The following is a 72,089-nucleotide window of genomic DNA, read 5'->3' as shown; positions in this document are numbered from 1 at the left end:
TCAAATTTCAATTTACTATTTCCCGACGAGCTGCTAACTGCTGTAACAGTAGCATTCCAACTATCTGGTAGAGATTATAAGAGAATTAAAGCTCGAACTTCATAATCAAATTCAATTTTCACGGAACTCAACTGGGTTGTGATTGTGTTGAGCTCATTTAGGTGTTGAGCCATTGATGCCCCTTCCGCCATCGGCAAATTGAATAATCGCCTCATCAAGTGCACTTTGTTTGAGGTCGATGGCTTCTCATGCATACTGGAGAGAGCCGCCACAAGACCCGCCGTGGTCTTTTCCTTTGCTATGTTGAAAGCAACATTACGGGACAACGTCAATCGAATAACTCCTAGGACTTGTCTATCGAGAAGAGTCCAGTCTTCATTCTTCATGCCCTCTAGTTGCTTTCCTGAGAGAGGTTGATATATATTTTTCTGGTACAGAAAATCCTCAATCTGCATCTTCTAAAAGCCAAAGTCTGCACCATCGAACTTCTCAATTTTCACCTTCCATTCGTCTGCAGCCATCGCTCCGACTCGAATCTGGCTTCTTTGGATCGTTTCTGACAATTTCTGCGAATCGTCATGTATTAGAACACCTCCGTCGATAAATTTGTATCGCCAAAATTTTTTGACTATTCATGAAATTCACTATTATGTGAATAGTAATAAATAGTAACCTCGCAAAAAAATTGAAAAAATTCATAACCAAAAGCTTTGATACCAGTTGTTGGGAAATAAACCGAGTACGAGTAATTTTCCTATAACCAGATTAGTGAGAATGCGAAATAAAAGCGAAAAAATAATACCCGAAATTGATAACGGAGTTCAGCCAATTTTGCTTACGTCTCCGGACTGCTGCAGATCTTTTACTAAGAGAGAAAATTTACAGGTGTTTACAAAATACTCACTACTCACAAGAAAGCTCTCTAGTAATGGGAGAAAGAAATGATTTGAGATTTTGAGATGATTTTGAAGCTAAATGAGCTAGGGTATTTATAGTTGAAACTTAGGGACTAATATTGTAATTAACCCTATTTCTATTTTAATTAAAAATTAGGGCACCGATTCAGTGCCCCTTTGTTGAAAAACCCATGCATATGTGCCCAATTTCTTCTGCCAGCAAAACCCACCGAAAAAATGCCCACTTTTTTTACTTTTCTCCAACAATGTAACATCCTCAATATTGGGTTAGTGACTAGATTGAAACATTTCAGAAATTGGTGATTAAAGTAGAATAATTGCATAGTTCAATGATTTATTGCAAATATATGATGAAGGTTATTTAGTAATTATGGAATGAGTTAAAGGGTAAACTAGTCAATTGACAAGTAAGATTTTTATTCTTCCTTTATAAGGAAAGAAACCACGTGGAAAGTGAGAGATTTCTCCAGAGTTCTCTTCTTCTCCTTTCTTCTTCTCCTTCATGTGGAAGCCAAGAGCAAAGGTAAGTTTGATTTAGCTGTTGATTTCTTGAATTTTTAAGTTGGATTTGAGTCTTTGGGGGTTATATAAGCTTAAGGAAAGCTTATATAAGTCTAAAACACAAAGAATAGAGAATTAAAAAGGAAATTATATGAAGGTATAGAAATGAACTTTTGTTATAGAAAGGTTTTTGAAGTTCTAAAGATGGATTTGACTTATCAAAGGGTTAATTAAGAAGTTAGAGGTGATAGAATTGAATTTGGAACATGTTGAAAAATTAGTGTAATTCTTGAATTACATATGGAGAATAGGATTTTGATGTTAAAGAGGTGATTAATGAATAGAAATGAGTTTGAATATGAGTATGTAAGTTAAGAATAAGAAAAGGGATGATATATGAAGTTATTAAGCTGAAAAGAGTGGATTTTCGGGCATAAAAATGAATTCTAAGTTGTGTGCATCGATGCACAATCAATGTGTACTGATGCATCAAGGGTATTTCCAGAAATTGTTCAGTGTGTATCGATGCACAGGAAGTGCATCGATGCACCCATTAAAAAAATGGAAACATCGAATGCAATTAGTGCATCGATGCATAAGGAGTACATCGATGCACCCCCTTAAAATGAAAACATCGAAGGTGATTGGTATATCGATGCATGGGTAGTGCATCGATGTACATGTTAAAGAATGCATCGATATACTGTAGAATGCATCGATGTACTTCAAGAGGAAATTGAAATAGACATTTCTTTTGGTTTAAGAAATGATAGATTAGAGTATATCAATGGGATACTGATATGTATCAATGTATGATTATGTAGATATCGAACATGAACAAGTTTCGGAATGATTATCGAGTTAAGATTCGATCAGAAGAGAGGAAATCATAAAAGTGGATTGGAATTTAGTGAGGCCAAGGTGAGTGCATATTATTTAGTATATGATGTTTAATGGAAATAAGACTTGTGACAAGTCTATTTCCTATAGTAAAATACATGAATTCATTAATATGAGCATATGGTTGATATGTTACATGTGTGTTATTGATGTTGCATGTGTTAATAATAGGTGTGAATACTTATTTATATGATACATGTTAAGTGTCCATTATATATGTACACATGATAATACGGTATAAGTTAAATTATGTAGCATGATACATAACTATAAGATAAGTGAAGGAATGTATATATGATAGAGATTATGTATGAGATATATGATAAGAGGTATGATAAGAACATAAGAAAGAATATGAAATATATAGCATATGAATATGAAATCATATGAGAAAAGGTATAGGTAATGCAAGTTATGTGACATAAACTACGTGATATGTGACAGTGAATGACGTGATGATATGACATAAGTACATGAACAAATGAGAAATGATATAGAGTTTTACACATACATGTGGTATGTGACAGAAGAGAAAGAACAAGTGATATGAAATGTTATAAATGATAATGCCCATGTTATGTGATATGAGAGCCAGGGGTATAGTTGGCCTGCCAAGAGTCAAGGGTTTACCTATGTTCTACGGAACATATGGACAGTTTTACCTATGTCTTTCGAGACATATGGACCGTATACCTATGTTCTAAGGAATATATGGACAGTTTACCTAGGTTCTTCGGGACCTATGGATAGTTACCGAGGTTCTTTATGACCTCTGGATAGGTCTTTCGGGACATTTATACGAGTTGTGGTGACAGCATAGTGGTGCACTACCTCAATGTACTTACATTCTTTAAGTTCTCAAAAGTCTACATGGGCTAATAAAAGATAACATTGAATATAACATATATGATATATATATATATATATATATATATATATATATATATATGTGTGTGTGTGTGTGTGTGTGTGTGTGTGTGTGTGTGTGTGTGTGTGTGTGTGTGTGTGTGTGTGTGTGTGTGTGTGTGTGTGTGTGTGTGTGTGTGTGTGTGTGTGTGTGTGTGTGTGTGTGTGTGTGTGTGTGTGTGTGTGTGTGTGTGTGTGTGTGTGTGTGTGTGTGTGTGTGTGTGTGTGTGTGTGTGTGTGTGTGTGTGTGTGTGTGTGTGTGTGTGTGTGTGTGTGTGTGTGTTTTATTATATGAATTATATAATATGAACATAATAGATCATATAAACAAGAGAATAGAAATATGAATGGTAATAATATGATAATGATAGGAAAGAAGATAATTATATGCATGTATGGATTTGATATATGTTTGGGTATGATGTGATAGAAATAATTATTCATGCATGATTACAAGTTATAGTTTACATTATATGTTTACTGCCTCACTAAGTCATAGACTTAGTGTGTGATTGTTTCACACGTAGGTTATAGAAGCGAGAAGAGAAGCGAAGAAGAGCAAGACAGGTCAGCATCTCTCTTACAAAATTTCATATAGAAGATAGATGATTGAAAGATGTAGGGTTAATTTGAATATAATTGGCATGTACTAATTGATTGAGTGGAATATGCTCTGATTGATTTTGGTCAATTAATATAAATAAACCATTTTTATTTTAATGAAAGTTTTAAATTTTCTCTGAATTTTGTCAAGAGTCAAAGTTTGAAAAGTCAATGTGACACCTCAGACTCGTATTCGAGTCGGGTACGAGTTGGGGTGTTATATTTAATGGTATCAGAGCTAAGGTTTAGCCGATTCTCGGCATAAACCGAAGTCGAAAGTGTCATAAAATGTGTGCATGCCAACACAGAGTGAAAAAAAAATTCTGATATGATAGTGTAAGGAGTATGTTATCTTGCTAATAGAATAAGATTAGTTTAATATAGTAGAAATTTGATTATGAGAATTTCAAAGAAAGCGAGGGATGAACCTGATGGTAATAGCAATTCACCTGCCCTGGCCAGGCAGAAGGAAGAGCGGACACCTCAGGAAGTGCCTCATAAGATCAAAGATTGATTTCAGAAAGTTGAAATCATATTAGAATAGTGATAGAAAGTTTTCATAGGTTTGAATCAGAAAAAAGATATGAATTATTCTTATTATTTCATGGATACGATAGAATATAGTGAACAAGTGTCACCATAAGAAAGTTAAAAGATCTAAGGATGTGGTTAGAATTTGTAGAGAGTTCGAGAATAAGTGCATCAGTGACAAGTGTATAAGATATATACAACCAGAGTTTATGAGTTTGAAATAAAGGAATAGTACCGTGTATAAGCAAGAACGTGAATAGATTAAGGGTTTTCATTTATATGGAAAGAGTTAGCGATTGGCTAACCAAAGTATGTGATAAAAATGTACTGGAATTATAAGATTATAAGATATTGTCAGGTTAAGATAAAAGATATGAAGTGGATCTAGATACAAGTTAAGGATTGATCAGAAGAGTTTAAGAATGTGTATATCGATGATCAGCTTATAAGACAAAGGAAGTCATAATGTTAAGTTTGAACAACGGAAATAGAGGTGAAATTGATAAGTTAAGTAAACTATTTTTTTTAATAATTTCGATTGGAAATGATGTATATGATTGGTTGACTAGGGCTTGTGCCCTATATTGGACAGATATTATTGACTAGCTGTCAGAGTAAAGGTGATAGAGTTATAAGATTGGAAGAAAGGATAAAGTTGAATTAATCAATTATGATGTGAATCTGAATATAATTTTGTATTCTGATCAGATAACTATGATGTAGACAATGAGAAAAGTATTTGCATGAAACCTTAAGGGCGGAAAATACAAGTATAAGAAATGATAAAGAATGAAGTTCTGTATAAGAAATGGGTTATCAAAGTTATGAGGATACAATGAAGATTGGTACATAGAGATGAGTATGGATGATAAGACAAGAGTATGTGAACATGAAAGGAAAGATATGATTTGGGTATAAGGAATAAATAAAGGAAGAATGGAATAAAGAAATGAAAGGGATGAGTTAAAGGATCAGATATGATAAAGGTTATATGGAAGTATAGATGACAATTTTGATATAGAAGTAAGAAAAGTATGCAAGGTGATGTGAAAAGATTTTTTTTAAAGTGTATGTTAAGTATATTTAAAGAAGATCTAATGTTGTGTTCTCGGTCAAATGATGTTGGAAAACGAGTTGGTTATTGTTATAAGATAATTAAGATGGATTTAAGAGGTTAAGTGATGAAAATGGATGTTATTGTGTACGTGATTAGTGACATTATATGAAATTTCAGAAATAGTCGAGGGAAAATGCATATTGGAAGGAGAGAAAAGACAGAAATAGATTAAAGTTACTAGTTATTGTTTATATGATAAATAGCAGTAGATGAATATATAAGGGAAAAAAGATGTTGAAGAACTAAAGGAATAAAAGATTAAGTAAAGGAGGTAACATGAGAATATTAAAAGATATGTTCTTATTAATATGTTCAGTGAAAATTCGAGGATGATTTTTTTCAAAAAGAGGGGAGATTTGTAACATCCTCAATATCGGGTTAGTGACTAGATTGAAACATTTCAGAAATTGGTGATTAAAGTAGAATAATTGCATAGTTCAATGATTTATTGCAAAAATATGATGAAGGTTATTTAGTAATTATGGAATGAATTAAAGGGTAAAATGGTGTTGAGTTAATCGAATGACGAAATTGGCCAAGAGGGGGGTGAATTGGCAATAAAAAATTTGTGGAAGCTTTTGCAGAAAATTGAAAGTAATTGCACAGCGATTTACAGTGGTTTGACTTTCTCAAACAAAGTCTACGTCCACTACCTTAGCTATCCACACTAAGGATTTTCCAACAAATTCACTAATTTGTTCTTTCTTTTGAGGCCAAAGAGATAACCTTACAATTCCCTCAAGAGTATACCCCAACTCTTGAGAACACTCTTTTCTCAAAGAGAATATTACAAATTTGCAAACTTACAAGAAAACCTCACAAGGTAAGATGTTTGCACAATTCTAGAACAAAGAAAAGAACACTCAAAGATGAATACAATTGAGCACAAAAAGTGTTCTTGAAAGCAAAATGAATATTGAATGAAAATAGGCTTGAAATGCTCAAACTTGAGGTTTGATGCTTTCTCTTTGATTCTCTCTTGATTCTAGTTGCTTGATGTTTCTTGTTCCTGATCAATGGCTTCTAAGCTTGTTTAAATACACCTTGGATCACTTCTGAACGTTGGGGATGATTAGAGAAGATATTATAGCCGTTTTAGTGTGAAAACATTTAATAAAACAGCTTGGAGCGTGGGGGGGAATCGGTTCCCCCTCATAGGGAATCGGTTCCCTAAGTGTAAAATTCAAATATTTCGACCGTTGAATAGGGGGGAATCGGTACCCCCTGGGGGGAATCGGTTCCCTCCGAGCATACTGGAATTCTCGGAACAAAAATGTTTAGGGGGGAATCGGTTCCTCCTATGGGGGAATCGGTTCCCTCCGAGCATTCTGGAAATCTCGGAGCCAAACCATTCAGGGGGGAATCGGTTCCTCCTATGGGGGGAATCGGTTCCCTCTGAGCAATCTGTAATTTTTGGCTTTGAATTGGTTCGAAATACTTTGTAAAATTATTTTGAAATTGTTTTATGATTAAAACTTAATTTTACACTTAAGTAAGGATTAAAAATGATTTTTGAAATATTTGGAGTAATGTTTTGATATTCGAATAGTTATATCGAATATACTTAGAAAATCATTTGGAAAATCTTAAAATCCATTTAACTTAATTTGTTATATCGAAATATTAAAATGTTTCAACAATCTCCCCCTTTTTGATATAACAAAACATTTTAGTAATTTTAAGATTTTTGAAATCAAGTTTTGAAATTACTCCCCCTTACTTTAACACTTCTTCAATTTATCATGTAAAACATTTAACAACTATTCTTCTCCCCCTTTTTGTTAAATCAAAAAGACATTGTAAAACAAGGTTTTGAAATTATTTAGCCAATTGATTTATTAATTATAAGCTTAAGCTGCTAAGATCACAATCAAAAGAGAGGTTAGCCATTAGTTTAATAAATCAATATTCATAAATAATGTGATATGACAAAATTGGTCATATTGCTAATGATGATGTAAATGATGCAAAAATGAATAAAACACCAAACATATAAGTTCACATTATCCATAAATCCAAAATCCAACAATCCACAAAATCAAACAATTCAAAATATTGAAACAATATTCATTTTGTTCAAAGTTTTAAAGCTAAACATAAAATCAAGCATCCGGATCGGTAGGAGGAAAACGGGCTTGCATAGCAGCCATTTCATGAGTTAGTTCATTGATACGAGCGTTGGTTGATTCATTGTTTGCACGCATCTCCCGAAGAATCTCTAATTGTTGAGCTCCCATTGTGGATAAATGAGACTCTATAGAGGAAAAGCGCGAGTCCATGGTAGCGTATCGGAAATCGAATGTCTCCATAAAGGATTGAAAATATGGAGGCATTTGATGCGTTTGTTGTGCTTGCTCTTCGGGCTGCTCTTTGGGCTGATCAGGCTCATCTTTGACTTCATCGATATCTTGCATTAATTGCTGAAGCTCGGGATCTTCGTCAGCTTCGGGTGGAGCTTGTGAAGAACTAGCTCCCGGAGTAGAAGATCGAACCCATTCACCGGTTTCTTTGTTCTTTACCCATCCCGCTCTCGTTAAGGAAAGAAGATTTATTTGTTTCTTAAGAGGAAAAACGGCATCTAGACCGACTCTAAGCCCAGCTTTGGAAAACAGATTACTCAAAAAGCAACCGTAAACTAGAGATGAACAAAGTTTCTTGTTAGGAACAAGATTTACGGTTTCAACAATTTCAGCAAAAATAATCTGAGGTAGGTTAATTTTAATACGGTTTTCGAAACAATGTAACCACCAAAGATCCAAAGCTCTAAGAGTAGAATAACGACCTCCGGATGGTCGAAACCACCAAGAAATCATTAGATGAAGAAAACACTCATGTAGGTCTAAGACACTCGCACTATCTCTTCTTTTATAACGAGAACCTAAAATTTGTTTTTCATTCGAAATACCATCATTATCTAATCCAAATGTATTGGCTATATATGCCGGGTCAATATATAAGAATTGTCCTAGGAGGTAGGAACGAATTCCTATGGTTTCGGTTTCATCTTGATTTTTAATACAAACGGCATTAGAGTAGAATATACGAACAAGTTGATGGTAAACGATGGGTTCAAGATCAAATAGTTTATCAAATTTCCATTCTTGTAAAATGGGAAGATATTTAAAATCGATAGCTATCATAGCTTGACGAGAAGGAATACGTTCTTCCCGGATTTTGTAAGAATCGAAATATTGATAATACCAATATCGGTGATTTCTAGACCCAGGATGATTGAAACACGAATTTTGGATAGTCAAGTTGGGATCAGGATTTGGAATAGGATTTTGAGGAATAGGAGGAGGATTTGGTTGACGACTAGAACGACTAGATGAAGACCTAGGACGTTTAGGATTTGACATGGTGAAGGAAATCGGAATAGATAGAATAACCTGCAATTTTAAAACAGATGTATGCAATTCAATTAATCCCAAAACTCAAATGAGTCCTCAATATTTCAAGATTCTCTAAATCAATCCTAATGGGCAAAGTTTTTGAAAAACTTTTGAAAAATATGGTTTTGAGAAACAATATATGTATAGTTTTTCATAACAACAACATAATTTAATCAAAACACAATAATTTGAAAAATAACATTTTTTTTTTCGAAAATTAAAATTTTTTGAAAAATTCTTGTGTTTTTGATGAAATTAGTTGTAACATCTAGTTTCTAATCCCTAAATAAGCAATGCCCGATCACTATTTCAACCTAGAACTAATTACAACTAATCCTATGTTCAAAAATAATGAAATAGAGAGTTTAGAAAAATTACCTTGAAAGATGAAGATTGAGGGGATTTAGATGTTGTTTGCATGACTTTAATGATTTCAACAGGTTTAGAAGATGATATTTGAAGTAAATTCCGATTAATATCATCGATTTGAGACAAAAATGGAGATTTGAGGGTGTAGGAGGTGAAAAACGGCGGAAGAGAGGGAGAGAAGAGGGTTTTGGGATTTTGGGGGTGTTCTGCCCGATTTTAACAGAACCCCAGGGGGGTATCGATTCCCCTGTGGGGGGAATCGGTTCCCCTTCAAAGGGGGAATCGGTTCCCTCATGGGGGGATCGATTCCCTCTGCACCAAAATGCTAAAATCCGATTTTTTAAGCACAAAATGCTAAATTAATCTTTTCTAGTGGTATTGGCAACTCATATATCAAACATTAATTATGTTCAAACAATTAAATTAATCTTTAATTGATTTTTGAACATAAAATTAATTTTCACTAAGAATCACAAACTCCCCCTAACTAATAGCAAGAATGCAATCAAAAATTATTATTATAAGCATTTTTCAAGATTTATTAAAAGTGCTAAAATTATTTTAAACACTAAGTGAAGATAGGTTGGTCAAACCTAATTCTCTCCTAAGTGTCCAAAATCTTTCCTTGTCTAAGGGTTTTGTAAAGATATCCGCTAATTGGTGCAAAGTATCAACAAATTCTAGAACTACATCTTCCTTAGTGACATGGTCTCTAATGAAGTGATGTCTTATTTCAATGTGTTTAGTTCTAGAGTGTTGGATGGGATTTTTAGTGAGACAAATAGCACTAGTATTGTCACACTTGATAGGAATGGTACCTACTTCAATTCCATAATCAAAAAGTTGTTGTTTCATCCATAAAACTTGTGCACAGCAACTACCAGCTGAAATGTATTCGGCTTCAGTGGTAGATAATGCAACACAATTTTGTTTCTTTGAAAACCAAGAAATCAGCATATTTCCAAGGAATTGGCAAGTACCGGAGGTGCTTTTCCTATCTAATTTGCATCATCCATAATCTGCATCAGAAAAAGCATGCAAGCTAAAGCTAGAGTCTCTAGGATACCAAAGTCCTAAACTAGGAGTGTCCTTAAGGTATCTAAAGATTCTCTTAACAGCTAGTAAATGTGATTCCTTAGGACATGATTGAAATCTAGCACATAAGCAAACACTAAACATAATGTCCGGTCTACTTGCAGTTAGATAAAGCAAAGAGCCAATCATTGACCTATATAATTTAACATCTACACATTTACCTCCTTCATCTAAGTCAAGCTTTGTTGAAGAGCTCATTGGAGTGTTATGAGGTTTCCCATTTTCCAGTCCAAACTTCTTGAGCATATCTTTGACGTACTTAGCTTGATTGATGAAGATACCATCTTTTCTTTGCTTGATTTGGAGCCCCAAGAAATATGAGAGCTCCCCCATCATGCTCATCTCAAACTCACTTTGCATTAGCTTAGAAAATTCTTGACAAAGAACATCATTAGTAGAACCAAATATTATATCATCAACATAAATTTGAACTACTAATAAATCTTTACCTTTTCTCTTTAAAAACAATGTAGTGTCAACCTTTCCTTTTAAAAAACCTTTTTGAATTAAAAAATTTGACAATCTTTCATACCAAGCTCTAGGAGCTTGTTTTAAACCATAAAGAGCTTTTGTCAATTTTAAAACATGATCCGGAAAATTTGAATCTTCAAAACCTGGAGGTTGTTCCACGTACACTTCTTCTTTTATAAAACCATTTAAAAATGCACTTTTAATATCCATTTGATATAATTTAAATTCATTGAAACATGCAAATGCCAATAACATTCTAATTGCTTCCATCCTAGCTACGGGAGCGTATGTTTCATCGTAGTCTATGCCCTCTTCTTGAGTATACCCTTGAGCAACAAGTCTAGCCTTGTTTCTCACTATATTACCACTTTCATCAAGTTTATTTATAAAAACCCATCTAGTACCTACAGTAGATTTATTACTAGGCCTTTCAACTAATGTCCATACTTTACTTCTCTCAAATTGATTTAATTCTTCTTGCATAGCCATAATCCAATGTTCATCTTTTAATGCTTCTTTGATGTTCTTAGGCTCTATGCATGAAATAAATGCAACATAATTACAGATATTTCTAAGAGAAGATCGAGTAGTTACCCCTTTTGATGGATCACCTATAATTTCACCATCCTTGACATAGTTGTACTCTCTTGGAAAAGATACTTCCCTTTCTTCAATGGTTGGATTCTCGAGGGGATCATGAGTTTCCTCATCTTTTGTTTCTTCCTTTGATGATGATTCTCCAACGTCATTTCTAACGTCATTTGCTTGTACAATACCTACATCATCATTAACAGAAGAATCCTTCCTCGGAAGGGGATTATCATCGAAAACAACATGTATAGACTCTTCTACAACTAAAGTTCTTTTATTAAATACACGATAAGCTTTAGAATTTAAGGAATAACCCAGAAAAATTCCTTCATCACTTTTAGCATCAAATTTACCAAGATTTTCTTTACCGTTGTTTAAAACAAAACATTTACATCCAAAAGGATGAAAATAGCTAATGTTAGGCTTTTTATTTTTGAGAATTTCATATGGAGTTTTCTTTAAAATTGGCCTAATCATTACTCGATTCACAACATAACAAGCGGTATTTGTGGCTTCCGCCCAAAAATATTTTGGCAAATTATTTTCACAAAGCATGGTTCTAGCCATTTCTTCTAAAGTTCGATTTTTCCTCTCAACAACTCCATTTTGTTGAGGGGTTCTAGGTGCTGAAAAATTGTGGCTAATACCATTAGAATTACAAAACTCAATAAATCCAAGATTTTCAAATTCAGTTCCATGATCATCACTTCTAACACTAGTGATAGAGTAACCTTTTTCATTTTGGATTATTTTTGAAAATGTGATGAAATTTTCTAATGCTTCATCTTTAGTACTTAAGAATAGAACCCAAGTGTATCTAGAATAGTCATCTACCAAGACAAATGCATATTGTTTTCCTCCCAAGCTAGTAGTTCTAGTTGGCCCAAAAAGATCTAAATGGATCAATTGTAATACTCTACTAGTTGATACATCATTAATAGATTTAAAAGAAACTCGTTTTTGTTTTCCTTTAGCACAAGCATCACAGATTTTATCATTATCAAATTTAAGCTTAGGCAACCCTCTTACTAAGTCTCCTTGAATTAGCCGTTTCAAAACACTCATACTAGCATGACCTAGTCTCCTATGCCATAACCAACTATCATGCTCATCCTTAGCAACTAGGCATAAATTAGTCATATCAATAGAATCTAAATGCACCATGTAAATGTTTCCTATTCTATGACCAATAAGCATAATCCGATTAGATGCAATGTCAATAACTTTACAACCATTAATTTCAAATAAGACATTGAATCCTTTATCGCATAATTGACTAATACTCAATAGATTATGCTTTAATCCATTCACATATAAAACATTTTTAATTTGTATGGAAGAGGTATTACCTATTGTACCAATACCTTCAATGTGACCTTTTGAATTATCACCAAAAGTCACTTCTCCTCCATTTTTGACGTTAAGCTCTATGAACCGGCTTTTGTCTCCGGTCATGTGTCTTGAGCATCCACTATCAAGGTACCATGAATTTGAATTTGTTTCCCGTGCCTTGTAGAAATGCTCCTTTCCCTACAAACATAGATTAATTTTTGATTTTTGGTACCCAAATTCTTTTGGGTCCATATTCATTAGTTTCCAAAATCCTAGTTCCCTTAGGTATCCATTTGTGTAGGATATCTTTATCTTTAGTAGTAATGAGTCCTTTAGGAACCCATATACTTCTAAAGATTTTACCATTTAAGGTTCGTTGAGGATATCTATGATTGTAGTTTCTAAAATCTTTTCTAACAAAGTTGGATTTTGAATTTTCTCCTTTTTCAAAACGTTTAGTTCCAACTTTATCAAAAGAAGTTTTAAGATCATCAATTTTCTTTTGATGATCATCATTGACCTTTGAAAGTAAATTTTGCAAATCTAAATTTTTCTTTTCAAACTCTTCTAGTTTGATTTACAAATCTTTGATTTTACTTTCAAGATCATTGTTGGTTTTGGATATGAGTTTATTTTCATTTTTCAACTTTGAAACATCATTTTTATATTTTAAAAATAATTTCTCATAATCCGAAGCCAACTCATTATATTCCTCTAATAGCTCATCATAAGATAAATCATCAAAATCAGATGAGTTAGAGGTTACCTTAGAATCTTCCCCAAATGCCATTAAGCACAAGTTTGCTACTTCTTGTTCTTCTTCATCGGAACCTTCTTCATCGCTCCATGTAGCCACATGAGCCTTGTGCTTATTCTTTGATTGACCCTTCTTCTTCAATTGTGGGCAATCATATTTGACATGCCCTGGCTTTTTGCATTCATAGCAAATGATCGGGTCCTTCTCTTTTGGTTCATCTTTGAGGCCTTCATTTCGTTTGAATTTTCTTCCTCGGTAAGGTCTCATCATTTTTCTGAACCGTTTGGCAAATAATGCCATTTCCTCGTCATCATCATCATCATTAGAATCACTCTCATCTTTTGTGGATTTGATAGCAACTCCAATGTTTTTCTTCTTCTCCTTCTCCTTTGGTGTCTCTTCAACTTTATCAAGGTCCACCTCATCTTCAAGCATCATCTCATGAGTGAGGAGTGAACCGATAAGTTCTTCAAGAGTTAAGGACGATAGGTCCTTAGACTCGATGATTGTCGTCTTCTTTGATTGCCATGATTTTGGGAGGGAGTAGACTAACTTCCTCACAAGCTTTTCATTTGAGATGATCTCTCCATATGATTTGAGACCATTGACAATCGTTGAAAATCTATCCGTCATAGCTTTGATGTCTTCATTTGGTTTCATCTTGAAATTTTCATAGCTATGCGTTAGAATACTAATTTTTGATTTCTTTACCTCATCGATACCTTCATGTGTGACTTGAAGCTTGTCCCATATTTCTTTGGCGGTTGTACACGATGAAACTCTTCCGTATTCATCTGGTCCAAGAGCACAAAAGATAATATGGATGGCTTTGGAGTTGAGCTGGAACATTTTTGTATCTCCTTCACTCCACAACCTTGGATGAGTGATAGGCTTAATGTATCCTTCTTCTACGGCATTCCATGCTCCCATGTCACTTGCTTGAATGAAGTACATCATTCTATTCTTCCAATAGGCGTAGTTAGCTCCATTGAAGAAAGGAGGCTTGTTGACGGGCATCGAATCGAGACCGGAGTCAAAGTTTGAAGCGGAGGCCATTGATGACTTTAATAATCGATATAACTCTTCCCGAATCGACTCAAGGGGCGATAAAACCTTCAAATGAGTTAGGCTCTGATGCCAATTGTTGAGTTAATCGAATGACGAAATTGGCCAAGAGGGGGTGAATTGGCAATAAAAAATTTGTGGAAGCTTTTGCAGAAAATTGAAAGTAATTGCACAGCGATTTACAGTGGTTCGACTTTCTCAAACAAAGTCTACGTCCACTACCTTAGCTATCCACACTAAGGATTTTCCAACAAATTCACTAATTTGTTCTTTCTTTTGAGGCCAAAGAGATAACCTTACAATTCCCTCAAGAGTATACCCCAACTCTTGAGAACGCTCTTTTCTCAAAGAGAAGATTACAAATTTGCAAACTTACAAGAAAACCTCACAAGGTAAGATGTTTGCACAATTCTAGAACAAAGAAAAGAACACTCAAAGATGAATACAATTGAGCACAAAAAGTGTTCTTGAAAGCAAAATGAATATTGAATGAAAATAGGCTTGAAATGCTCAAACTTGAGGTTTGATGCTTTCTCTTTGATTCTCTCTTGATTCTAGTTGCTTGATGTTTCTTGTTCCTGATCAATGGCTTCTAAGCTTGTTTAAATACACCTTGGATCACTTCTGAACGTTGGGGATGATTAGAGAAGATATTATAGCCGTTTTAGTGTGAAAACATTTAATAAAACAGCTTGGAGCGTGGGGGGAATCGGTTCCCCCTCATAGGGAATCGGTTCCCTAAGTGTAAAATTCAAATATTTCGACCGTTGAATAGGGGGGAATCGGTACCCCCTGGGATGAATCGGTTCCCTCCGAGCATACTGGAATTCTTGGAACAAAAATGTTTAGGGGGGAATCGGTTCCTCCTATGGGGGAATCGGTTCCCTCCGAGCATTCTGGAAATCTCGGAGCCAAACCATTCAGGGGGGAATCGGTTCCTCCTATGGGGGGAATCGGTTCCCTCTGAGCAATCTGTAATTTTTGGCTTTGAATTGGTTCGAAATACTTTGTAAAATTATTTTGAAATTGTTTTATGATTAAAACTTAATTTTACACTTAAGTAAGGATTAAAAATGATTTTTGAAATATTTGGAGTAATGTTTTGATATTCGAATAGTTATATCGAATATACTTAGAAAATCATTTGGAAAATCTTAAAATCCATTTAACTTAATTTGTTATATCAAAATATTAAAATGTTTCAACAAATGGTCAATTGACAAGTAAGATTTTTATTCTTCCTTTATAAGGAAAGAAACCACGTGGAAAGTGAGAGATTTCTCCAGAGTTCTCTTCTTCTCCTTTCTTCTTCTTCTTCATGTGGAAGCCAAGAGTAAAGGTAAGTTTGATTTAGCTGTTGATTTCTTGAATTTTTAAGTTGGATTTAAGTCTTTGGGGGTTATATAAGATTAAGGAAAGCTTATATAAGTCTAAAACACCAAGAATAGAGAATTAAAAAGGAAATTATATGAAGGTATAGAAATGAACTTTTGTTATAGAAAGGTTTTTGAAGTTCTAAAGATGGATTTGACTTGTCAAAAGGGTTAATTAAGAAGTTAGAGGTGATAGAATTGAATTTGGAATATGTTGAAAATTTAGTGTAATTCTTGAATTACATAATGAGAATAGGATTTTGATGTTAAAGAGGTGATTAATGAATAGAAATGAGTTTGAATATGAGTATGTAAGTTAAGAATAAGAAAAGGGATGATATATGAAGTTATTAAGCTGAAAAGAGTGGATTTTCGGGCATAAAAATGAATTCTGGGCTATGTGCATCGATGCACATTCAATGTGTACCGATGCATCAAGGGTATTTCCAGAAATTGTTTAGTGTGTATCGATGCATAGGAAGTGCATCGATGCACCCATTAAAAAAATGGAAACATCGAATGCAATTAGTGCATCGATGCATAAGGAGTGCATCGATGCACCCCCTTAAAATGAAAACATCGAAGGTGATTGGTGTATCGATGCAATGGTAGTTCATCGATGCACATGTTAAAGAATGCATCGATGTACTATAGAATGCATCGATGCACTTGAAGGGGAAATTGAAATAGAGATTTCTTTTGGTTTAAGAAATGATAGATTAGAGTATATCAATGGGATACTGATATGTATCAATGTATGATTATGTAGATATCGAACATGAACAAGTACCAGAATGATTATCGAGTTAAGATTCGATCGAAAGAGAGGAAATCATAAAAGTGGATTGGAACTTAGTGAGGTCAAGGTGAGTGCATATTATTTAGTATATGATGTTTAATGGAAATAAGACTTGTGACAAGTCTATTTCCTATAGTAAAATACATGAATTCATTAATATGAGCATATGGTTGATATGGTACAAGTGTGTTATTGATTGTTGCATGTGTTAATAATAGGTGTGAATACATGTTTATATGATACATGTTAAGTGTCCATGATATATGTACACATGATAATACGGTATAAGTTAAATTATGTAGCATGATACATAACTATAAGATAAGTGAATGAATGTATATATGATAGAGATTATGTATGAGATATATGATAAGAGGTATGATAAGAACATAAGAAAGAATATGAAATATATAGCATATGAATATGAAATCATATGAGAAAAAGTATAGGTGATACAAGTTATGAGACATAAGCTACGTGATATATGACAGTGAATGACGTGTTGATATGATATAAGTACATGAACAAATGAGAAATGATATAGAGTTTTACACATACATGTGGTATGTGACAGAAGAGAAAGAACAAGTGATATGAAATGTTATAAATGATAATGCCCATGTTATGTGATATGAGAGCCAGGGGTATAGTTGGCATGCCAAGAGTCGAGGGTTTACCTATGTTCTACGGAACATATGGACAGTTTTACCTATGTCTTTCGAGACATATGGACCGTATACCTATGTTCTAAGGAACATATGGACAGTTTACCTAGGTTCTTCGGAACCTATGGACAGTTGCCGAGGTTCTTTATGACCTCTGGATAGGTCTTTCGGGACATTTATACGAGCTATGGTGACAGCATAGTGGTGCACAACCTCAATTTACTCACATTCTTTAAGTTCTCAAAAGTCTACATGGGCTAATAAAAGATAACATTGAATATAACATATATATATATATATATATATATGTGTGTGTGTGTGTGTGTGTGTGTGTGTGTGTGTGTGTTTTATTATATGAATTATATGATATGAACATAATAGATCATATAAACAAGAGCATAGAAATATGAATGGTAATAATATGATAATGATAGGAAAGAAGATAATTATATGCATGTATGGATTTGATATATGTTTGGGTATGATGTGATAGCAATAATTGTTCATGCATGATTACAAGTTATAGTTTACATTATATGTTTACTGCCTCACTAAGTCATAGACTTAGTGTGTGATTGTTTCACACGTAGGTTATAGAAGCGAGAAGAGAAGCGAAGAAGAGCAAGACATGTCAGCATCTCCCTTACAAAATTTCAGATCAGAAAATAGATGATTGAAAGATGTAGGGTTAATTTGAATATAACTGGCATGTATTAATTGATTGAGTGGAATATGCTCTGATTGATTTTGGTCAATTTATGTAAATAAACCATTTTTATTTTAATGAAAGTTTTAAATTTTCTCTGAATTTTGTCAAGAGTCAAAGTTTGAAAAGTCAATGTGACACCTCAGACTCGTATTCGAGTCGGGTACGGGTTGGGGTGTTATATTTAATGGTATCAGAGCTAAGGTTTAGCCGATTCTCGGCATAAACCGAAGTCCAAAGTGTCATAAAATGTGTGCATGCCAACACAGAGTGGAAAAAAATTCTGATATGATAGTGTAAGGAGTATGTTGTCTTGCTAATAGAATAAGATTAGTTTAATATAGTAGAAATTTGATTATGAGAATTTCAAAGAAAGCGAGGGATGAACCTGATGGTAATAGCAATTCACCTGCACTGGCCAGGCAGAAGGAAGAGCGAACACCTCAGGAAGTGCCTCATAAGATCAAAGATTGATTTCAGAAAGTTGAAATCATATTAGAAAAGTGATAGAAAGTTTTCACATGTTTGAATCGGAAAAGTGATATGAAGTATTCTTATTATTTCATGGATACGATAGAATATGGTGAACAAGTGTCACTATAAGAAAGTTAAAAGATCTAAGGATGTGGTTAGAATTTGTAGAGAGTTCGAGAATAAGTGCATCAGTGACAAGTGTATAAGATATATACAGCCAGAGTTTATGAGTTTGAAATAAAGGAATAGTATCGTGTATAAGCAAGAACGTGAATAGATTAAGGGTTTTTATTTTAGATGGAAAGAGTTAGCGATTGCCTAACCAAAGTATGTGATAAAAATGTACCGGAATTATAAGATTATAAGATATTATTAGGTTAAGATAAAAGTTATGAAGTGGATCTGGATACAAGTTAAGGATTGATCAGAAGAGTTTAAGAATGTGTATATCGATGATCAGCTTATAAGACAAAGGAAGTCATAATGTTAAGTTTGAACAACGGAAATAGAGGTGAAGTTGATAAGTTAAGTAAACTAAATTTTTTTAATAATTTCGATTGGAAAGGATATATATGATTGGTTGACTAGGGTTTGTGCCTTATATTGGACAGATGTTATTGACTATCTGTCAGAGTAAAGGTGATAGAGTTATAAGATTGGAAGAAAGGATAAAGTTGAATTAATCAATTATGATGTGAATCTGAATAGAGTTTTGTATTCTGATCAGATAACTATGATGTAGACAAGGAGAAGTATTTGCATGAAACCTTAAGGATGGAAAATACAAGTATAAGAAATGATAAAGAATGAAGCTCTGTATAAGAAATAGGTTATAAAAGTTATGATGATACAATGAAGATTGATACATAGAGATGAGTATGGATGATAAGACAAGAGTATGTGAACATGAAATGAAAGATATAATTTGGGTATAAGGAATAAATAAAGGAATAATGGAATAAAGAAATGAAAGGGGTGAGTTAAAGGATCAGATATGATAAAGGTTATATGGAAGTATATATGACAATTTTGATATATAAGTAAGAAAAGTATGCAAGGTGATGTGAAAAGATTTTTTTAAAGTGTATGTTAATTATATTTAAAGAAGATCTAATGTTGTTTTCTCGGTCAAATGATGTTGGAAAACGAGTTGGTTATTATTATAAGATAATTAAGATGGATTTAAGAGGTTAAGTGATGAAAATGGATGTTTTTGTCTACGTGATTAGTGACATTATATGAAATTTCAGAAATAGTCGAGGGAAAATGCATATTGGAAGGAGAGAAAAGACAGAAATAGATTAAAGTTACTAGTTACTGTTTATATGATAAATGTTAGTACATGAATATATAAGGGAAAAAAGATGTTGAAGAACTAAAGGAATGAAAGATTAAGTAAAGGAGGTAACATGAGAATATTAAAAGATATGTTCTTATTAATATGTTCAGTGAAAATTCGAGGACGATTTTTTTCAAAAAGAGGGGAGATTTGTAACATCCTCAATATCGGGTTAGTGACTAGATTGAAACATTTCAAAAATTGGTGATTAAAGTAGAATAATTGCATAGTTCAATGATTTATTGCAAAAATATGATAAAGGTTATTTAGTAATTATAGAATGAATTAAAGGGTAAAATGGTCAATTGACAAGTAAGATTTTTATTCTTCCTTTATAAGGAAAGAAACCACGTGGAAAGTGAGAGATTTCTCCAGAGTTCTCTTCTTCTCCTTTCTTCTTCTTCTTCATGTGGAAGCCAAGAGTAAAGGTAAGTTGATTTAGCTGTTGATTTCTTGAATTTTTAAGTTGGATTTGAGTCTTTGGGGGTTATATAAGCTTAAGGAAAGCTTATATAAGTCTAAAACACCAAGAATAGAGAATTAAAAAGGAAATTATATGAAGGTATAGAAATGAACTTTTGTTATAGAAAGGTTTTTGAAGTTCTAAAGATGGATTTGACTTGTCAAAGGGTTAATTAAGAAGTTAGAGGTGATAGAATTGAATTTGGAACATGTTGAAAATTTAGTGTAATTCTTGAATTATATATGGAGAATAGGATTTTGATGTTAAAGAGGTGATTAATGAATAGAAATGAGTTTGAATATGAGTATGTAAGTTAAGAATAAGAAAATGGATGATATATGAAGTTATTAAGCTGAAAAGAGTGGATTTTCGGGCATAAAAATGAATTCTGGGCTATGTGCATCGATGCACATTCAATGTGTACCGATGCATCAAGGGTATTTCCAGAAAATTTTTAGTGTGTATCGATGCACAGGAAGTGCATCGATGCACCCATTAAAAAAATGAAAACATCGAATGCAATTAGTGCATCGATGCACCCCCTTAAAATGAAAACATCGAAGGTGATTGGTGTATCGATGCATGGGTAGTGCATCGATGCACATGTTAAAGAATGCATCGATGTACTGTAGAATGCATCGATGCACTTCAAGGGGAAATTGAAATAGAGATTTCTTTTGGTTTAAGAAATGATAGATTAGAGTATATCAATGGGATACTGATATGTATCAATGTATGATTATGTAGATATCGAACATGAACAAGTTCCGGAATGATTATCGAGTTAAGATTCGATCGGAACAGAGGAAATCATAAAAGTGGATTGGAACTTAGTGAGGTCAAGGTGAGTGCATATTATTTAGTATATGATGTTTAATGGAAATAAGACTTGTGACAAGTCTATTTCCTATAGTAAAATACATGAATTCATTAATATGAGCATATGGTTGATATGGTACATGTGTGTTATTGATTGTTGCATGTGTTAATAATTGGTGTGAATACATGTTTATATGATACATGTTAAGTGTCCATGATATATGTACACATGATAATACGGTATAAGTTAAATTATGTAGCATGATACATAACTATAAGATAAGTGAAGGAATGTATATATGATAGAGATTATGTATGAGATATATGATAAAAGGTATGATAAGAACATAAGAAAGAATATGAAATATATAGCATATGAATATGAAATCATATGAGAAAAAGTATAGGTGATACAAGTTATGAGACATAAGCTATGTGATATGTGACAGTGAATGACGTGTTGATATGATATAAGTACATGAACAAATGAGAAATGATATAGAGTTTTACACATACATGTGGTATGTGACAGAAGAGAAAGAACAAGTGATATGAAATGTTATAAATGATAATGCCCATGTTATGTGATATGAGAGCCAGGGGTATAGTTGGCATGCCAAGAGTCGAGGGTTTACTTATGTTCTATGGAACATATGGATAGTTTTACCTATGTCTTTCGAGACATATGGACCGTATACCTATGTTCTAAGGAACATATGGACATTTTACCTAGGTTTTTCTGGACCTATGGACAGTTGCCGAGGTTCTTTATGACCTCTGGATAGGTCATTCGGGACATTTATACGAGCTGTGGTGACAATATAGTGGTGCACAACCTCAATGTACTCACATACCTTAAGTTCTCAAAAGTCTACATGGGCTAATAAAAGATAACATTGAATACAACATATGTGATATATATATATATATGTGTGTGTGTGTTTTATGATAAGAATTATATGATATGAACATAATAAATCATATAAACAAGAGAATAGAAATATGAATGGTAATAATATGATAATGATAGGAAAGAAGATAATTATATGCATGTATGGATTTGATATATGTTTGGGTATGATGTGATAGCAATAATTATTCATGCATGATTACAAGTTATAGTTTACATTATATGTTTATTGCCTCACTAAGTCATAGACTTAATGTGTGATTGTTTCACACGTAGGTTATAGAAGCGAGAAGAGAAGCGAAGAAGAGCAAGACAAGTCAGCATCTCCCTTACAAAATTTCAGATCAGAAGATAGATGATTAAAAGATGTAGGGTTAATTTGAATATAGTTGGCATGTACTAATTGATTGAGTGGAATATGCTCTGATTGATTTTGGTCAATTTATGTAAATAAACCATTTTTATTTTAATGAAAGTTTTAAATTTTCTCTGAATTTATTCAAGAGTCAAAGTTTGAAAAGTCAATGTGACACCTCAGACTCGTATTCGAGTCGAGTACGGGTTGGGGTGTTACAAACAATCTCCCACTTGAAGATTGATTTTAATCTGTCTTCACACCTCGATCGATGCAGCGATATTTCTAGTCTTGTTATTCTAGCATGCCAACTGAAGCTGAACAGAACTTCAGTTTGTCCGTAATTACTGTCTTTGTCAACATGTCTGCTGGATTTTGAGCTCCACTAATCTTTTCAAGTTTCAAAATCCCATCTTCCAGAAGAGACCGGATAAAGTGATATCGCAATTGTATGTACTTCGTCCTGGATTGAAAAGTCGTATTCTTTTCTAGATGGATAGCACTTTGACTATCGCAATACAAGACATTGTTTTCTTGTTTCTTGCTTAACTCTTCCAAGAAACTTTGGAGTCAAACCATCTCCTTGCTGGCTTCCGTAACAGCAACATATTATGCTTCAGTTGTGGAGAGAGCAACTATCTTCTATAGTTGAGAAACCCAACATATTTTAGGTTTTGACTGAGAGAGGTGGAGATTGAGAAAGCATGATGGCCTAAGCAAGAGTACACACTCTCCTCCAAGAGAAAGCAAGAAATAGGGCTTGATGAAAAGGCTTTCTTCCGGGTTCCCATTGTTGGTTTTGCTTATACAAAGAGAGAGCATTGGATGTTATCGACGGAGTTGACAGTCTCAGCTAATTTGTAAGCTGTCGAAAATACGGAAGAGAATACCGATAACACGAGTAATGAGGCATTTGCGCATAAATAATTTAGTTTCTGCAGTTACTAGCACAAAAGGCGTGTTCATATCCTGCTGTCTAGCATTCCATATTCTTTGGTGGATCTTTCAATCTTTACATTTCCTTAAGCTAATTCCGGACCTCTTATTCCCGCTTCTATCGTAAAAGAGTATCCGTTGGATGTTGTGTTTATTATATAAGGCGGGAGATTGGTAAAAAGGGTGGTGAAATGGTTGCTACCGCTGGAATGGTTGCAGCCGCTGCTGTCGGTACTGCTGGAATGGCTTCACTTGCTGTACAAGTTACAGAGTGTTATAGGTCAGTTCTATTAGAAGATATTAGTATTACATTGCATAACCTCTTTTATTTCTTCAAAGTCCCTCTTTATCCATTTCCCCTCATCCAAAGGTGTTCATTTTGCACTTTAAGACCTGGGAAATCAATCAGCCATCGCTCTATAGCCATAGCATCTTGATCATCATAAAATTATATATACCTCATACATGTAATTTATATCCTTGTATATATATATAGTTTCTAAGTCACGTGCTTTGCACGTGTATATACGAGTTTAATTGTTTTTATGTAATTAATTATATATTTTAAGTAATATATCATTTAAAGATATAAAATGATCCTCTATTTATATAATATTGTATTTTATTTCTTGTAATATAAAAATAATTAAAACAATTTATGCTAAGTTATTTTTATCTATGAATAGTTCATATTACCATGAATGTGCAATTCAAAATTAAGGTGAAATGTAATTTAATATTTATCGGATTTTATCTATTTAAAGTTATAGTTAATTTTAGATTCAAATAGGCTTAATGCCCAAATAAATGCCTAAACTATACATTTTGTGTCAAATAAGTGTCTATAATTTTTTTGGCCCATCTGAGTGCATAACATGACAAATGTTAGCACTTTAAGTGTCTAGCCCGTCAAAGACGTTAGTTTTTCCCGTTAAATGACACATATCACAACTAATATTTTTAATTTTTTTATATAAAATTAAAAAAAATTAAATTATATATATTTTTAAAAGAAAACATATAAATTTTGAAATAACCCCTAAATTTTGAAAACATTCATTTCAACCCCTAAACCCAAGCCGAACGTCGCACTTTGTCGTCGAATAAGCTCCACCCGACCTCTCCTCCCCCTGCGACCAAAACCCCTATGCAATCGTGACGGTTGACGACCGATCAACGACAAACTGACATTTTAAATCTTGCAAACCCTAGGATGAAATCGCAATCCCACACGATTTCGATGGTAAATCAACAACAACTACGGTGACATATAACTAGGATGATGGCAATGACTATGTCGGCGGCGGTAGTCGTGGTCGGAGAGGGCGGCGACGGTGGATTAAGGTTAGGATTTGGGATTTTGGGATTTTTTTATAATATAAGAAAAGTTATGGTCTTTTTTTATAAATATAATAATAATTTTTATAAAAAAATAAGTTTCAAAATTATCAGGTGGTGACACGTGTCACTTAACGGAGAAAACTAATGTCATTGACGGCTTGGGCACCTAAAGTTATATCATTTACCTAATGGTCCAAAACAATGTAACCATTTATTTGACACAAAAAATATAGTTTGGGCACTTATTTGGACTTATTTGGACATTAAGCTATTTAAATAATTAAAGTTCTTGTATTCTTTGTGAATGGAGTCGATTAAATTAGAAAAATCGTTTCATGATAGATATCTATAGTATTAAAGTCGGATTAATCAATTAATATATTGAATATTAAAAAAACCTATTTATTAATGTAATTTTTATTAAATTTTAAATATAAAAATTTAGCAATATTAACCATAACTAACCACTAAAAGATATGTACATAAAAACCCACGCAAAAAAATAATGTCATGGGCATCTAAACATTATTATAGAATCATTTTGATAGAAAAACTTCATTATTATAACATTTTATTTTTCATAAAATAAAACGATTCAACAAATAAAACCTTTAATATAATAAAAAGGGAATTTGTCGAAGGAAAAAAGAAAAAAAGGAAACAGTCTCACGAAAGATAAAAAGAAGTTAAAATATACTTTATGTGTAGTGTGGGAGAAGTCAACGATACGATTAAAAATTAATTGACTCTTATTCCCATATGTAATTCCCATATGTAATGGGGTAAGGGGGAAGTAGGATAGTGGGTTGTGCCCCAACGTCAGGTTGAGAGTAATTTCCGTAGAAGACCTCCAAATTATGAAATGTCTTCCGTGAATCTCGATCCCACGACCCCAAAATTAAGAGCCTTGTGCTCTACCAACTGAACTGTATGGTCATTTCATTAGAAGTCAACGATACGATTGAACCTAACAATTACGGCTATCGTAACAATTAGTCACCATCTTGTCAGTTTTCTTGGCTCTCATTTGCTTTCTCCTCCTATACTGCTTGAAAAAACGATGGGTCTCCAAAGAGTTTCCCGGTTATCGGGATGATGGCGGAGCTTCTCCTCAACGTTCATCAGACCCACGATTGGTGCACGGAGACCCTGGAGAGATGTAAGGGAACTTTTGTTTTTGCAGGCCCTTAGTTTTCCAACATGAACATGATGTACACCTGCGACCCTGCCAACATTCACTACATAATGAGTTCCAATTTCATTAACTTCCTCAAAGGACCAGAATACAAGAAGATATTCGATATTTTGGGAGATGGGATTTTCAATGCAGACATGAATTCCTGTAAAAACCAGAGGATAACCATTCAACGATTCATCAAACACCAGCTGCTCCACAAGTTCTTGTTGAGGACCACTCGGGCCAAGGTTGAAAAGGGGCTGATTCCAGTCCTTGATCATGTTGCTAAACATGATTTGGTGGTCAATTTGGAAGATGTTTTCCAAGGGTTCACTCTTGATTCTGTATGCATCTTGGTTGCCGGCTATGAACCTGGACGTCTCTCCCTTGAATCCCCTCAAGTTCGTTTCTCCGAGGCCGTGGATGATGTCGAGAAACGGGTTTTTAATCGGCATGTCAGGCCGGGGAGTTTTGTTAAGTTACAGAAGTGGTTGAACATGGGACATGAACAGAAATATAGAAAGGCATGGGAAGTTCTTGACGATATAGTAGCTACATATACATGCCGGAAAAGAAGATAAATGAACAAGGTGAACGATGAAGACGGAGTTGATCTATTAACATCATACTTAACCGAAGAGAAATCGACAGGTTCCAAATGTGATGATAAGTTCTTAAGAGATACCATTTTGAACATGATGGTTGCGGGGACGGACACAACTAGCTCTGCTATCACTTGGTTCATCTGGCTGGTTTCGAGGCATCCGATAGTCGAGAACAAGATCATAGAAGAGCTCGAATCGAGAATTCCCAAAAACGAAACCGGAAAAAGGCGGTTGTTAGAAGTCAAGGAGGTGAAGGATTTGGTTTACCTACATGCAAAATTGTGCGAGGCACTAAGGTTGTATCCACCCGTTCCCTTCAATCACAAGGAACCTCTAAAACCAGACGTGCTTCCGAGCGGGCATCCGGTCCATTCGAAGATGAAAATCTTGATTAATTCGTATTCGATGGGGGAGGATGAAGTCGGCGTGGGGAGAAGATTGCTTGGAATTCAAGCCTGAAAGATGGATTGACGAGCAAGGAGGGATTAAGCATGAGCCATCATCGTACAAGTTCTCGTGTTTCGGTGCAGGGCCGAGGATATGTTTAGGGAAGGAGATGGCATTTATTCAGATGAATGGGACAAACTCCGGTTGTTCCGTCCATATCTGTTATCCTGCACACCAAGAATGGACCGATGACTAGGGATCTCCGCTAGATGGGACTAAACCAATTTCATGCAGCGATTCGGTGGTAAAAAGAATGTTCTTTTTAGGTGACAATTTTTTTTTATCAATCTAGGTAGGTATAATGTATGACATTTTTAAAGATAACTCTTAATTATTTAACATTGAATGCTCATACCTCTAATATTTCTAGTGGTCGAACCCGAGACCTCAAAGAATAACACGATTAAATAGTTAAGTTTAATGTTCATGTTTTTTATTATTTTTTTAGAATAATAATAAATAAACAAAAGAATTGATTATGCTTATTGCTTAAGTCATTATCCAGCTCCCACCCTTCTATCTTTTGTCCGCTCTTCTTATATGGATGTTGTAATTTTTGTTGGTAAATATATATAATACGACAAAACACGACCTTAACAATATTTATAACAATAAATTAAAGAAAATAACTAAAATGTATACATGTAAACGTATACAGATTAATTTCTAGTTTACTTAAAATGTTATAAAAATACTGGAAATTTTAAATAGGGCAAATTTAATCATTGGTAGGAAATTTTGTATGCATCTCTTTGATGTTTGAAATGAACGTAAAACTGTAACCAAAAAAAAAACGAACGTAAAACCATTAATAGATAAATTTTGGTTACATAAAGGTTTTTAATAACATTTTTATTAAACTACATATTAAACAGTATATATTTAAACTTAATAGTATGATGAGATTCATTTATTTATCTAGTGATTAAGTATATTAATGTTGTCTCAGCTTACGTGAATTTTAATTTTTAACATTTATTATAAAATATAAAAAAAATAAGTCGGATCCATTTAACCGCGTGTAGAATCAACTTTAAAAAAGAGAAGAAAAAAAATTAGTTGAATAAGGTAAAACTCATTTTTAATTATTTTATTTTCAAAAAATACAATTACTGAACCAATTAATGGACCTATGGATCTGATTTTCACAACAAAAAAGTGAAAATCAAACTTTGGGCCTATGGACAGAAAGCAAACATAGGAAGCCCAGTAGCAGCAGCACTCTGAAACGTGTTATGCTTATACTAAATAGGGTTTCCAGTAGAAACTAGAAAGTAGAAAGAAATCAGAAAAACACTTGAAAGGGAGAGAGGAGGAGAAAGAAGAGAGGTTTTGGTTCACTTGGCTTGGTTTTAAAGTTTTAGATCATTACTGAATCATAAATCATGCACGCCCCAGTTCTCGTTCTAAGTACGTTCTTTTTTCTTTTATGGCATTTCAATCTCATATGCTCCCTTAAAGATTCAAAAAGTTCCTAAAAATCGTTGGTATATGCAGAGGATTCATTGAAGCGGGAGTCTGGGACCAAGGTTCAACATGCTAATATCCAAGCCTCTAAGGTGATTTCCTTCATTCTTTTTTTTAATCTTTTATTCCTATGTTGCGTTTACTTACTTTGCTTCAATCTGAAATGAAATTGAGAAATACGTTGTTTAAACTAAACAAAAAAAATGTGTAAACCCACACTTAAAATTTTCGAGTAATCGATATGATTTCCTTTTTGTTGTTGCTGTAGTTGTCTGTAAATGTTCGCTGACCAAAGAAACTTTTCAGGCCGTTGCTGACATTATTCGAACAACCTTGGGTCCTCGATCCATGTTGAAAATGCTTCTTGATGCTGCTGGAGGTATCCCTTTTGTGCCCCTTCTATTTGTTTTTGTTCCTGTTATGTTTGACACAATTTTAACATAATTCCATTTCCTTTGCTTCTGTTTTTGGATTTCCCACAAACATTCTTTTAGACCCTTTAAAAGGACTCTGCTTGATCACAATTAATAAAATTCAATCATGAATTTTGGTTTGGTTTTTACCTACCAGGTATTGTTGTTACTAATGATGGAAATTCAATTCTACGTGAGTTAGATCTTGCACATCCTGCCGCCAAGGTATGATAGTTTACCCTGCTTCTCTATTTCATAATGCTTCTTTTCCTATTATCGGTCTTATTTTCATTCTTGCTTATCTGATTTAATTGGTCATTGCAGTCTATGATTGAATTAAGCCGAACACAAGATGAAGAAGTTGGAGATGGAACAACATCCGTCATTGTTCTTGGTATTTCCTTGTACAGCTCAGTTTGGTTTGTGTGCTATGTCGACTTTTTTTTTCTGCGTATCTTAGTTTGTATTGCTATGTTATTCTTATCTACATGTTTTTGAGAGCTAGATCCCAATGGATTTTAATGAGATTAGCTTAACAGTTGGAATCAGACATTTCTTGAATGATGTTTTTTACTTCCTGTTCACGCTCTCATCCTATTTTATTTTTTTGATGGTATAACTGACATCACATGTTAAGATGACATTACATTTTGTGCTTATACTTGGTGTATCTTTGGCTGTAGCTGGTGAGATGCTTCATGTTGCAGAAGCCTTTATCGAAAAAAATTATCATCCAACAGTAATTTGTCGAGGTAATATAACTTAAAAGTGCTGCTAGATTCTTAGCTTCTGCTTTTGAATCATAATTTGGCATTTGATGAAGAGCCATTTCATTTGCAGCATACAATAAGGCTTTAGAGGATGCTATTGCTGTGCTTGACAAGATTGCAATGTCTATTGATGTGAAAGACCGTATGTTTCTCTTGGAAATCTTTTCATAACAAAATTTCTATCTGTTTCTGCATTTGTGTAGGTGGTATTTGCATATTTAATTTCTTTGGCATGCTTCACATCATAAAATGTGGATCCAAATAGCAGGTTCAACAGTGTTAGGGCTTGTGAAGAGTTGTATAGGGACAAAGTTCACTAGCCAATTCGGCGATCTTATTGCTGTGAGTGGCTTCTTTCTTATGGGGCTTTTTTTTCTTGCTTATTTTGATTTTGATTACTGTGATAATTTGCATAGACCATTATGCTAACATATGACCTATGGTTAAAATGGCCGTATATGACCATTCTGATACTTCATTATTTACCAGTTTATTAAAATATGAATAAAAAATTATTGTTCATATTTAATTCCAAAAGGTTAACAATACGTTGTTCAACATGAACAAAAAACAAATGAAATGCATATGTTTGTTAATTGTTACTAAATGAAATGCATTCAGTGATTGAAACTGTCTGAAACAATATCCCTACTAAAACAGCAGGAGGGGCACAGGCTAGCTTGTGCAGTGGCCTTTTTACATATCACATCTGGATAAATGAAAATTGATGTTCCTCAACTCACTCGGTTTCTTATTGTATATTGCCTTCAGTTTTGCTGCAACATAGTTCAGAATCTATCACTTTAGCAATCATTTATGTTCTGTGCACAGCACTTTCTCACTTTTCATAATAATTTTATTTTATTCAAAATAGAAGTGTTAAAAATGAAGTTTAAAACTTTGTATCATGCTTTTTTTATCTACTTAATTGTTTAACTTCCAGGATTTGGCAATTGATGCAACTACAACTGTCGGAGTTGATCTTGGCCAAGGGCTCCGAGAAGTTGATATTAAAAAGTACATTAAAGTAGAGAAAGTACCTGGTGGACAATTGGAAGATTCTAAGGTCCTCAAGGGAGTGATGATCAATAAAGATGTAGTTGCACCTGGGAAAATGAAAAGAAAGATAGTCAATCCACGTATTATTCTTCTTGATTGTCCCCTCGAGTATAAGAAAGGAGAGAACCAAACAAATGCAGAGTTGGTTAGGGAAGAAGATTGGGAAGTCCTGTTGAAAATGGAAGAAGAATACATTGAGAACCTTTGCATGCAGATTCTGAAATTCAAACCAGACCTGGTTATTACAGAAAAAGGACTTAGTGATTTGGCATGCCATTATCTGAGTAAGGCTGGTGTAAGTGCAATTAGGAGGGTGAGAAAGACGGACAACAATAGAATCGCAAAGGCATCTGGAGCTGTTATTGTGAATCGTCCTGATGAATTGCAGGAATCTGATGTTGGTATTGGAGCAGGGTTGTTTGAGGTTAAAAAAATTGGGGATGAGTTCTTTGCATTCATTGTTGATTGCAAAGATCCGAAAGCCTGTACAATTCTTCTAAGAGGTGCTAGTAAGGATCTCCTGAATGAAGTGGAAAGAAATTTGCAGGTAACTGATTTGCTCTTTAATTTCTGTTAAATGGAATCAAGCTCTGAAGTTTGTTTCTTTTCCTATTCTGGTCAAAGTTCTGAGACAAGTTTCAATTACAGGATGCCATGTCTGTGGCAAGAAACATCATCAAGAATCCAAAACTTGTTCCTGGTGGTGGTGCATCAGAATTAACAGTGTCTGCCACTTTGAAGCAGAAGAGTTCATCTGTTGAAGGCATAGAAAAGGTGAGCATTAATGCCAAGCCTTTTGAGTTACATGATTTGAATATGACAACTTATCTGGATATTTGAATATACATACAACCCTGTTAGATTTTTTAAAATGTTTTTTTATTTTCACTGGATATGTAACAGTGGCCATATGAAGCTGCTGCAATTGCTTTTGAAGCTATACCACGTACTTTGGCACAGAATTGTGGAGTTAATGTGATTCGAACCATGACTGCTCTGCAAGGGAAGGTATGATTATGAATGTTTCTAGAGTACGGTTTATGTTTTGAAAATGACATTATCGTTATCCCTTCTGTTTCTCGTTTTCTCAACATGTGATTTAAAGCATGCAAATGGTGAAAATGCATGGACTGGCATAGATGGGAACACTGGTGCTATTGCTGACATGAAAGAGAGCAAGGTATGCTTTTTTCCTTAATTGACTGCACTATTGGCCTTTAATCCGCCCCCCCACAAATAATTTCACTTTTCTAACTGAAGTTTTCATTGTTGCAATTTTCATCCCAAACTATGATTTGTCAAACAATTATGTCCCATCTTTCAAAATGTTAACTGAAAGCCATGTAAGACATCTACAACTTAATTGATGACAAAATATGAGTAGGTAAAGTGATGATATCAAAATATGAAGGTATAAGTAGTGCATTGTTTAAAAACAAAGGCAACTGAAGGTTGGATGATTTGAGAATGAGAAATAATCATTCTTTTAGATTGTAGTGACATCTGCATGACATCCTATTGGCCTTTGATTTAATTAACATCGCTTGTGTTCCATTCTCATTTCATTATAATTAGTTATAGGAAAAGTGCATATAATTTGATATTCTCAACTTTCTTTTCTCAATGATCATATTTGAATGTAGTGAGTAATAATGTAAATGTTGCTTGGTTTTTTGGTCAGATATGGGATGCATACAATGTAAAGGCACAAACTTTCAAGACTGCCATAGAAGCGGCTTGCATGCTTCTAAGGATCGACGACATAGTAAGCGGGATTAAGAAGAAGCAGGCTCCTGGAGCCGGACAAGCTCCAAAACCCAAGGTTGAGACCGAAGCAGATGCAGATGGTGAGCAAATTTTGCCCGACTGATTGATGTTACTGGTATTTCCAGATAGAATTTGGAGCTGTAGGGGATTTTGTTGCGAGCATTCCATTTGCTGTTATGTTATAATCTGTGTTTTGTACCGAATATTGTTGGATTAAATATCAACTATTACCAAGTTTTAAAACCATCTTTTTGACTTGAAGTTAATTAGAGAATGATCAAAGTATCTTAGTTTAGGCTTAATACACATTTTAGTGTTTAATTTATACCTTAAAATTTGATTTTGTGCTTACATTTTTTTTGTTCACAATAGGTGTAACATTTTCAATGTACTTTGGGTGCTTGGATAGTAAAGGTAGTTAATTTGGTTATCTGACATGTATATAAAATTTTAAAAATTATTTTATTTTTAAAAAAAACTTAATATTATAATTAAAAAATCCTTCAAATTTTAAATCTTCCTTTGTCGATCGGCTATCGTTGGTCTATGGCTGTTATTATTGACACCATCAGAATCGTTTCGTCGTCTAGACCAAAATTTAGTCCCTAGTGTGAAATTACACCAATCGTCTTAAAAAGCATTGCAAAGGGTCATCGAATTTCTAGGTTTATCGTTGCTATTTTTTGGTGATTTCGGCGGTATGGCGGACAGTACGTTACACGACTGTCACATTTAGGTTCCTCATCCTGCTCCGAACAAAATCCGACCGGTGGTGACCTTTTACCGTTGGAGGTGGGAGGGAGAGGGATGACGCGGAGGTTGATTCTTTAAAAAATTTCTTTTTTTTTAAGTAATATTTTTATTTTTAAAAAATTAAAAGAAAAATAACGGTAGACACCTAAAAGTGTAATAGAGAAAACGTCATGCATCTATTATTAACAAAAAATTCTTTAAGCATATTTTGAGGTATAATTTAAGCACTAAAAAGTATATGAAGCACTTGATTTATAAAGTATAATCAATATTATTATAAAGGATGCATTTTTAAGATAATATTATATGATCTCTGATAGCGTAAAATTTTGGAATAATATTAACTTAGGTAATGTAATATTTTCATAGAAATGCAATATTTATACAAAAATGTTGCGTTTTAGACAATTTATTCCTTAGATGTATTATTTTATTAACTCCATAAAAATTGAAATAAATTAGATTATAAGTGTATAAATTTTAATTATAAAAAGATACAAATATGGATATTAAATTATATTTTATTTTAAGTTTAAAATAGTTAATTCTAGATGAGACAGGTCCGATCTTTTGGTACAGAGTTGTTTGAAATATTATTAGTGCAGAGACAGACCAAATAATTTAACAACAATTATTTGTCAAACCCTCTTGTGAAGTGGTTAAGTGGAAAGGTTTTAAATTAATGCTGTGACCCTATTTGTCGCAGCTACAGCCGAAAGCAGTTTGCAAAAGGAAGAAAAAGATTGGTTAACATAGAAGACAGACCTAGAGTTTTTTCAGTATTTGATTGCTCCATTGAATAGCTAACTCTGATTCAAAACTTGGGCTTCAGCTCTCGCCATCGGATCATCCTTCATCTCTGTTTCTTCCTCTTTCTCCCCTTGTCGTTCCTCCGCCAATTTCTTCCTATGCAATTCCTCGGCGGCACGCATTGCGGCCTGGTTCTCTGCCTGAATCCGCTGCATTTCTTCTTCTTGTTGTTGCCGCTCAAACCATGTGTCCGCATCTGCCCAAACTGCATTTTGTACAAAAGGAGGGGTTAACCTAAGAGCAGACATTTCAAGAAAACAAAAAAAGGGATTGACCGTGTACTTGCATCAGAGCCAAAACAACGTGTCCTATGACATCCAGACTAAGGGGTGAGAGTCAAATTCAGTAGGTATCTGTCTGGCACAAAGACGCTCAATTTTTGTTCAAGTTTTTCCATTGATTTGGAGGACCCTTCCCCAATAATAAGCACGCCAAGAAAACATACTAGAGTCTCAAGGCACATGAACTTATCAAACCAATCAGGAGGAACTTCTCATTCAAAACAAATTTCTCATCTTTCAAGACCCGGATTATATTCAAATAAACCCAACATCCCTTTCAGAACTTCTTCAGTTAAATCCTAAGTTTCCAAAACAAAATCCTATCCGTTCCAATCCAGAGGCAAAGATAACTTTTCAATCACATACAAAGATAACTTTTCAATCACATACAAAGATAAGTAAGTCGAGATAAAAGAAGGAAAAACTAAGGGATCAAAGGACATACTAGGTTGAGCGGCCCAGCCCTGCTCACCACCCTTGATCCGCTCAGGGAGGGCGTAATTGACCGTAAGAACGCGACCATAGAGCTCAGCCCCATCCATGTTGTCCATGGCAGCAGCGGCGTCCTCTTTCTCCAAGAAGGTAACGAAGCCAAAGGAGCGGTGCTTCTGAGTGGCCTGATCTAATGGGGTCTTGACGTCCTTTATGTCTCCAAAAGGGATGAAAGCCGCATGGAGGATTGCTTCATTCACTTCCTCCGCTAGCCCTCCCACGTACAACGTGTTCTTCTGCACTGCTTGTTGTGCCATTGTTTTTCAATTTCTTCCTTCTTCCTCTATTGTTTTTTTTTTCTTTTTTGTTTGCCACAAAGTGAAGGAGGTAGACTAAAATGAGAAATAGTTTTGTGATAGAGAAAGGGATCTCCGGCAGCGGAATCTCGCAAGCGGCCGCCTTCGAGCCAGACGATAATTTTAGGAGCAGGAAAAAAGAAAAGGTATTCGTAATTTTGATTGTAATGTTTAGGGTTTGTATTTTAGGTTTAAGTCCAGCGATTAAACGGCGCCGTTTTTATATAGAAAAGGCTAGTCTCTTTTAGGGAAAATTCACCAAATTTGTAGGATGCTATTACTTTAATCACTAAAAATAATCTTTCCGATTGAATGACCTAATTTGTAGTGTGCTATCAATTCAGTCATCATTATTAGACAAAAATTATTTTAATCACTATTGTCAAATCTATTAACGATGTATAATTCTAACAAGACAATAATACATGTTTTCATCTAATATATTGTAAAATAAAAAGGGTAAAGTACACAAATGTTTCCCAGACTATAGTGCTACATTTTATTGAGTCTTCTAACTATTAAAAATTACAAAAATATTTATCCAACTATAGGGCGTTGCTTTGTTGAGTCTTCGACTTACAAAATATTCACTCGACTATACATATGTTCCGAAATCGTAATTTTCTATTAAAAAATTTATGGCCATATGAGTTGGACGTTAACCCAATGATTGGACATGAGAAGATTTGATCCTATAACAATTTGAGTTATATTTTATGGATCGACTCTCCATTCTGTCGTCAAGTCAATGTTTGAAACATTATTCTATAGAACAATCCTTAAAAGCAACTACGATATCAATAAACATCAATAAAATATAATTTTATCAATTCTCAATCATCGTGTTAACTTCCAAGCTTAGAAATATGTCAATTTTTTTTAACAGCAAATGACTAGTTTGATACATATGAATAGTCAATAAATAATTTTGTAATTTTTAATAGTCAACTCAACAAAATATCACCCTATAGCCGAGAGACTATTTGTATACTTTACCCAATAAAAAATAAATTTTTAACTCTAAGATTCAAAATCAAATTAAGTCTTTTAGAGCATAATCCCAGCGTATGACTGCAACACCCAACTAAATTGGTTTGTTGAATGTTTGAAACAAATGGTTTTAGGTTGAATTAGTGTTAAAGCTAATCACAATGATCTAATAACATTACAGTTGATTAATGCTAAGTGGTTATGACATTAATTGATATATCTTAATTATAACAACAATTAATATATATATGTATTGATCAATTGAACTTAACAATTGAAGAGATGATTGTTATCTTTAGAGATCTCTCGTTCAAGCACAATGTTTATAAGGATGTTTAAACGTTTATTCCCGAATGATTGAGAATCTTTCAAATAGATACTACCTTATAATTATTTGAGACTTAAAATTTAAAGTCTATTATTAAAATTCAAGAAAATTGAGTTGAGATTAATAATTTATCTTTAAATTTTAATAATTTACTAAAATCCCATAATCATTAAAAAATTTAAAAAATATATAAATTTATTAGTTTCGTGAATAGAATCGGTTAATTAGTCTTAAAACTTAAAATTTTCAAATGATATTACAATTAATCAATTTCTTTATAGATAATTGGATCAAAATATAACCAAAAAAATCAAACGTACTTTAATAGATAATTTGATAAAATTAACCAAACTTTTCAAGTTAAGTTGAACAGAAAATGGATGTAGTAATCGATATCCTTCTGAAATCCTCATCAAGAATTATCAATTAAGAACTAAAATAATTGAGTGAGATTATCCTGTAATGTGTTATAAAATTTATAATAAGAATAAGAGATTAACGAAAGAGACCTTTAACCTCCCACGGCTGAATGATGCTCCAAGTATTACCTGTCATCTTGTTTTCCAGGAAAGTGGTGCGAATACACGATGGAAAAGACGATCTTCCAAGCTCTTATTTTGCATAAACTCGTATACCAGAAGACGCTGGATCCCTCGTTCTCCATCGACGGCGCAATATCCAATGAGTTTAACGAGATTCGGGTGTTCAACGACACCGAGAAATTGAACCTCCGTCACCCATTGCTTTCGTGTTTCAACTCCGGTGCCGATCTTTGGCCCTTGCTTCCACTAGACTTGTCCTTCAAATAGTGAAAACACTTCATTGCAGGATGTTTAAAAGAGTTCAAACAAAACACAATTCTCCTCCCACTGCAAAAACAAACCTTTAACCTTACTATTTTTATTATTTAAGAATTGAAATTCAGATGAGTCGGTTTTCGAAGTATACATGCAAGTTGAAAACCATAAAGAAAACACCATAACTGGGTTGACCCTTTACTATTTTCAAGGTCTCCTTCAATGGAGAAAGGGAAACAGAGCTGTGTTGGGGGATAGGGAGAGGGAGGGTATTACGGTGAAGGTGAGGCTGGGGAAAAGAGTCGAGGGTAATTTTGGTATTTTATTTTATTTATTGATTTTTATTTATTTAGATAAAAAATAAAAACTAATAGATTACGTTAAGTGTTCTGATTGATCCGTGATTTTTTAACTGGGCTAACGATTTATAATTGAAGGGACAAAACATAAAAAAATATTTTAAGAGGTAAGTTGATAAAAGGTATAATTAAAGAAAAATATGCATTCAAGTATTTTTCAACCAAAAATCATCCTAACAATTAAATATTACCTATCAATCACTTTTTTTTCTTTCAAATATTACCGATTTAATATATTTTTGATAAAGCACAAATTATGAGAAGCACCTTTGTAGGTTTTGTCCGAACTGGCGTCATGGGAGAAAAGAACGAATCACAATCCGCGCCTATCCGAGCTGGCGTCATAGTTGTAAAACATGGATCATGAAGCACACCTTTGCTGGGAATCAAACATGTGGCGGAAAGCGCGGATCATAATCCGCGCCTTACATTTAAATCACAACTCTCCCGCCTTAAATACTGTCCAACCCCCCCCCCGGTCCTCTCCCTTATAAATACCCTCTCATCCAACACTCTACCACACAAAAAAACACTCTATTTCTTCCTTATATATATTGTTCTATCAAGTTTTAAGTAAATATATTTATCGTTTTTAGAAGCTAAAATTTTCATTATATTATAATTATTTAATATTTTATTATTTTATTATATTTTATTGTGTTAATTTTTTTATTACTTTTGTAGCTATAAAATGACAGGTGCGTTGCTACGTTTAGATGAGAATCATATTTCGAGTCATTTTTTCGACACGATAATAATTTTAAATTCTGTTATTTTATTCTATGGATGTGTTACATTGTCATCCGTCTCTCATCAACAAAATATAGTTGCTACTACTGTTGTTGCTAATAATGATGATGATGAGAGTGAGAGGAAGAGCAACTTATACGAAGAAATCCTCATCGAAATAGACAAACACCGCCCTGTGGAACATATTTAAGACGCAGACATTAATAGACTTATTTTTATTTATTTTGTTTCTTAATGTTTTTATTTAATTATAAACTTTTTATTTTTTTGTTTCTTAATGTTTTTATTTAATTATGAACTTTTATTTTTTTGTTTCTTAATGTTTTTATTATTTAATTATGGATTATTTTATTTATTGTGTTTCTTAATGTTTTTATTATTTAATTGTTTAAATTGTAACAATTGTATTTAATGTTTCTATTTAATCATTTTTATTATTTAATTTGTAATGTTTTTATTTAATTTTCACTTGAGTAGCACATTAGTTAAAAGTAAACGAAAATGAAATACCACAAACTGAGGCTTCATAAAACTCACCATCATTGATTGATGAGTTAAATCCGTAATCACCAACATTAGGCATATTCGTAAATTTTGGCTCGTACATTGCGCCATAGTCAGCTTCATACATGTGTGCTGGAGGTTCTGTGTGTACCGTATTTGTGGGAACTTCATTTACATCTTCATCATCAGAGCCCATGTTGAACTGCGATGATTCTGGCTCAGCACCATCCTCTGTGATACCGATATTTGGGTCAAACAAGCTGGTAGTTGAATGATTTACCCTTGAACTTGAAGGCATCGTGTCGTACGGGTTCCCCTTGAACTTGAAGCTAGTAGTTGAGTGTTGTGTCACAAGCATCTCCATATTGAGGTCGAAGAAGCTCGCATTTGAATGCCTCCCCTTGGAACTTGTAGGCATCGTGTCAAATGGGTACTGAATAGATTGTTGTATCGAGGGCATCTCCATATTTAGTTCAAAGAAATTGGAAGATGAATGCATTCCCCTTGAACTGGAAGCGATGTTGTCATACAGATTGTTCGTGGAGCCACCTCGGTGGAGATCGTAACAAGTTGCTGATGAATGTCTCCCTATTGAACTTGATGGAATGGTACCAGGATGTGGATTTCCCATTAACAAGTTAAAATCTTTACACATTTCTTGAGTTGGGCAGTCAACTTGATGAACTTGTTGAACCAACCCATAGTGGGAGCATAATGACATACCACGAACCACACACTTCAACAAATGTAGCATACATTTGTGTGTCAACGTATGGATTTTGATTCTGAGCATCAACCATCATAGCAACATCGTCATCGTTGAAGAGTTCGAACGTTGTATAAATTAATAGAAATAGTGCAGTTGGAAATCTGTACTAAAGTGAGGACAATCTTCTAGTTCTTCCAACCTGAACCTTTCTTGAAATTTTAGTGATCAGCTCCCCAAGAGTGATGTTTCTCTTGAAGGATATTCTGACTGAATAATTTGATGCAAAGAAAACTCCGATTTGATCTTCCCGAATTTCTCCATCATAGTAAACAATAGTTGAAATACGCCTCATTTTTGAGAGCTTGAGAGCTTGAAAGATTGAGAGTCTTATATCTGCAAAAATAATAGTTGAAATACACCTAATTAAATAAATAATATACGAATTAAAATATAAATTAATGCTAAAAAATAAAAAAATCATAATAATTTAAATAACACAATTTAATATTGTTACCGTATTGGCAAAATGTCTCGAGATATGATTCCTCCTTCCATTTTATGACCGCAAAAATAATACAAAATAATTAGTACAATAAAATGTGTTCAAATAATTAAATATAAAAATAATAAAAAATAATTTTACATTTTAAAAACTATAACAAAATCTACTTAGCTTGATATAAGGAAGAATGTGAAAGTAATTTTGGTGTGGTTTGATATTTGCATTCGGGAGTATTTATAGGGGGTATTTAAATAACATAATTTAATATTGTCACTGTATCGACAAAATATCTCGAGATATGATTCCGCCTTCTATTTTATAACCTCAAAAAATAATACTAAATAATTAATATAATAAAATTTGGTTAAATAATTAAATATAAAATAAATATAATATAATAAAAAATAATTTTACCTTCTAAAAACTATAACAAAATATACTTAGCTTGATAGAATGAAGAATGTGAAAGTAATTTTGGTGTGGTTTGATGTTTGCATTCGGGGGTATTTATATGAGAGGGGGATGGATGAATAACCGATAGAGTTAAGGTTCATGTAATAATGGAGTACGCAACAATTCAAAATGAATAATGGAAGAGCGTCTCATGATTCGCACATTCCTTGCACGTGTCAGATTTTCCAGCGAAGGTGCGCTTCATGATACGTGCTTTTCCACCATGGTGCCAGCTCGAACAAAATTCCGTGAAGGCTAGCCTCATGGTCCGCGTTTTGTCAAAAAGGATTTTTGATCGATAATATTTGGAGAAAGAGTGTTTGATAAATAATATTTTATAATATTTGGAGAAAGAGTGTTTGACAAATAATGTTTCATTGTTAGGGTGCTATTTAGGTAAAATTGCCTTTTTTTTTTTTTTTTGAAGAGTATGTCTATGTAGTATGTAGCGGTACTTATCCTTTGTTTCTTTTTGTTGTTTTGTGCTAACACTTATTGGACAATTCTCTAAACAAACATAACCAATCATATAAGTCAAATTGTTCAAAAATTTGTCAGCAAAAATAGTAGTCCGAATTCTCAATCTAAATTAAACTACCCATAACTTTTGGAAAAACACTCCATTAATTAAAGCAAATTATTAATGGTTTCTCCTTAATTAACTTGTTAACTAAATTTAGTTTCTTTTTTATAAAACACGTAAATCAAGTCCCCATGAGTTAAAAACAAAAGGTTTAATTCGACATTCAGAATAAAACGCGACACGGCGAGTAAACTCGCCGTTCGGGGCCCCACCTTTTTTGTTTTATCATTTGGGAAAATTTCCAGATAAGGTGGTGGACAGCAAATTATTACCGTAACCCCATCTTTTAATTTCCTTGAAAGCGCCCAAAAAAGCAAACTTGACGGAGGTGAAAATTGATCAGAACAAGCTAAATTTGGTAAGATATTATTTTAGTTTTATATATTCAATTTATTTTTTAAAAACTTTTTAATATTTATTGTAATTTGTGTATCATATATACACATTTAGGAAGATAATGAATACCTAGAGTCTGTTTGTTTTCCTTTAATTGGGTTTTCAAAAAGTATTTTTATTAATTTTCAGTGTTTGGTTGACGAAAAACAGATGATTAATGTAATTTATTTTCTTAATCAATTAAATTTTCTTCATATTTTCTAAAAAATGAGTTACGGTCTGGTTTTCGATAAGTTATAACTTTTTACTTTAAAGTATAAACACTCAAAACATTAGTATTTTATATATCTAATATTAATATATTATTTTATTATCATTTCAGTAAAAATATTAATTATTAAATTAAATTAAATTATTATAATATATAATATTATACTTTTAATTTAGTAATTATAATAAATTATTAATAAAATTAAATATTATTAATTATTTTATAAAAATAATATTATTAAATTATTAAATATTTAAAATATACTCATTAAAATATAATATAGTATTTTTATTTTAATATTATAATTTTAAATATTTTAATAACTATTTTTAGTAAGTAACTAATACAATTAATAATATATTATTTTTATTTTAATAAATAAATAATATAATTTATAATAACTTTATTTTAATAAAATATAATTATCTTAATATTTTTATTTTTAAAATTGTAGATATAATATTTTAATAATAATATTGAGATAAATAATATTAAATAAATCATTCTAATATTTAAAACAATAATATTATTTTTAATAAATAATATTATTTATTATATTTGATATTTATAACAAATAATTTCTAAAATATTTACCAACCAATTAAAAATGATTTACACAATCATCCAAACACCGTAAATGATTTTCAAAAAATATAATTCATTTTTTAAAAATCTATTTTATGTGAAACAAACGGACTCTTAGCACTCACACTTCTTTGTTATTGTTTTTCCAATGCTTATAGGGCTTATAATAATATTAAGATGTGACTCCTTATAAAATTATAAATTTATCCGATCATATAACATTATCGATATTGTTCGATGAATAATAATATATAAAATTTATTTATTATTTATTTTATTTTTTATAGGAAAGAAAGGATAAACATCATTTTCCAACACATCACGTCCTCGATCAATAATAAATATTTATTATTAACTCTAATTAATTATTTAACTTTTCATAGAGAGTACACAATAATACTAATAGTACCAAAGTAAAACGAAATCAATATATATATATATATATATATGTTTTTAGTAGCATTTTGTAATTCTGCCTCTCCCACCACGTCTTCTCACTGTACAAGGGCCTTGCAATCGTTTAATCATTATTCAATGTCCTTCGAGGAGACCACTAAACAATTTATTACATACAAAGCATAACGTAAGTATTCTGTGTTTATGTCTTGAACTTTTACATAATATTTTGTTTAGAAAAACAAAAAAAAATTACTCATATAAATTATTCATTATTTATTTTTCAAATGTATTTTAAAATTTATATTTAAAGATTTGTGATTCTACCTTTTATTTTGTTTCTGCATGCTACATGCAGACTATTCCTTCCTATGGCTTGAAATGCTAGGAGTTTTTTTTTACTCCAAAAGATTATGTAAAATTGGTTTCTAGGTAAGTACCAGGTTCATAGCACCAAACCATTACCATATAAATAAAACTAGCAATTGACATTTAATAATTTAATTTATTGACTTTATGCATGGAAGACAAGTCTTTCAATCTTTTGTCATGTAAGGTAACTCCTGTTCTCTTTTTTTTCCCTTTAATTTTGGCAGATAATCTCTCTGCAAACAACATACTCAACCATCGATCCAATTGAACTCAGAATTCACTGAAGAAATCAGCTGTTTCTCTTCTTCTTTTTATTTTTGTAAGTTATGTCAGATTTGAGAGAAAGGGTTGATTTGGTTTGCTGATTGCCCGATTCTGGTTTTCTCATTTTGTGCAGATAGATAAGAAAAACAAAAGTTATTATGTATAACAGTAATCATAGTATTACGGATGTCGAGACTGATGATGTTGAAAGCGAAGTTGGGGAGAGTACTTACAGTAGACCTCTTTTGATTAAGAGAGTGAACGTCACATCCCAGATCGCTCTCGTCGGCGCCAAAATTTGCCCCGTCGAGAGCCTTGATTACGAGTAAGCAACCCCTGCATTTCTTCATTTAAATTTCTAATGATTTGATGAAGAATGGAATTGTAATCATGTTACAAATGTCCTAGCTTCCTAGTCGTATAGAGCATTAGTCTTGATAACTGAGGCGTTGTCTCATGTATCTGGTGTGTATAACAGGATTCCAGAAAATGAATTAGTCAATGAGGATTGGCGGTTGAGGAGGAAGATCCAAGTATTTCAGTATGTTCTGCTAAAGTGGGCATTTGCACTTATTATAGGCGTAAGCACTGGCTTAGTTGGCATCTTTAACAATATAGCAGTTGAGAATATTGCCGGGTTCAAGCTGCTGCTCACCACAGAGCTCATGCTGAAGCACAGGTAAGCCTGCTATTCTATTGCCTGCAACATTTTAAGGCATCTTGCCTTAGCCGAATTTGTTGAGGGCACGAAGCGCACTACAGGCATAGAATCCTTATTTTTGTGTGTCTTGTACTTCTTAAGTGGATTTACATGACAGCTCCATGTGATAACTCGGACATAATTAATAATGATTCACTGCAGATATTACAAGGCTTTTATGACATATGCCGGCTGCAATTTAGGTCTTGCAACATTAGCTGCGGCCCTTTGTGCTTTTATTGCTCCGGCAGCGGCAGGTTCCGGTATTCCTGAAGTGAAAGCATACCTCAATGGTGTGGATGCATATTCAATACTGGCTCCTAGTACTCTTTTTGTAAAGGTGAATGGCCTTCTTAGTGTTAACCAATATTTACGAAGGTTCTATTGCCTGATATCTACTTCTGAAACCGGTTTACCCTATTTGCATCTCTTTCCTTACAAAAATTGGTATGGGAAAGCCAGGGCATACCGCTTTTATGTATTGTCTGATGATTGGAACTGCTTTTCCGGTTGCAAACGTACATTTTGATTGTCTTATTTTCTATCTGGCAGATTTTTGGTTCAATTTTTGGTGTAGCTGCTGGATTTGTTGTTGGCAAAGAAGGGCCTATGGTTCACACAGGTTCTTGCATAGCTTCTTTAATTGGGCAAGGAGGTTCCCGTAAATATGGTTTGACATGGAGATGGCTTCGATATTTCAAAAATGATCGCGACCGGAGAGACTTGATAACTTGTGGAGCTGCTGCTGGTGTGGCTGCTGCTTTTCGTGCTCCGGTTGGTGGTGTCCTCTTTGCTCTTGAAGAGGCAGCTTCATGGTACCCTCCCCACCACCCCACACCCTTTTTTGTCGTAAAAAATGGGGTTTCGTGTTACAGCCCCCACTTTTTTTCTTCTTTATTTTCCCTTTTCCCTTGCTTTGACTTGCAGACTCCATTAATTGCTGCTAGATTTTTATGCATGGCTTGTCAGATAGTCCTCCATATTTACTAGAAAAATTCTTCTCCATACTATTGAGGCCGTAACCTTTTTGTTTTATTTGTTCTATGGAAAGTCTTGAAACACCTCATTCTACTAAAGGAGGTGAAAAAGCATGATAGTGTGATAATTTTGCATATTGTTTGGTAGTCTGGTATGGGACAGTATGTGCAGGTGCAAACCCAGAAAGTGTTTAAGTTTAACTATAACGATGATCGAAATGGTGTTTGAATTTTTTTTTCGGTTGCTTGTCGACAGGTGGAGGAGTGCTCTTCTTTGGAGAACCTTTTTCACGACGGCGGTAGTTGCTATAGTTTTAAGAGGCTTCATAGATTTCTGCTCTACTGGAAGTTGTGGGTTGTTTGGGCAAGGAGGACTGATTATGTATGATATTAGTGCAGCCAAAGTTGTATATAGTGTTCCAGATATACTGGCTGTGATACTTCTAGGGGTTATTGGAGGCCTCCTTGGAAGCCTATATAACTATCTAGTGGATAAGGTTCTTCGCACCTACAGCATCATTAATGAGTATGTAACACATTCAATCATGGATCTTGGAATTTTCATTTATGTAGGTGAGAGATCTTGTTATCGTTAGTAACACAACCGTGTCGATGATATTGTGAATTATCACCGACAAAACTCGTGCAGATAGCAGTTTTTATCCATGTTTTCATCTGATGATAAATCCTACAGCTTAGTGGTTCCCTTGTTTCTGTAGAAAAGGAGCTGTTGTCAAGATCGTACTTGTTATTATGATCTCCCTGTTGACATCGATCTGCTCTTACGGCTTGCCGTGGTTAGCTACGTGCGTCCCCTGCCCCGACAATGTATCTACAAGTTGCCCCAACACTGATGTGTCTGGCAACTACAAGAGCTTCCAATGCCCACCTGGTCATTACAATGACCTGGCCTCTTTGTTTCTAAACACAAACGACGACGCTATTCGCAACCTATTGAGTACCAATACCGCGAAAGAATTCCATATTTCTTCTCTTCTAATCTTCTTTGGTGCTGTTTACTTCCTTGGCATAATCACTTATGGCATAGCTGTCCCCTCTGGGCTCTTCATCCCTGTCATATTGGCCGGATCTTGCTACGGCCGTCTCGTTGGTAGGCTATTTGAGCCGGTATCTAAACTTGATAATGGTCTCTTTTCCCTCCTTGGTGCTGCTTCTTTTCTTGGTGGTACTATGAGAATGACAGTTTCCCTGTGTGTTATACTGCTTGAGCTCACTAACGATTTATTGGTGCTTCCACTAATCATGCTGGTGCTCCTTATCTCAAAAACCATGGGTGACATGTTCAACCAGGGCGTCTACGACCAAATTGTAAAACTAAAAGGGTTGCCGTACATTAAGGCCCATCCGGAACATTACATGAAACATTTAGTCGCCCGGGATGTTGTTACCGGTCCTTTGATCACCTTTTCTAGTGTTGAGATGGTCGGAAACATAATACATGCTTTGAGAAGCACAGGGCACAATGGGTTCCCCGTGATTGATGAACCACCTTTTTCAGATGCTCCTGAGTTGTGTGGGCTTGTTCTAAGATCTCATCTGCTTGTTTTGCTGAAGGGAAAGTTTTTTTCAAGGGATAAGGTACTGGCACGAAATGAGACTTTACGTAATATTGCTGAATTAGACTTTGCCAAGGGAGGGTCAGGAAAGGGACTCAAACTAGAGGATCTCGACATTAAAGAGGAAGAAATGGATATGCATGTTGATCTCCATCCTATCGTGAATACATCACCGTATGCAGTCGCCGAGACCATGTCACTGGCAAAAGCGGCTGTTCTCTTCCGTGAACTTGGTCTTCGGCACATGTGTGTTGTACCAAAGAGTCGAGGGGTAAGTCTCTCTTGCTCAATCTTTGTTATATTTGTGTGTGAGCGTGGTATTTATACAGGCAACTTTGTATTAACTATTTAGTTGTATGTGTGCTAAATGCAGAGGCCTCCAGTAGTCGGGATTTTGACACGGCATGACTTCCTGCCGGAGCATATTCTGGGACTGTACCCCCACGTCAGATACCGGAAGTGATGATTCCAATGAGTCTATATTGGTGGATTAATGTTACCAAGTTGATGTTTGGCCTACTTGCTGGAAAAGAAACCTAAATTTTGATGATTGTGAACAGTTTGGTTTATTTCCCCCCCCCCCTATAGTTTGTGTGAATGCAAAGTTGTTTGTGGCAGCGATTGAACTTCGGTTCCAAGGAAATATACTGTTTTTTTCTTTTTTCCTAAAGAAATGATCGCGATCATGAGAATTACAATTCGTTTTGTAGTTCTAGTTCATAATGTCATCAGATGTGCTTAAAATAATTAAGACAGCTAAATTAAGTCATCAAAATAATAATTGTAGAAATAATAATAGTAAAGCAAAAGGTAACAGAGGGTACGGTTTAAGCATCCCTCACAATTGTCATTGCCACCTTACATTGTTTCCTCTTAAAACACCACAAAGTTATTATCTACAACTCTTAGGGTTGGTTTTTGTCATGGAGAGTTCAAAAACAAAAATTCTACTCTAAAGTTTTCAAAAGCCTAAACAAACCTGCCGCTTCTCGAATTCTTGAACTTCAATAAACAGATCCTTAACTGCAATTGCCAAAAATCAGTACAAATAAACATAGATTAATATGTCCGCCGACATATCAAAATTCATTCCTATATGGAGATAGTTGGTAATTAAGATAAACATCATAGATTCGGATGAAATTTTATTCTTACCATCAATTATTCTGTTTCTGATTAAACTCTGTAAGAAAACACATTCAAGTCGCACAAATCTGTTCTGCATGTACTTATCCTGAAATTAGGAAACAAGGTAACAAAGTGAAGCACTAAACCTTGTACAAAAGGAGACCGAAAAATGAAATTGCACCCAAGTTATAACCTTTCTGACTAAAACAGCATTGGTAAAGTCAAATGCAAACAAATCAGACAGATAGACTTGGGACAATGAATTGCATGCCAAATTTTGAGACAGACCATGTCTGTTTACATCACAGGTGCCGGTTTTTCTTCAGCTCAAAAAGGCATATGGTTTCATTAAGTAATAATACATACGTGCCTATTTCATGGTCATCAATCTTATCGATTCCACAAGACCAAAACCCAACACAAGTGCAGGACACAGATGCCAAGATGAATTTTTTCATCTTAAATCAAAAAGCATGTCATGCGTGTCCAAACACCAATTGGGGAAAAGAAGAATAACAACAAACACCACAAGAAAATAATATATATACGGGATGTACCTTTATGTTCTCGCAGGATGATATGCAATTAGTTACGTACATACGTACAAATTCCTTAGGATGTTCAACTGCAGTTGTGAGCCTGTTCACAACTTCCATGGAGTTTTGACTCACGTCCATATTAACAAGAACTGTAATGCCTGGATGCTCATTTGCAGAAAAAGAAACTTTACATGTTAGAAAGAGAATGTTGACTGTGGTACACTGAACACAAACTTGACATGTTCACCAAATACATGGAGATTTCAGGAGAATTAATTAACCTCGTCAGAACCTCAACAGCAATAAGCGGATTGTTTTCCACCAATTCCTAAAATCAGCAGGTTGAATGTTAAAACAGCATTACACTATGGTTAAGTTATTTATCACTCTCATTGGACAAGGTTCGAGGGCCGGTATAGCAAAGAAATTAAAGCATTACACTATTTTTTTTTTATAAGAATTACAGGCCTCATTAAAAACCCCCTTCTTGACTAATGGAACTTTTGAGAAAGTTCCTTAATCAGTGAAGGGAGGAAAAGAGTGCCTTAGGATTTTATTTCTCAAGAGAGCATAGTACATAAGAAACACCCCACAGACTGACTAAACACCATTAAAAATACAGACCAATTATCACAACCAGTCCGCCCCTATACAATAGCGAAACTACCACATCCCCTACAACCACAATAACCCAAAACCCCACTGAATGACCTCTAAAACTATGAAGTGTGATCAGCCAATCCCCTGTTTCGCTAAGGTATCAGCCTCACAATTACAATTCCTCGGGATATGTCTAATAATGAACGCCCTCTCAGAGATTAAGGACGCAATTTTTAGAACCAGTAACCTAAGGAAAGGAGGAGAAGAAATCGGTTGTAAGATCCAATCCACCACTGTCTTACAATCACTCTCAATAATTAACCTTCCTTGAGTCGCCCATTCCGACGATAGAAAAAATTCAATGCCTTTCTCTATTGCTTTCATCTCAGCTAGTGGAGGAGGACCTGGACCAACAGCAAGTGAGAAAGACCCAAGGATTTTGCTTTCCGAGTCCCTTAAAATACCCCCCATTCCCCCTAACAGGCCGTCCCCACTAACCGCCCCATCAACATTAACCTTAAAAAAATGTAGGGGAGGAGGAAGCCATTCCTGAACCTTCACCCTTTTATGGTGCCTTGTCTGGTGCTTGTCTGCAAGCGACGGGTCTCCAACAAGAGAATCAACCTGAATGAAATCATTTGGGTATTTAGCAAGGAACCACTTAACCAACCTAAATCTGCAAATGAAGAAAAGATTAGGTTTGTCCAGTTTCCCATCATCAAAAACCACCGAATTTCTAGCATTCTATAATGACCAAAGAACTACCCCCGGTATAAAGGCCCATATTAATGACTTTGGCCTTAAATCCGACCAGGAACACAACAAAGATGCTGGATCATTAGGTAAAACTGCCGAGACTCCCCATAACCTCCAGAAACTGCTCCATAAATCCCATGCAACCTGACACGAGATAAACAAATGCTGAACTGTTTCCTCTTGCTTAGCACATAACGGGCAAGACACATCCTCCAACGTAACACCCCTTTTTATCAGCTCCGATCTGACTGCCAATCTTCGATGGGAAACCTGCCATAGGAATGTTTCAACTCTCGGTGGGGCCAAACCTGACCAAACGAATTTCTTCCAAGTGAGACTGCCCCCTGAGTTAGAAGAAAGTGTCAACCTGCAGGCTTTAGCCGTAAACAATCCATGACCCTTTCCGGACCATGTCAAAAAATCATCCACCGATTCCGATAGCCCAACATTCTCCAATAGTGTCATCAGTCGAATCCAGTGCTCCATCTCCCAGTCACAGATATTCCTTCTCATATGAATGTTCCAAATCCACTTATTGCCTATTGTACTTCCAAACTCTGAAACTTTTCCCCACTTATTGTTGGATAGAGCATATATTCTCGGAAATTGACTTTTTAAGGAGTCCTCATTTAGCCACACATCATGCCAAAATACAATCGACTTTCCATTACCTACTTGTATCTTTGAGTGAGATCTTAAACCATTTCCAATTGCGTCCTCTGCCAAGTAATTTCTTGTAATCCCCTTCCATATCCAAGAATCCGAAGGAGAGATTACCTTGTTAAGGTCTAAAGACATAGTACTCGCATTGTGAATACTGCAAATCATGTTCTTCCATAGTGAGTCTTTTTCATTAGCGAATTTCCATACCCATTTGCCTAGTAGTACTCTGTTAGCAAAATTCAAATCCAAGACTCCCAGCCCACCCTCCTCTACGGAAAGACAAACCCTTTTCCAGTTCACCCAGTGAATTCTGCTTTTTGAAGAACCCTCCCCCCACAGAAAGTTTGCCATAATAGAATTTAGTTTCCTATAGACCTTACTCGGAATTCTGAAAATAGAAAGGAAAAAAATTGGCAGGGAGGATAAAACTGATTTGATCAACACTAATCTCCCCGCCATAGAAAGTGAGGAAGCTTTCCATCCGGCTAGTTTCTTGTTGAAACTGTGTATGACTGGCTCCCAAAGAGCCTCTGAGTTCCTTTTTGCACCTACTGGTAACCCTAAATACACTACTGGAAAAACCCCAACAGCACAACCAATCTCCTTAGCCCATTCATTTAATACCTCGCCCTCCACATTGATTCCATACAGACTACTCTTCGACATATTCAAATGGAGGCCAGTCATTATGCTAAAAGTTCTCAGGACTCTTTTAATATTGAGGATGTAGGTAGTTGAGTCTCGGCAAAACACAATCAGGTCATCCGCAAACTGTAGGTGAGTTAGACTGAGGGCACCCGACCTTCCAAAAGTAAATCCCTGAAAAAATCCCACATCCGCCGCTTTCATCAACATACGATTTAACAGTTCCCCCACTAAGTTAAACAATAGAGGAGACAAACTACATCCTTGTCTCAATCCTTTGGCCATCGAGAACTTCTCTGTAGGTGAACCGTTCACTAATACCGATATCGACGCCGTAGAGAGGCAACATTTTATCCAGGAAACCCATCTCTCCCCGAAACCCATGGCTCTCAGTAATCTAAAAATAATTGGCCATTCAACCGTGTCATAAGCCCTCTGAAAATCAGCTTTGAAAACCACCCCTTTCAGCCCTCGCTTCCGCCAACTATCTATACTTTCATTTGCAATAAAAGCACAATCTTGTAATTGTCTCCCCGGAATGAATGCAAACTGTGAAGGGCTCACAATATCTTGGATCACCGAAACTAGTCTCCTTGCTAAAACCTTGGAGACGATTTTATAGAAACTGCCGACTAGACTTATAGGTCTGTAATCTTCAATACATTCCGGATTGCCTTTCTTTGGAATCAGAGAAATGAACGCATGATTGACTCCATGATCCCATTTTCTTCCATAGTAAAAATCCTCCATAAACTTCATAAGATTCCCTTTTATAATTGGCCAAACTTTCTTATAAAACCCCATTGTAAAACCATCAGGGCCTGGGGCTTTAGAGCTGTCCGAAGAAAAAATGGCCTCCTTTACTTCCTCTTCTGAAAAAATAACCTCGAGGCCATTCCTTTGCTCTTCTCTCAATGTGTCAAAAATCAGGTTCAAGTTGTCTACCTCTAGAAAATCTCTGGAATTATATGCTTTCTTGAAGAACTGAGAGACAGCAACTTTTATTGCCTCTGGGTCTGTCAACACCTCCCCATCCACTTTCAATTCCGAAATAGAGTTGAATCTGTTTCTGTTAACAGCACATAGGTGGAAGAACCTAGTGTTTCTGTCTCCGTCTTTAATCCATTTCTGTCTCGATAATTGGAACCAAATACTTTCCTCAATTCTGTACAATTTCCATAGCTCATTTCTGGAGGATAGAAGCTGTTCCCAGTCCGAAGAAGATAGTCCACTGCTTTGTGCCTTAATTTCCAGATCATAAATTATACTCTCTAACCCAGTAATAGCCTCCGATATCCCCTGTTTACTTCTGGTTGGCCATTCCTTGATACGTTTTTTGGTTCCTTTTAATAAATTAAACATTCTGCTTCCCCCTCTATCGTTGGCCTGATCTGACACAACATTTTGAACCATATCTACAAAGCCGTCCTCCTCCATCAAATAGTTGAAAAACCGAAATGGTTTCGGTCCCCAATTCTTCCCATCTTCCGCCAATAGAATCGGGTTGTGATTAGAAAGAGATCTAGGGAGAAGTTTCTGAACCACCTTGGGGAAGCAACTTAAGAAGCTGCTGCTCAACAAGAAACGATCCAGCCTAACCCATGTGGTAACCTCTCTATTACTACCCCATGTAAAGGTGCCACCTACCAAAGGGAGGTCAATTAGATTTGAATTTTGTAGGAAATTCCTTAGCAGGCCCATTGAATGCCAGTTTTGAGAGGCACCAATCTTCTCCTCTATTTCGAGATAAGCATTGAAATCTCCCCCAATGCAGAGAGGCAGATCAACCGAATGCACAAAACTCAACAGCTGACTAAAAAACTCCTCCTTTTCTTCCTCAACCGATGGGCCATATACATTGATAAAAACACACTCCGTCTTAGACACCTTAAACCTTCCTTTTAACATCTGGAATCTACTATGGTTGACCACCTCATTTACCTCAAAAACTTCATCATTCCACAAACACATCAGTCCACCAGCGGACCCATCCGCTGGCTGAAAACTTGCTCCCTTTAATAGCTTTCCTCCTAACTTCCTCTTCAATCCCTTCTGACTTTTATTTAGTTTAGTCTCCTGTAAAAACAATATAACCGGCTTAATCTTATTAACAAGTCTCGACACCCCTCTAATTTTTTCCTTCCTACCTAATCCTCTAACATTCCACGAAATAAGATTGCACTCCATCATATGCACTTCCTACCGAAACCTGCAGGACACAGAAACTGGCTCACTGACCTGCTTCATTAACCACCCCTGCTCCTTCCTCCATCATTCTAATTCTATCCATGAAAGCCTCCTTCCCTTCCTTAAAAGAAATGCCTAAACTCTGACAAACTTCCCAAGTAGTCAATGCTTCCTCCAAAACTTTAGAGAAGGACCGAGAATAGACTGTAGACACTTCTGCACTTGCCAAAGCATCTGCAATTAAGCCTCTTCTCTTCTTTCTGTACAATCTTCGACTCTTAGCAATAATAGACGGGTCTGCCCCCCCCTGGATGGAGAAGAACTGCTCTTCATATGCCCCGTAGAAGTATTCTGAATTTGCCCAGAACCTGTTAACTCCTTGACTTGGCCGCTATCCTTTGAAACTGAAGAAAATTGCTTAAAATTATGAAGAACCAACCTGTTGTGACTGTGCTTATGGCTATTTTCTGAACACATCCATACTCTTCTTGTTTTCGACCTTCTGTACACCCTATCAATACGTCCACAACCCCTCACACCTTCAGAATTATTACTAATTGACAATCCTTTCGAAACCTGATATCCCACTCTCCATCTCTTACACTTCTCCCCCATTGGATTGCTAACAGCCTTTTTAGATTTACGTTCTTTACCACCCTTAGCCCACTCTTCCAATTCCTTGCTGTTTTCCTTCACCTCCTCCCCCATGAAACTATTATTATCCACATATGTTTGGAAAATAGTTTGGTCCTGGAAAATATTTTCATTACCCACAGGACAACCTTGGGCTGAAGAAATATACCCATTCTGCTCAGGCCCAATCTCCACATATCTGCCCGTTTTAGGGTTAATCCCCCAGTCTTTAACACCTTTATCTTGCCCCGAGGATCCACCTCCCAAACTACACAACCTATTTCTCTCAGCAGAAAGGGTTTCTGACACGTTCTTCATACTTTTAGCCTCACCTAGTACCGTCCCCTGCTCAGTCTGGACAGTCCCTATAATATCATTGACTTCCACGTTTAAATTCAAATTGCCCTCAAACAACGTGTCAACCCCATGAAAGGCGCCTGACATCGACTGAAAATTCAACTGTCCTTGCAACTCTTCTCTATCATCTCCTTTGTTCCCTTCCGATTGAGTTTCTTCCCCCGGGCCGACTCGTCCTTCCACAGAACCGGCTTCCTCCACTCCATCATCCAGCTCCGGAAAAAACTCATCGCATCCTTCCACTTTGATTTTAATAATAAATGATCTGCCATATGTATTAATGACTACCTGGGACGGAATATCAAATGGACTTTCCACTCTTAACAGCAATTGAGCCACCCTGCAATCCATTCTTTGAGCAGTTTGATCCTGAATCTTTACTAACTTGCCCCATCTCTCTGCCAAGCTAGAAAAAAAGGAAACTGACCAACAGTTCAGAGGGACACCCATCAATGAAACTGCACAGAAAGATAAAGGAACACCCTTCTCCTCCATAACAGGCTCGAGCCTTTCGAACCAAAAAGACAGTGCCTCCCATTTATCCTTCACCGCTGCGGTTTTCTCTTCCACCGACTGAAAGACAATCAGACAGGCATTTTTCGCAAAACCCCACCTTACCACCTTGACATTGAAGCCCTCAGTCCTTAAACTTCTTTGCACAAGCTCCACCTCGAAAATATGCTTACATATACCAGTTAGAGATGATCTTAACCAAGTTCTTTCTTCCAATGGAATATGCACATCCAAAGTCCTCTTACCCCCCTTCACATCGCAACCACTATTCCTCTGCTGGTTCTCCATAATATCCCTTCCCACTACCGCCTCCTTGTAAGATCTTCCATCATGAAATTTACTAAGCAACTCCCTCTTCCTAGTCTCAACAAGGCTTATTGATCTCTTCCCACTCAACTCCTTTTCTCTTTCCACTCCTGACCCCACTCTAGGAACTTGCTCACGGCCTCTCTGAACGCCTCTCTTCTGATATTTTGCAATCGACACCGATATTCTCCTGCCGTCTACCACAGCGTTATTCATCCTATCCTTTGCATTGAACAGATCCTCCTCACTTGCAAAATGCACAAAGGCGAATGTGTAGTTCTTGTACTTTGGCCTTCTATTAACAAACGGAATGAATACTTTAATCACCTTGCCGAAATAACTAAAACGCTCCCATAAAACACTTCTATGAACTCTCCTGCTAAGATTATCAATGAACACTACCCATACTCCTTCGCCAGGCAGTGCTCCGCCTCTGTCTGAAGAACCAATACCATTCGCCACGCTCACTGGTAAGGAAAAAGCATTACACTATGGTTACAAGCCAAACTGTAAAATTCTTAAATAACATACAGGTAACTTCCTTGGAGTCAATCCACAGTGGTAGACAAGCTTGGGGTCATTAGTCAGCTCCAACACGACTTGCTGAACAGAAAAAGGAATATATTAGTCTGTTTCCAACTACAAATCATAAGTTCTCCAAATAAAAACGCAACTAGGGTTCAGCAATTAGCAAGATGTATTTATACAACAGCATTTCCCTACAAATAAGACAAACTGTGTTAAACAAGCTGCCACTCTACCAAGTAACCATATTTTGACACGCATCTACATCCAAACACAATAACTCAATTGTCTTTGTTTACAAATTAAAATTACTTCATAGAATACCAACTCTATTGTTCAAAATGATTCAATAAACTAACTATAGAACCCAAACACAACCAAATCACCAACACTAATATAAACCAGCTATTGCTAGAACAGTTGTATGATTCCCAACATATATACCTTTCACAATGAATGTAAATCACTATCAATCACCATCTTCAACAGTTAAATACGGGATATTAACAGATTTACATGAGATGGGCTTAATTGCAAGGAAGTAAAATTCTTCACAATAACATAGGAACTTAGACATAATATTTAAATATAGGAGATGTACACTATGGATTTATGTACTGAATTATTAGCATTTACTTAAGATACAAATCTCAAAGAGGAAGATCCAACTAGCAAGCTCAAACTGTAGCGCTCAACCAGATTTTTATCAACTCGGTTTCAGTAACAGGATGGTTCATTATATTGTTGTAAATAATTAAACCAGATTAGGATCTATTATCTTGGCCTATATATTCAATGTCGCATAGAACATTTATAATGATTTAATTACAGATCATCTTATCAATCTGGTTTAAAGAATGCAGACTGGTAATGAAATAGAACACATTGATACATATGCAATCAAGTAGGCTTGACAGTGGTTTCATTCAACATTTTTTCTAAGAATCGGTGAACCTGTAGGATTTTGTTTTTTGTTAACGAATCTGGATCAGCTTTTCTTTATATTTTGGCTCAGCCCCACATAAAGTCAAAAGCTCAGAAGAACAAAAAGGTGCTGCAATTGTGGTAAAGATGTGTAAATGTATGATTAATAGATGTGATAGTGTCATGAGCTCTGTTTAATTTTTAATTTTTTGTATCACAAAAATTATGGCATGAATTGGAATCGGCACATTCTAGCCAATTAGCCACCAAAAGATGCAATCTATTCTTCCACTAAACTATCTTAGTGGGACCACATTTGCAAGATAACGGCTTTAACTGAACTGAATCAAAGACTAAATCCTACAACAAACATCTTACTAAGAGTTAGGTTACGCTCTTGTTCTTACAATGATATTGATCAGACCAACAATCCCAACATATTTTGCCCTGATGCTATATAAGTTAAGAGGTATTAAGGCTGTTAAGCTTTGGAAATGAATTCTTTGAATATTAGCTCATTAGAACACAATTTAAGCATTTTTAGAATGTAGCTGTTATTGTGATACCAAATATATCATGGACATTCGAATTAACTGAGATATTTATCAACAGCAGTCCCAATGAACTAATCATTCCATGCAAATAAAAGCAGGTGCATCACATCCTAGATTAAAATAATGATTATTAGATGTGTAAACATTGTGTTGAAGGGTATGAAACCTATGTTGCTGGTTAGGTGCAAGTGCTCCCTTCAAAGCTTTTGCAATTAAGTCTCTCACTGCTGCTCCTCTGTTAGTATCAGCACACATCCCTTGATCCCATTGGAGCTCATGATTGTTATCAGGGTTGAGCCACACTAGCTGAAAAGTTGTTGATGGTAAAAAGGGGTAACTCAATTAACCAATTAAATAACAGCCACTGAAAAAAGGTTTTTACCTCCTCATCCACTGGGAACCTAGGTGGAACAGGCCTGATCCAACGAGGACGTAACCCTCCCAAAGGCAAATTCACTATCAATCCACTTAAGGCTTCATCTCGTTCCCCAGATACAAGTTTAGATTTGGCCCCAGGTTGTAAATCCAATCTAATGAGAAAAATAATACATGAAACAATAATGGATCATCATATACAGAACAAGAATTTTTTTTTTTTTAAAAAAAAGAAAAATAATCCCAAGACACATACTCTGCTGAATTTGCATCACAACCACAAGGAACATCAGGATCTGCCAACAGATTTTTAACTGCAATGTTCTGTAATAGGCAACTGTATGGTTCTGGACGGACTTTCTCAAAATATTGTTTCTATAACTGCTCTCTTTATGGAAAATTCTAATATAAAACAGAGGGTCTATCAGGTGAGAGGAAAAACTGAAACTATTAAGGGTAAGACAGTAATTTTATTATTATTTTAAAAAATAGAAAAGAGAGGAAAAGGAAGGCAAGAGGAGAAGGACAGAAAATCGTTTTCCAACAAATGCAATTGAAGTTGCACCCCCCCCCCAGTCAACAAGAAAATAAAAAAAGATCAACCAGAGTTCTTTAATCTAAAACATAATTACATAGAAGAAGTCTACATCCAAATGGTACAAGAATTAAAAACTTAACCTAAACAGGAACTCAGCATTGGTATTTTTTTCATCGGAAAAGGTCGTAATTACAAGACAAACTTACTTGGGATGAAGGATCAAAATTCTTGATGTAATCCGATGCAGACTGTTTAAGAAACTGCAAGACAAAAATTGACAAAATGTAATCTCTCTCAAGTATGGGAATTACAAAGTAACTATAATCAGCTAAACATTAAAAAGCATCCATCCAACTCAATGTAAAACCACAACGACCAACAATCAAACAGTAAACTCCTAACCAAATCAAACAAATATTCATCCAAAGGACTGTACACACCAGCACATTACGACAAATGCATGAATTTATCAGAAGTAAAATTATGACATGTTTGGCATACCCATGCCTCACAAACTTTCAAAATGAAGAAAAATAAAAAGCAAAGACAGGAAGTCCAAAGTGAATTTCCCTTTGATTAATTCCATTATCCCCTTTTATGCACTTAAATACATATAGAAAGGTTTTTGCAAGTAGATCCCTAAAAAAGTTAAAATCTCCTATTCTTAGTTGTTGATCAAAGCTTTTCACACATGAATATGAGTCCATGAGAATGCAACTGATTTTCCAGCTTCTTACAAATGGAACGGGCGCGGGGGAGAGAGGGAGAGAGAGAGAAGAAAACCTCTTTACTACTGTTGGAGTTGCTAGAGTTGAGCAATTGGAGAATAAATGCCCTCTCGTATTTTTCAGCCTCATCATCACATGCAGCCTGTAATATCCACAAGACACAGACAAAAAAATAAAACAAGATTATATTACAAAAACAAAAAAGCACTACATGATTGCTGAAGTCATATAAGCATTAGGTGAAAATAAAATGATATCGAATGGAGAGAATGCAGTAAAATATCATTGACAATGACAAGATGAAACTAGTAATTTTGTAAATTCTTCTTTCTTTTAGTTCTCACGAGGTTGTAAACAACACAATGTGAGAATGTGGTGCCTTAAATTATTAGAACAATATAGGTGACACAAGTGAAAGATTTTTTTTTTTATAGAAGTTGGAGGTCTCATTAAAAACCCCCTTCATATTCTTCCACATACTTAGAAGTATGTTGAAGAACATTGGAAGGGAGAAAAGAGTGCCTCATATTTTTTTTTTTATAGGAATAGGAGACCTCATTAAAAACCTCCCTCTTAGTGGTCCTTAACCCTATGGTAAGAACCAACTAGCGGAAGGAGGAAAAGAGTGTCTCAATTTTATTGATTTCAAACGGAGTACATAAGACTTAACAGAACTCCTAAGAGTTACATAAAACTTAACAAACACCAAAAAAAACCCTACTGCTAAACACTCAAACCCAGGGGAACACAGATAACCATCACCCAATTCCCTCCTTAGCTAGTTTGTCAGCCTCGCAGTTACAACTCCTAGGAATCCACCTCTCAATAATATCATGCAAAGATACTAGAGACATTAAGTCCTTAACAAACTGACTTAGGAATGTAGGAACTGTGGCTTGATCAAGAATCCAATCCACTGCTTGCTTGCTGTCACTTTCCACAATTAGTCTCCCCTTCGAAACCCAAACCGAGGCGACAAAGACTTCGATGCCTTTCTTGATAGCTTTCAATTCTGCTAGAATGATAGGATTAGAACCAACATTCTGTGAAAAGGACAACTCCTAGGAATCCACCTCACAATAATATCATGCAAAGATACTAGAGACATTAAGTCCTTAACAAACTGACTTAGGAATGTAGGAACTGTGGCTTGATCAAGAATCCAATCCACTGCTTGCTTGCTGTCACTTTCCACAATTAGTCTCCCCTTCGAAACCCAAACCGAGGCGACAAAGACTTCGATGCCTTTCTTGATAGCTTTCAATTATGCTAGAATGATAGGATTAGAACCAACATTCTGTGAAAAGGACAACTCCTAGGAATCCACCTCACAATAATATCATGCAAAGATACTAGAGACATTAAGTCCTTAACAAACTGACTTAGGAATGTAGGAACTGTGGCTTGATCAAGAATCCAATCCACTGCTTGCTTGCTGTCACTTTCCACAATTAGTCTCCCCTTCGAAACCCAAACCGAGGCGACAAAGACTTCGATGCCTTTCTTGATAGCTTTCAATTCTGCTAGAATGATAGGATTAGAACCAACATTCTGTGAAAAGGAAATAAGCTCAGATCGATTCCAATCTCGCATGATACCCCCAATACTAGCACTCATCCCAGTTCTACTAACTGCTCCATCCACATTCATCTTATAAAAATCAATAGGAGGAGTCCAACATACCTTAGGCGTATTCAACGCCTTAAAAACCGAAAGATCATCAGCCAGTGAAGGATCGCCAATCAAACAATCCACCTGAGTAGAGAAATTCGAAAACTTTGCTAGGAACCATTTTGCTAATCTGAACCGAACAGTGAAGAACAACGTGAACCTGTCTAGTTTAACTTTTTCAAAAATTATTTCATTTCTGATTTTCCAAATCGACCATAAGACTGCCCCTAGAATTAACTTCCACATAGTTGAATAAGGCCTCAAATCAGACCAAGAGCTTAGAAGGGATTGTGGATCACCTGGTAAAACTGACAAAATACCCCAAAAGGCAATTACTCTGTTCCATAAGTCCCACGAAACCTGGCAAGCAATAAAAAGATGCTGAACAGATTCTTCACATGAATTGCATAGAGGGCATAGAAAATCATCCCCAATTGGAACCCCCCTTTTATTCAATTCCACTCTCACTGCAACTTTTTTATGAGATACTTGCCAAAGGAAAGCCTTGACCCTAGGAGGGACTAAACCCAACCACACACATTTATTCCACTGAAAAGAAACATCTTTATAAGCTGAAAGAGACTTCCTGCACTCCTTAACCGAAAACAACCCCTCACCTGCATCGCCCCAAAGTAAACAATCCTCCACTGAATCAATTAATTTAATGTCTTTAAGTAAATCCAGAAGCTCTACCAACTGATCTCCTTCCCAATCGCAAAGATTCCTTCTAGTCTTTATATTCCACTCCCAACCATTCGAATCAAAACTACCAAAATCTGCAACATTACCTATTTTGTTTGAAGATAGCGCATAAATCCTAGGGAAAAGGACTTTCAAAGGTAAATCCTCTGACCATACATCATTCCAAAAGGAAATCGAAATGTCATTCCCTACTTCTAACTTAGCTTGGGATCTAAGACAACCTCCAATAGAATCATCTTTGGTGAAGTTATTCACAATTCCCCTCCAAATCCAAGAGTCCTTGGGAGAGTGGACCTTGGAAATATCCATAGAATGGCAGCTAACATTGTGTTTGGTACAAACAAATCTCTTCCATATCGAATGCTTCTCATTAGCAAACTTCCAAACCCACTTTCCCAACAAAGCTCGATTAGTAAGATTCAAATCAGCAACTCCCAAATCTCCACCACTTATCGGAATACAAATCTTGTTCCAACCTACCCAATGCAACTTCTTCTTTTCATTCCCTCCACCCCATAAAAAGGCTGCCATCATAGAATTTAGCTTTTGACAAATAGATGATGGAATCTTGAATAAAGAAAGATAGAAGATAGGTAAAGAAGACAACATTGATTTGATGAGAACCAATCTACCCGCCAATGACAAAGAAGAAGCTTTTCACCCTGCCAATTTTTTATTAAAGTTGTCAATTACAGGCTCCTACAATTTCACGCAATTCCTTGTAGCCCCCAAAGGTAAGCCTAAGTATACCGATGAGAAGGAGCCAATAGAACACCCAATATAGTGCCTCATATTTTATTAAATAGAAGACCAAGTACATGTTACAACACTGAACCCTCATATGGGAATATACACCAATACAAACCATATCACCCAGAAATCTTACATCGTCGAACAAAAAGCCCCTAAAACAATAACCATATTTGTAAAATACACCTCCAGATGTAAGATAACATAGCAAAATAAAAACCAACAATTACAACCAAAAACTTAAAAACGCCTCTGAATACAGTTGCCGAACAATCACAATCCAATTGGAGGATCAAGTTCTAAAGAAATATCGCAATCTTCAGGGACCCAAGAATTAGGTTTGAAGGAAAGATCAACTTCATGCACCAAGATTTTGAATAAATGATCCCCGACCTTCAACTCAAACAACTCATTAATTCTCCCTTGAGCATTTGTGAGTATTTGAATTTTCGCCTGATCAAAAGACGAAGGGAACTCAAAACTGTTATCAATTGCTATTAACTTGTCCCACTTAGTAGCTATGTTTTTAAAAGCCCAATTCCAAGCGTGAAAAGGAATACCTTCGCAAACTAGCCAAACGCACCAGCTCTCCACCACAAGGCTCTCAGACCAAGTTTCCACTCTGGAAAACCATTCTGCAAGAGTCTCTAACTTACCATCCTTCACGTTTCTCAACGAATCAGAATCTTCAAAAACCATTAGAACTACATTACCAGCAGCTCTCATAAGCATGAAACCCGCTAATACTTTGGCTTGTATTTGGTTAACAAGATTACCAATCTTGAAAAAGTTCTTGCACCACCCCACAAGACAGTTAGTCAACACTTGAAGTTTATCTTCGTCCACAACACCCTCAACTTTATAGTGTTTAATACTCGGAAAAACTTCCATCCCAGACTTACTTTGCACAACTGTCGAGGATTTTCGCCAGTAAGACTGTCGGGGTTTATATTTAGCCAAAGAGACTCTAATTTTGTTGCCGTAAATATGATAACCATTCATCTTTGAAATCGTTGTCCTTGCTTCTTCAATTGTAGCATAGCGAATAAACCCAAAGCGAATCCCATTTGACTTTCTTTTTTTGGGAATAAAGCATCAATAACTTGACCATGTGAGCCAAATATGGATCCAAGCCTCTTCCAATGGAACTTCTCAGGAAGGTTTTCGATAAAATCGTGTAACAACCCTTTCTGGACCCATTGCGAAAATCTGGTTGGCCTTCTTTCGACCGATTATGAAACCCATTTCTTCTCCTTCCCACCACTTCGGAAAATTTTATATCGGAATACCCTTTCGAATAGATCTCCTTGGCACCACCATGATCAACATCAGCGACTGACAGCGCTGGTGTTGCGTGTACAAAAGACAGCTTTCCGTTCCTCTGTTTCCCTTCTTGTGAGCATTTCTTCAAAGGACTGGTTGATAGTGGACTTTCACCTGACCTCGCTGAATATGTTCCCGACTTTTGTTGATTTTGGGTTGAAGGAGAGTGTCTGTAAGTGGTGCCGTCGGACTCAACTGTCCAACCCGCCTCACGTGCCAAGGCTGCCAAAACATCGTTCATAGCAGCATTCGGGATAATAGGGAAGTTACCAAACTGCCTCAAACCGGCCAGCATGCGTCTGGTAAATTCTTCCATGTTAGAAAAGAAGGAAACTTCTTTAGCTATCAAATATGCACTACTATGATAGAATAACTGCATCCAGAAGCCCAAAGTTTCAATCCTTCAAAAGAAAGCACAATCAAATAGAAAAGTTAGCATTGACAAAACTAGCTCTAAATCAGACTAGCATGTTTGCCTCCATATACCCACAAAAGCATATGGCTTTTGTAATCTAAATGAGCTATATTAAGGGCATACATGGTAAACTCAACACATAAAAACATAGGTTTTAAAAGGCGCGCCTAGGCACAAGGCGCAGTCCGGCGATGAAGGTAGCGCCCGCCTGGGTTGGGGAGAGGCGATCTATGGGAGCCGGCCGGAGGCGCGCGCCTAGGGGCTTTAGCCGCCGGGCGCCCGGCCCTTTTTGCTTTTCAGATTTTTGTTAATAAAATAGGGAAAAACCAGAATAAATAGGAATAAGAAAATAGAAACTGCTGCAGGAAAAGTATAAGAAGAAGGAGAGGCAGAAAGTAACTGTACAAAACTACACTTTTATCATTCCAACCCTAACCCTAACACTTAAAATTACTTATAAATAGGCCCAAATCTATAGCCAATTCTAATATTTATTTATTATAACAAGTCCATAACTTCTTGTACTATTTATATGCTTTTATTGAAAAGTTTATTGTTTTTATATAATATTTTCATGTTCTTTTAATTAATTAATTTAATAATATATATATATAATTATAAAATAGTAAAATATTAAATTAAATAAATTTTATTTAATAAATTTTATTAAATATAAAAGTTAATTTTTATAATAATTTAAAGTTATATGAAGATTTTAAATTGATAATAAAATTAATTGATATCATTTAAAAATAAATAAAATAATGGTTTTAAATATTAAAATAATTGTTATTGTCTTTAAGAAATTCAAGTTTGTGTAGTTATGTTTGCCCTACAAAGTATTAGTTTGATTTATATCATATAGTATAAAGGGTGTGCCTTGCATATGAAAGGCTTGCGCCTTGCTCCAGGGACTTTTGTGCCACAGTGCGCCTTGCGCCCTTAAAAAACAAGATAAAAACATATAAAGAGAAAAACATTTGCCGAGTATGCCAAAATGAAACATGACAAGGAAAAAGAAAACTGGCTTACGTTTACAAGAAAGGAAATAATGGGTTTGCAGCAGATTTCTGAGAGGAATAGCTTCGATGAAGAATAGCAAATGCAACCAATCGTTCTGTAGAAGAGAGCATCACTTTGTCCTGAGATAATTTATGATTTTTCAGTAATCAATCCCAACATATTTTTAGGAAATCTCCACCTTTTGAAGCGATGTAATAATTCTTGATCAAATATGACAAATCTAATCTTGGATACAAAGCCTTGCATTGTGGAAGAACCACATGCTAAAATGCGTGCATGTACCTCCAACAGGAGGTAACACAAGACAAAAATAGTAATACCCCATCATTTATCCTTAAAAAGACAACCTAGCTTACCGAAAACAATAAATGGTTCGATAAAACAGAAGGACAACTGATGGAAGACTTCTGGAGTTCTATCTGCATTCACTTTTTCAAAAAGTTACAACTAGGTGCCAAAAGCGAGCACTTAGATTAGACTGGAAGATTCCAAGGTGTTTCTAATGGTAAGAAAAATACTCCTACAAACTAGAGTAATGAAAGGGCTACTAACAAGAATTTGGCACCCATGAATCCCTCCTAAATTATTTTCTCTCTTTGAAATCACTCCTATAAGGCAAGGCTCACTAGCAAATTAGACGAATGTTGAAACCTCTAGATCTTAGGATGGAAAAAGGAAATGATTGAATGATCATAATTATTGAACCAGTTAGCCGGAGTAAAATTCATTTGCCGAATAAGCAAAACAAACTCAACTACATAGAGCCATGGATCTAAACATGTTATAAAGATTGCCAGAGCAAAGAGCATTCTAACAGAGATCTAAACTAGTAATACATAATAAGGATTACCAAGGACAATAAGCATTCTATCTGATAACCACATGACTCCTGCTTCATTAATACAATTTTCAAGTTCAGATTCTCTAGTACCGTAATCTAACACTATACTACTGAATTCCAACCCAAAACCAATGCAACTATGCATACAAAATTTACAATAGTTCGGCACCTTTTCCAGTTTAAATGACAAATAAAAGTTAAAATAAATTAAAAACAGTTTCTCAACAGCTAGAACAAAATTCACAAATGAACCCTAAAAGTCGTAATGAAGGGTAAGAGGGGAGTGAAATTCAAATCTGAAAACCCTAAAACCCTAGAGAGAGTGAAAGAAATGAAAACGTTAGGGAACAAAATTAAAAACGAGGAGGAGAAGCTTGACCTGCAATAAAAGAGAAAGAGAATAGCAGACATTGAAATGACGGAGCTTGGAATTTCTGAAGAATTGCGTGACTGTTTCTTCGATTGATTTTTGCTCAGATGACAATTTCAACAAGTTCACTATCTTACACTGTTCTTCGAAATTCAGCATCTTCTTCCCCGTTCTTTTTTTGCCTGAAATTTTCTAGCGGTATTTAGCAAAAAGAGTAAGGAATCCTTTCCCGAGTGGGTTCCTATTGATGAGAACCCAAAAAGAGTTCAGATATGCTACTATTTATAATTTTTTATATTTAATTTGCAATGAATATAAACAAAATGTAATATTATCAATGAGAATATAAGATTACCAAATAATAAGATTACTGAGAATGTTGTATTTTGTGTTTGGTTGGTTTAGTACGAATGTAAGATTATCGTGTATGGTTAAAGGAATAAAAGATTATTAGAATGTATATTAACCAAATTGTCCTTATTATATATTTGTTTTTTTAACAAGTTGGAAATATTTATATATTTTCTTTAAAAAAATTTAAATTCATAAAATTTATATTTTTTATACAAAATTAAAAATATAAAAAGGTTTAATGAAATGGTAAAATTTTATTTTAACAAATATAAAATTTTAATTATATACTTTTTTGTAAATCTAAAATAGTTTAAGGGTAAATTTATAATTTAACCTTCATAAAATTTTTATTATTCAATGACAGAAGAAATATATTTTTGAAGAAAAAAATTTAGGGCATTTTAATCCAAAACGTCGGTAATCCAACAATACCTAAAGAAAATGAGGTAATGACATTCCCGGTAATATACTCCAAAAAATCTACTATTAGTAATAAAACATTACTGGGAATGAGATTCCCGGCCAACCAAACATGGGAATGTAGATTTTATTCCCATAGGAATCTCACATTCCTTGAATCAAACAGCCCCTAAGGGTAAATTACATGCTTTCTCACAAAACTTTACTTTCTCTTCTATTTCACTTATCATACTTTCAATTTTTCAATTTACTCACTAAACTTTAAAGATTAAACTTTTTTATCACTAGTTCAATAATATGGATTATTTTAATATATTTTTTTATGAAACATAATGTTTTTATTAATATTTTAATGGAAAAATCGGGCCCAAATTCTAAAAAATTAGGCGAAGTGTTTGTTCCAGAACGACGGAAGTGAAAAGACACTAAGGGAGAGGCATATACTCATTTTTGTAATCGTCGAAATTGTACGACGAACCTTTTTGTTTCAGGCATACGACCATGATATGTTACGGTCTTTTTCGACCTATTGGTACTTGTCGAATTGAAACTCGATACGATAATAAGAAGATTCGCTAACATTACCTATTTTATTAGTGGATTCGAGGCAACTCGGGGTAAGTACGTGATTTCAAATTGCATGTTATAAGCATATGATCTTCCTTTTACTGTTAAATAAAGTACCAGCTCCGTCTTTGCTATCTATGTTTTCTGGTCGCTAGACTCATTTTTCTACTTTACTTCTAGCTACTCTGCTCTGAGCTTAAAAAAGGTTCAAAAGTCGCTTTGGTTGCCGCTAAAATTGGATGTGATTTTTGTAGTAGTGAATTACAGAACTGGTCAATTCCCCTTCTCCTTTCGGGAACTCTCTTCTCTAGGGATTCATATTCTATTTCTATTGACTCTTTTCCGTCTACAACACAAAAAGTTTTGGTAACTTACATATTTTATATTAAATAAAAGAAACATCAACATCCTTTAAGCTAAGACTAAGGGATGGGGGAACACTACCGATCCCGAGATATACGAAGAAACTACATCGATTACAAAAAAATCTGAATCAGTGGTGGCAGACCCTTTCTCAACCCCTACAATCAAGCAACCTCACCAATGTGAATGAAAGAAAGGGCACCCCATACATCTCGATTAGTTCGTGCTTGAGGAGCGAACAAAAACCTCTTTTGAATTCTGATTCCGACTCCGAAGTCCGGATATTTGGTTGCTTTATACTCGACCCATGTGGTTCAACTTGTTTCACCACCTCACTTAACCAAACATATCCGAGAAGAAGTTCCACCTGATCTACAACACTTGTTGCTTCATGCCCGCTTGCATCTTACTCTGTTAGTTCACCTTCTAAAGAGGTCCCCGCACCTGAGACACATCCTTCTCTTATTGCTTATTCTTATTCCTATATTGTGGTGACTTATTCAGCAAGCTGGAGCTCCTACTGTTCCTGTGCCAGCTTCTACTCTTACTCCCTTCGGCCTCGAAGATAATCAGGTTTCATCCAACTCACTCTAATTTCTATGTTAATTGGTTTTTTACTTCTGCATGTTGGGAATCAAAATAGAATAAGATTTTCCACTTGACTTCCTTAGTGATCAACTAGGTTTTTAATCCCTCGCTTACACTCTTTTGGGCTAGGTTCAGTTGGAGGTCATACATTTCACCAGAGAAATGGGGAATTCATACTGAAATCGATTCACCCGAAAAGGGGAAATAATGTTTCTTCATTCCGCAAGAAGCGAATAGATGATTATTGCGGTTTAAAGCACACTTTAATATCATAATTAAGGACCGAACTCATCAGATCAGAAAGAGATGGACATTCCCTTCCTAATGCGAAAGAGCTTTATTTTGGTATTTCACACCCAAAGCAAAGCTGCACAGACACGAAATAGGGGCCTTACTTATCCCGGTTTGGGAAGAAGGTAAGATATTTCATTTAGTCATCCCACCTAAAAGCATTCTTTTCATATCAGTATGACAAGGGCAGCACCCATTGGAAAACCTTGATCCAGAACCATAATTGGGTTATCCTAATAACCACCTCCCTTCCTTCTCGCGGGGGGATGTGTTACATCTTGGATGTAGGAGTGATGACCCGTGGTCCAATCTAGTAAAGAGATTGGGTGCCAGTGGTCTGTTTGAGGACATGTTCAACAAGCTCTTTCTTTGAAAAGAAATGATGGTTCTATGAATTGGATTTTTATTTCAGAAGCTGCTAGAATGCATGTTAAGTTAGTCAAGGGGGTCTTAGATCATGACGATTCTTAGGAAAAGGAAAAAAATATGCTTTTACAGGATATATCTTAAAGTCCTAAAGGATTAAAAAGAAGAGTGAACGATGAGTGGTTCAATCCGGAATGAGAGTAAGAGACTACTAGCGAAAAGAGTTTTCTAAAACACTAGGGTTTCTTGCATAAGATTTAGTGAGAAGTCTGAGTAATCAAAGCAGTCTGAGCATCGATCTGCTGCCCTAACCATACGATTTCAACGCATCTTTTCAAGTATTCATCTAAACCAAATGCTGGTGTTAGGTATTATCCCGATCCATTGTCAGTAGAAAATAGTGATAGCTAGTTTAATTCTAGGGGTTCTAAACTATATAAGTCTTCCTTCCAAGTAAGGATTGAAGATCATATGCTTACACTGTCTCCTTTAATCTCCCAAAAAAGAGGGTCTTTCCTGGTGACCTTACCCACACTTGGTAATTTAGGAGTTTAATCATTCTTTTTCTTTGATTCCTTAATCCTTTTAGTGTATCGACATTTCGGTTGTAGCTCTTCCTCTTCTCTTATAGCTTGAGTGCTTGTTGTTTAATGTTTTTCGATTTTCAAAAGTAATCATGCCTGCTAGTGTACCTCTTGACTATCCGCTGCATTTGAAATGAAAAAGAATAGCAGTTCTGTTTTCATCCCTGCGGGATTAGCCTACTTGAAATGTTCCAACTTTGTTGTCCCTAATTTTTTTGATTCACCCTCAACAGCTTAAACAGTCGTAACAACCGAAACTATAAGGGCTTTATTTACTGATCGAGGGAAATATGTTGGCTTACCTCCCTACTTGAACTGACTCAACTGCTGAGGGCAATATTCCAAAGTGAAAGATGGTTTTAGGTTTCCTTTCTTCGGCATACCTATATTTCTCATCCGAAAGAGGGTAAGCAGATGAAGATGCATGAATTGAGGCAGGACTTAGCTGACTTTCCTTTTCAGATGTTGCTTATCCGGGATTGGGAATGGGTTAAGTTGTCTCGTGCCTCTCGGTCTTTTGGTCTTTAGTGACCCAAGTGAGAAACTCTTCTTTCTAAAGCCTTTAGTCGGTAGTAGAATTAGCTTAGCTGTTAGCAGTGGGAAGAGTCTATTCTATAGAGAAGCCTTAGGCCAATTGGACTGAATGTGGTATGGCAATAGTAGCAAAGGGACACATTAATTAGTAAGGCAAGTTGTAAGGATAGCATTCAGAAATCTCTCTAAAATAAAAGCCCGAGAGTCAATAGATTGAGTGACTGTGGTTAAGTAGCTGTTAGTAAGAAGCTCCAGTTCACAAAGGGAAATAAGCAAGGGATTATAGGCGCTAAGAAGGATGGTAAAAGGATTTCTCTAGCTAGGGCTCTTTTAGAACTAAACTGAAGCTATGGAAAATGACTTTAGGGGTGGGGAATACCCAGAAAATCTCTTTATTAGGATTACAGGCTCCAGACTATTACTTAAGCTGTGAAAAAGAATTTCTAGCGAAAGTTTTCTTAGTCACCAATAAAGAAAGTAAATAAAATATGCTTGAAGATAGTATAAAAGAAATAGATCTTAGTGTCTTAGACGACCTATAGTTCAATTTTTTCTTTACCAATGATCTTAATCCTATGAGTTTGACTTCATCTTCTTCTTTTCAACTGCCAGTGCTCTTGATCAACTTTCAAATAAAAAAGGTCAACAAAGCTATATAAACCATCAGGGGAGAGAGGAAGACCATCGTGGATGCCTACAGCTAGACTTTCAGCAAATGGTGGTCTACCATCTCCGGTAGGCCGGTAAGCAGGTGCGAGGCAAATAGAGGGATCTCATGAGAGTGTAATCCACGGCTGTAGCCTTAAGCGTCTAAGGGTTTTTATTCTTGTTTTGGGTGAACTATAGTGTTAAATAGCATCGTTTAGTGGCGTGCAGGGAGTAGTCGTCTTGTTGCTGGTAGGTACGACTATGTAAGTTGACAACAATACACTGCGATATGTATGAGGTTTTTTAACCTTAGTGTTTGAAGGAGTAATTGGAGTTACTTCAGACTGGCTTCATCCCATATAGCCCCGCTAACTGTGCTTGTTTATGCTTGTTTTGAGTACGCTTGACTTTCTTTGTATGGGTTTGTCTAGCTTTGCATTACTTGCCTTGGACTCAACCCAGCTTTTCATCCCCCGTCTAGGTACGAAGAATAAATCTAAGTAAGTTTCATTCCTTTCTAAAAAAAAGAAGTTTTTCTTTTCGCTTGGTGATAGCTTGTTCGCTACTATACTCTTACTTGCTTAGCTACAACCAAAACTTCCGGGGGGATCCAATCAAATATACACAGTCTCGTTAATAAGGTAAGGCGAAAGAACACTGCATGCTTTAAGGCCTCTACGTAATGCTTTATTCACTCATATGAACTCCGGAAGTAAGTACTATGTTTGCTTATATATGAAATTGAGATTGTTGGACCAATGCTAGCGGTATTTGAGCTTACCTCTACCCCTCGCCTCATGTACTTTAAAGGGACCTACAGCTAAAAAAATGGGTATTTTCACATTCGGATTGACCTATCGTACATTGAGAAGACCACGTATAGGCATGAAAATAGGCCTTTCAAAATCCCTCATTAAGAAGCTCATTTCCATGAAAGTAAGTAATGAAGGCTTTTTCGAGAAAGAGATTTGAGATCTATGGTCACTGCTTTTTACGAACCCACTTCTCAACTCAAAATAGGCTTAGACTCTTCTGGGAAGAAGACAAGAAGATGGTTGGTGTCATATTCTAGTTTATTTTTATTAGATAAAACAGATAAAGCGCTAGGGCACTCATTTCAATCATCTACGATGGCTTCCATTCCATAGATTTTATTTGATTGGCAAATCGATTGTTTTTCGATAGCTCGATAAGGAAAAGCAGCAATTAGCACTACTTGGTGAAATAGATGTACCGATTAACTTGTTGTGTTTCGATAGATAAAGAAATGTATGGTCACACAAACAAACCCTTCGATGTTACTTCTACGGTTAAGGTTGTTCGCCTCTTGTCTACCTAGTTTAGTTAGTATTAAATAGTAATTGAGACTATCAATGATGGGTTTTCTCATCAATCATGGATTACCCAAACGAAGAGATGACAGAAGATCTTCTAGTTAGAATACGATAACGATACCACAACGAGCAGTCACGCCAAAAGAAAGATGAAGAGGGAGCTAACACCAAGGGTCAGATTGATCTTAGGCTTAATTCCCCAACGAGCACAGTCATCAGAGAAGTTTTTGGGCAACTCGATAGGAATCATAGGATAAATCGACTATCATTGTCATTCTAACCGCTGTCAGAAGACGTGAAGTGAGGGAGCGGTTCAAGTCACATCGTATGCTCATCTTCATAAAGGTTTGAGTTTGATTGTTTGTTGCCAAAGAGAAGAGTTTATTTTTATTGTTTAGGTCTTACTTTGGGTCTGTTACTAACATCGGTGGATCATCAAGAAAAAAAAGGTATTGTA

At 35.2% G+C, this 72,089-nt stretch overlaps 3 protein-coding genes and 2 pseudogenes across 4 annotated transcripts; 3 read left to right on the top strand and 2 right to left on the bottom strand.

Annotated features, from left to right (window-relative positions):
- The first annotated feature begins 23,577 nt into the window (after positions 1 to 23,577).
- LOC120144901 lies at positions 23,578 to 27,175 on the top strand (annotated as a pseudogene).
- Positions 27,176 to 28,341: 1,166 nt separating this feature from the next.
- On the top strand, positions 28,342 to 32,693 carry LOC120144531 (T-complex protein 1 subunit gamma-like). The gene is made up of 13 exons (XM_039158569.1): positions 28,342 to 28,366; positions 28,454 to 28,515; positions 28,730 to 28,802; positions 28,994 to 29,061; positions 29,161 to 29,230; positions 29,520 to 29,588; positions 29,677 to 29,748; positions 29,875 to 29,948; positions 30,550 to 31,212; positions 31,314 to 31,439; positions 31,569 to 31,673; positions 31,771 to 31,845; positions 32,347 to 32,693. Exons 1-13 carry the CDS (start codon positions 28,342 to 28,344, stop codon positions 32,533 to 32,535), a joined length of 1,671 nt encoding a protein of 556 aa, XP_039014500.1. The 3' UTR covers positions 32,536 to 32,693.
- Positions 32,694 to 33,851: 1,158 nt separating this feature from the next.
- LOC120144918 (peptidyl-prolyl cis-trans isomerase E-like) lies at positions 33,852 to 35,227 on the bottom strand. The gene is made up of 2 exons (XM_039158871.1): positions 34,722 to 35,227; positions 33,852 to 34,200 (listed from the first exon to the last, which is right to left on the bottom strand). The coding sequence occupies exons 1-2, from the start codon at positions 35,023 to 35,025 to the stop codon at positions 33,989 to 33,991; spliced, it is 516 nt and encodes a 171-aa protein (XP_039014802.1). The 5' UTR covers positions 35,026 to 35,227; the 3' UTR covers positions 33,852 to 33,988.
- A 6,127-nt stretch (positions 35,228 to 41,354) lies between these two features.
- LOC120144816 (chloride channel protein CLC-c-like) lies at positions 41,355 to 47,078 on the top strand. Of its 2 annotated transcripts, none has more exons than XM_039158778.1 (8): positions 41,355 to 41,397; positions 43,397 to 43,588; positions 43,742 to 43,942; positions 44,126 to 44,303; positions 44,516 to 44,778; positions 45,197 to 45,466; positions 45,660 to 46,788; positions 46,891 to 47,078. In XM_039158778.1, exons 2-8 carry the CDS (start codon positions 43,422 to 43,424, stop codon positions 46,978 to 46,980), a joined length of 2,298 nt encoding a protein of 765 aa, XP_039014709.1. In that variant the 5' UTR covers positions 41,355 to 41,397; positions 43,397 to 43,421; the 3' UTR covers positions 46,981 to 47,078. The 2 variants fall into 2 exon arrangements, with proteins under 2 accessions (XP_039014709.1, XP_039014708.1); XM_039158777.1 differs by lacking the exon at positions 41,355 to 41,397 and adding an exon at positions 43,229 to 43,318.
- A 297-nt stretch (positions 47,079 to 47,375) lies between these two features.
- LOC120144900 lies at positions 47,376 to 69,278 on the bottom strand (annotated as a pseudogene).
- Between the last annotated feature and the right edge of the window lie 2,811 nt (positions 69,279 to 72,089).

The sequence above is a fragment of the Hibiscus syriacus genome, unplaced genomic scaffold (assembly GCF_006381635.1).
Source record: "Hibiscus syriacus cultivar Baekdansim isolate YM2019G1 unplaced genomic scaffold, ASM638163v2 tig00110890_pilon, whole genome shotgun sequence".
Lineage (NCBI taxonomy): Eukaryota > Viridiplantae > Streptophyta > Magnoliopsida > Malvales > Malvaceae > Hibiscus > Hibiscus syriacus.
This window is presented reverse-complemented; position numbering and strand designations above follow the sequence as displayed.

Excerpts from the sequence above, each read along its gene's own strand:
- LOC120144531 (XM_039158569.1), top strand. The coding sequence starts at position 28,342 with ATGCACGCCCCAGTTCTCGTTCTAA. Across the intron at positions 28,803-28,993 it reads GCTTCTTGATGCTGCTGGAG|GTATTGTTGTTACTAATGAT; the intron begins GTATCCCTTTTG and ends TTTACCTACCAG. Across the intron at positions 31,440-31,568 it reads CTGTTGAAGGCATAGAAAAG|TGGCCATATGAAGCTGCTGC; the intron begins GTGAGCATTAAT and ends GATATGTAACAG.
- LOC120144816 (XM_039158778.1), top strand. The coding sequence starts at position 43,422 with ATGTATAACAGTAATCATAGTATTACGGATGTCGAGACTGATGATGTT. Across the intron at positions 43,943-44,125 it reads GAGCTCATGCTGAAGCACAG|ATATTACAAGGCTTTTATGA; the intron begins GTAAGCCTGCTA and ends GATTCACTGCAG. Across the intron at positions 46,789-46,890 it reads TTGTACCAAAGAGTCGAGGG|AGGCCTCCAGTAGTCGGGAT; the intron begins GTAAGTCTCTCT and ends TGCTAAATGCAG.
- LOC120144918 (XM_039158871.1), bottom strand. The coding sequence starts at position 35,025 with ATGGCACAACAAGCAGTGCAGAAGAACACGTTGTACGTGGGAGGGCTA. Across the intron at positions 34,201-34,721 it reads GGGCTGGGCCGCTCAACCTA|TTTGGGCAGATGCGGACACA; the intron begins GTATGTCCTTTG and ends TACAAAATGCAG.